We start from the raw sequence: 71,386 nt of genomic DNA, 5'->3' as shown, positions 1-71,386 counted from the left end.
TCAGCATGGGCTTGTCGGGCCGAAGGGCTTGTATTGTTCTGTATCGCTCAAGTCGATTTCCCACTCCCATTCTGACATGTCTGTCCATGGCCTTCTTTACTGCCAAATTCACCTTGGAGGAGCAACCCCTCGTACTGGTAGCCTCCAACCTAATTGCAGGAATATTGACTTCTCTAACTTCTAGTAGTTTCTCCCTTCTCTCTTTTTTCATACCCCCCATCTGGTTACCCTCTCACCCCTTCTCTCCATCTGTCCATCACTTCCCTGTGGTTCACCTCCTTCCCTTTCTTCAATGGTCCACTGGCCTCTCCTATTAGATTCCGTCTTCTTCAGACTTCATCTCTTCCACCTCTCCCCTCCCAGCTTCTCACTTCATTCCCCTCTCCCACCTATCACCTTCCTCCTCACCTCGTCTCACCTATCACCTATCAGCTTGTACTCCTCCACCCACCCCCTCATCCACCTTCCCCCTCACCTGGTCTCGCCTATCTCCTGCCAGCTTCAACTCCCCCTCCACCCATCGATCCACCTTCCCCCTCACCTGGTCTCGCCTACCTCCTGCCAGTTTTAACTCCCCCTCCACCCATCGATCCACCTTCCCCCTCACCTGGTCTCACCTATCTCCTGCCAGCTTGCACTCCTGCCCCCTCCCCTCACATTCTTATTCAGTTACAGCACGTAAACTACTGAAAGAACTTTGCAGAATCCTTTCATTTCTCCATCAGTGAGATGTCATCAGCCCAAAACAGCGACTGTTTATTCCCCTCCATAGAATCTGACTCCTCATATTTTTTTCTATCAGTCCTGCTGAAGGATCTCGGCCCAAAACGTAGACTGCACTCTTTTCCATAGATGCAGCCTGGCCTGCTGAGCTCCTCCAGCATTTTTTGTGTGTTCCTTGGATTTCCAGCATCTGTAGATTTTCTCTTGTTTTGTGATCTGCAGAAACTCCTGTGACTCTTAGTGTGGCTTCTTCTCCCTGCCTTTCCATTCCTGATCAACAGTCTTGACCCAAAACATCGACTGTTTATTCCTCTCCATAGGTGCTGCTCGACCTGCTGAGTTCCTCCAGCATTTTATATTGCTCAAGTTTAAAACGAAAACTTCACATCATCTTAAAAGTTCCTTCCCAAAGTCAGTTAATTTTATCAAGCACTCTAGTTGACCTGCCACCTCCCCTATCTCACCTCAGTCGCTGCACTGCAAATATGTGAAACCACTTGTTATAATGCTGTTTACATTGTAAGTACATTCTGGTATTTATGTATAAATGATTTGATCTTCAGCACGTCAAGGTTAGCTAGACAACAAGTTGACCAGTAATGCATCTAGATGTGAACAATGGATGCCAGAGAATAACAATAATTTGTTAACTAGGTCGAACACTTTACAGTGTAGTGATTGGAGTTGAGTGTAATGTTCTCCTGAGGGGTTGCCTATCGGTGGGTCCTCAGGTTGTGCGGAGGCTGATCCAGCACCCTCACGTTCTGGTGCAGTGTGGGCAAGAGTAGGTGCTGGCTCTGGTTTCCGTTCTCATGTAGGGTAGCTCCCTCTTGAACAGATTTCCTCGACTGTATTGATCGACTGCAAAGTTTTTAGATGTAATGTTGAATTTCTTCAGGCCAATTTTGATGTTATATTTGAAGCATCTCCTTTGCCCACCAGGGGATCACTGACCTTCCTGTAACTGGGGGTAAAGGGTCTGATTGGGGAGTCGCACAGGGGTTCCCAATAGTAGTGGTCCACGGCATAAATAAAGGTTGGGGGCCCCTGCTCTAGAGTAACTGTCCCTGGTGCAGAATTTCTTCATCACCTGATTCCCTTTTCTACAGCATGAAAATGAGTAGAATGCAAATGTTGTAAACATGAAATAAAAGTGGAAAATATGGGATACAAGAGTGAGGCATCTTTGACATGTCTGTGTGTGAGAGTGTGATGTCTGTGTGAGAGTGTGATGTGTCTGTGTGGGAGTGTGATGTCTGTGTGAGAGTGTGATGTGTCTGTGTGGGAGTGTGATGTCTGTGTGTGGGAGTGTGATGTCTGTGTGGGAGTGTGATGTCTGTGTGTGAGAGTGTGATGTCTGTGTGGGAGTGTGATGTCTGTGTGGGAGTGTGATGTGTCTGTGTGGGAGTGTGATGTCTGTGTGGGAGTGTGATGTCTGTGTGGGAGTGTGATGTCTGTGTGTGGGAGTGTGATGTCTGTGTGGGAGTGTGATGTCTGTGTGAGAGTGTGATGTGTCTGTGTGGGAGTGTGATGTCTGTGTGGGAGTGTGATGTCTGTGTGTGGGAGTGTGATGTCTGTGTGTGAGAGTGTGATGTCTGTGTGTGGGAGTGTGATGTCTGTGTGAGAGTGTGATGTCTGTGTGTGGGAGTGTGATGTCTGTGTGGGAGTGTGATGTCTGTGTGGGAGTGTGATGTCTGTGTGTGGGAGTGTGATGTCTGTGTGAGAGTGTGATGTCTGTGTGTGGGAGTGTGATGTCTGTGTGTGGGAGTGTGATGTCTGTGTGAGAGTGTGATGTCTGTGTGTGGGAGTGTGACGTGTCGGTGTGTGGGAGTGTGATGTCTGTGTGTGAGAGTGTGATGTCTGTGTGTGGGAGTGTGATGTCTGTGTGGGAGTGTGATGTCTGTGTGTGGGAGTGTGATGTCTGTGTGGGAGTGTGATGTCTGTGTGGGAGTGTGATGTCTGTGTGTGGGAGTGTGATGTCTGTGTGGGAGTGTGATGACTGTGTGGGAGTGTGATGTCTGTGTGGGAGTGTGATGTCTGTGTGGGAGTGTGATGTCTGTGTGTGTGAGTGTGATGTCTGTGTGTGAGAGTGTGATGTCTGTGTGTGGGAGTGTGATGTCTGTGTGGGAGTGTGATGTCTGTGTGAGAGAGTGTGATGTCTGTGTGTGAGAGTGTGATGTGTCTGTGTGGGAGTGTGATGTCTGTGTGGGAGTGTGATGTCTGTGTGTGGGAGTGTGATGTCTGTGTGGGAGTGTGATGTCTGTGTGTGAGAGTGTGATGTCTGTGTGTGGGAGTGTGATGTCTGTGTGGGAGTGTGATGTCTGTGTGTGGGAGTGTGATGTCTGTGTGGGAGTGTGATGTCTGTGTGGGAGAGTGTGATGTCTGTGTGGGAGTGTGATGTCTGTGTGTGGGAGTGTGATGTCTGTGTGGGAGTGTGATGTCTGTGTGTGGGAGTGTGATGTCTGTGTGAGAGTGTGATGTCTGTGTGTGAGAGTGTGATGTCTGTGTGAGAGTGTGATGTCTGTGTGGGAGTGTGATGTCCGTGTGTGGGAGTGTGATGTCTGTGTGTGTGAGTGTGATGTCTGTGTGTGGGAGTGTGATGTCTGTGTGGAAGTGTGATGTCTGTGTGTGGGAGTGTGATGTCTGTGTGGGAGTGTGACGTGTCGGTGTGTGGGAGTGTGATGTCTGTGTGTGGGAGTGTGATGTCTGTGTGTGGGAGTGTGATGTCTGTGTGGGAGTGTGATGTCTGTGTGTGGGAGTGTGATGTCTGTGTGGGAGTGTGATGTCTGTGTGTGAGAGTGTGATGTCTGTGTGAGAGTGTGATGTCTGTGTGGGAGTGTGATGTCGGTGTGTGGGAGTGTGATGTCTGTGTGGGAGTGTGATGTCTGTGTGTGGGAGTGTGATGTCTGTGTGGGAGTGTGATGTCTGTGTGTGAGAGTGTGATGTCTGTGTGAGAGTGTGATGTCTGTGTGGGAGTGTGATGTCGGTGTGTGGGAGTGTGATGTCTGTGTGTGGGAGTGTGATGTCTGTGTGTGAGAGTGTGATGTCTGTGTGGGAGTGTGATGTCTGTGTGGGAGTGTGATGTCTGTGTGTGAGAGTGTGATGTCTGTGTGTGAGAGTGTGATGTCTGTGTGTGGGAGTGTGATGTCTGTGTGGGAGTGTGATGTCTGTGTGTGAGAGTGTGATGTCTGTGTGTGGGAGTGTGATGTCTGTGTGGGAGTGTGATGTCTGTGTGTGAGAGTGTGATGTCTGTGTGTGAGAGTGTGATGTCTGTGTGAGAGTGTGATGTCTGTGTGGGAGTGTGATGTCTGTGTGGGAGTGTGATGTCTGTGTGTGGGAGTGTGATGTCTGTGTGGGAGTGTGATGTCTGTGTGTGGGAGTGTGATGTCTGTGTGTGGGAGTGTGATGTCTGTGTGGGAGTGTGATGTCTGTGTGTGGAGGTGTGATGTCTGTGTGAGAGTGTGATGTCTGTGTGGGAGTGTGATGTCTGTGTGGGAGTGTGATGTCTGTGTGTGGGAGTGTGATGTCTGTGTGAGAGTGTGATGTCTGTGTGGGAGTGTGATGTCTGTGTGGGAGTGTGATGTCTGTGTGTGGGAGTGTGATGTCTGTGTGTGGGAGTGTGATGTCTGTGTGGGAGTGTGATGTCTGTGTGGGAGTGTGATGTCGGTGTGTGGGAGTGTGATGTCTGTGTGGGAGTGTGATGTCTGTGTGGAAGTGTGATGTCTGTGTGTGAGAGTGTGATGTCTGTGTGTGGGAGTGTGATGTCTGTGTGTGAGAGTGTGATGTCTGTGTGGGAGTGTGATGTCTGTGTGTGAGAGTGTGATGTCTGTGTGGGAGTGTGAAGTCGGTGTGTGGGAGTGTGATGTCTGTGTGGGAGTGTGATGTCTGTGTGTGGGAGTGTGATGTCTGTGTGTGAGAGTGTGATGTCTGTGTGGGAGTGTGATGTCTGTGTGTGGGAGTGTGATGTGTCTGTGTGGGAGTGTGATGTCTGTGTGGGAGTGTGATGTCTGTGTGGGAGTGTGATGTCTGTGTGTGGGAGTGTGATGTCTGTGTGGGAGTGTGATGTCTGTGTGTGGGAGTGTGACGTGTCGGTGTGTGGGAGTGTGATGTCTGTGTGTGGGAGTGTGATGTCTGTGTGTGAGAGTGTGATGTCTGTGTGTGGGAGTGTGATGTCTGTGTGTGGGAGTGTGATGTCTGTGTGTGGGAGTGTGACGTGTCGGTGTGTGGGAGTGTGATGTCTGTGTGGGAGTGTGATGTCTGTGTGTGAGAGTGTGATGTCTGTGTGGGAGTGTGATGTCTGTGTGTGGGAGTGTGATGTCTGTGTGTGAGAGTGTGATGTCTGTGTGTGGGAGTGTGATGTCTGTGTGAGAGTGTGATGTCTGTGTGTGGGAGTGTGATGTCTGTGTGTGAGAGTGTGATGTCTGTGTGTGGGAGTGTGATGTCTGTGTGTGGGAGTGTGACGTGTCGGTGTGTGGGAGTGTGATGTCTGTGTGTGGGAGTGTGATGTCTGTGTGTGGGAGTGTGACGTGTCTGTGTGGGAGTGTGATGTCTGTGTGGGAGTGTGATGTCTGTGTGGGAGTGTGACGTGTCGGTGTGTGGGAGTGTGATGTCTGTGTGGGAGTGTGATGTCTGTGTGTGAGAGTGTGATGTCTGTGTGGGAGTGTGATGTCTGTGTGGGAGTGTGATGTCTGTGTGTGGGAGTGTGATGTCTGTGTGTGAGAGTGTGATGTCTGTGTGTGAGAGTGTGATGTCTGTGTGGGAGTGTGAAGTCGGTGTGTGGGAGTGTGATGTCTGTGTGGGAGTGTGATGTCTGTGTGTGGGAGTGTGATGTCTGTGTGGGAGTGTGATGTCTGTGTGTGAGAGTGTGATGTCTGTGTGTGGGAGTGTGATGTCTGTGTGTGGGAGTGTGATGTCTGTGTGGGAGTGTGATGTCTGTGTGTGGGAGTGTGATGTCTGTGTGGGAGTGTGATGTCTGTGTGTGGGAGAGTGACGTGTCGGTGTGTGGGAGTGTGATGTCTGTGTGTGGGAGTGTGATGTCTGTGTGGGAGTGTGACGTGTCGGTGTGTGGGAGTGTGATGTCTGTGTGGGAGTGTGATGTCTGTGTGGGAGTGTGATGTCTGTGTGTGAGAGTGTGATGTCTGTGTGGGAGTGTGATGTCTGTGTGTGGGAGTGTGATGTCTGTGTGGGAGTGTGATGTCTGTGTGTGGGAGTGTGATGTCTGTGTGGGAGAGTGTGGTGTCTGTGTGGGAGTGTGATGTCTGTGTGTGAGAGTGTGATGTCTGTGTGTGGGAGTGTGATGTCTGTGTGTGAGAGTGTGATGTCTGTGTGGGAGTGTGATGTCTGTGTGTGGGAGTGTGATGTGTCGGTGTGTGAGTGTGATGTCTGTGTGAGAGTGTGATGTCTGTGTGTGGGAGTGTGATGTCTGTGTGTGGGAGTGTGATGTCTGTGTGTGGAAGTGTGATGTCTGTGTGTGGGAGTGTGATGTCTGTGTGGGAGAGTGTGGTGTCTGTGTGGGAGTGTGATGTCTGTGTGTGAGAGTGTGATGTCTGTGTGTGGGAGTGTGATGTCTGTGTGTGGAAGTGTGATGTCTGTGTGTGGGAGTGTGATGTCTGTGTGAGAGTGTGATGTCTGTGTGGGAGTGTGATGTCTGTGTGGGAGAGTGTGGTGTCTGTGTGGGAGTGTGATGTCTGTGTGTGAGAGTGTGATGTCTGTGTGTGGGAGTGTGATGTCTGTGTGGGAGTGTGATGTCTGTGTGGGAGTGTGATGTCTGTGTGTGGGAGTGTGATGTCTGTGTGGGAGTGTGATGTCTGTGTGGGAGTGTGATGTCTGTGTGTGAGAGTGTGATGTCTGTGTGTGAGAGTGTGATGTCTGTGTGGGAGTGTGATGTCTGTGTGTGAGAGAGTGATGTCTGTGTGTGAGAGTGTGATGTCTGTGTGGGAGTGTGATGTCTGTGTGTGGGAGTGTGATGTCTGTGTGGGAGTGTGATGTCTGTGTGTGGGAGTGTGATGTCTGTGTGGGAGTGTGATGTCTGTGTGTGGGAGTGTGATGTCTGTGTGTAAGAGTGTGATGTCTGTGTGGGAGTGTGATGTCTGTGTGTGGGAGTGTGATGTCTGTGTGTGGGAGTGTGATGTCTGTGTGTGTAAGAGTGTGATGTCTGTGTGGGAGTGTGATGTCTGTGTGTGAGAGTGTGATGTCTGTGTGGGAGTGTGATGTCTGTGTGGGAGTGTGACGTGTCGGTGTGTGGGAGTGTGATGTCTGTGTGGGAGTGTGATGTCTGTGTCTGGGAGTGTGATGTGTCGGTGTGTGAGTGTGATGTCTGTGTGGGAGTGTGACGTGTCTGTGTGGGAGTGTGATGTCTGTGTGTGAGAGTGTGATGTCTGTGTGGGAGTGTGATGTCTGTGTGTGGGAGTGTGATGTCTGTGTGTGGGAGTGTGATGTCTGTGTGGGAGTGTGATGTCTGTGTGTGGGAGTGTGATGTCTGTGTGTGAGAGTGTGATGTCTGTGTGGGAGTGTGATGTCTGTGTGTGGGAGTGTGATGTCTGTGTGTGTGAGTGTGATGTCTGTGTGTGAGAGTGTGATGTGTCTGTGTGTGGGAGTGTGATGTCTGTGTGGGAGTGTGATGTCTGTGTGTGGGAGTGTGATGTCTGTGTGGGAGAGTGTGATGTCTGTGTGGGAGTGTGATGTCTGTGTGAGAGTGTGATGTCTGTGTGTGGGAGTGTGATGTCTGTGTGTGTGAGTGTGATGTCTGTGTGTGAGAGTGTGATGTCTGTGTGGGAGTGTGATGTGTCGGTGTGTGGGAGTGTGATGTCTGTGTGTGGGAGTGTGATGTGTCGGTGTGTGGGAGTGTGATGTCTGTGTGTGGGAGTGTGATGTCTGTGTGTGAGAGTGTGATGTCTGTGTGTGGGAGTGTGATGTCTGTGTGTGAGAGTGTGATGTCTGTGTGGGAGTGTGATGTCTGTGTGTGGGAGTGTGATGTCTGTGTGGGAGTGTGATGTCTGTGTGGGAGTGTGATGTCTGTGTGTGGGAGTGTGATGTCTGTGTGTGAGAGTGTGATGTCTGTGTGGGAGTGTGATGTCTGTGTGTGGGAGTGTGATGTCTGTGTGGGAGTGTGATGTCTGTGTGTGGGAGTGTGATGTCTGTGTGGGAGTGTGATGTCTGTGTGTGAGAGTGTGATGTCTGTGTGGGAGTGTGATGTCTGTGTGGGAGTGTGATGTCTGTGTGAGAGTGTGATGTCTGTGTGGGAGTGTGATGTCTGTGTGGGAGTGTGATGTGTCGGTGTGTGGGAGTGTGATGTCTGTGTGTGGGAGTGTGATGTCTGTGTGTGAGAGTGTGATGTCTGTGTGGGAGTGTGATGTCTGTGTGGGAGAGTGTGATGTCTGTGTGGGAGTGTGATGTCTGTGTGGGAGTGTGATGTCTGTGTGTGGGAGTGTGATGTCTGTGTGTGAGAGTGTGATGTCTGTGTGGGAGTGTGATGTCTGTGTGTGGGAGTGTGATGTCTGTGTGGGAGTGTGATGTCTGTGTGTGGGAGTGTGATGTCTGTGTGGGAGTGTGATGTCTGTGTGTGAGAGTGTGATGTCTGTGTGGGAGTGTGATGTCTGTGTGGGAGTGTGATGTCTGTGTGAGAGTGTGATGTCAGTGTGTGTGAGTGTGATGTCTGTGTGTGAGAGTGTGATGTCTGTGTGGGAGTGTGATGTCTGTGTGTGGGACTGTGATGTCTGTGTGAGAGTGTGATGTCTGTGTGTGTGAGTGTGATGTCTGTGTGTGGGAGTGTGATGTCTGTGTGAGAGTGTGATGTCTGTGTGGGAGTGTGATGTCTGTGTGGGAGTGTGATGTCTGTGTGTGGGAGTGTGATGTCTGTGTGTGAGAGTGTGATGTCTGTGTGGGAGTGTGATGTCTGTGTGTGGGAGTGTGATGTCTGTGTGGGAGTGTGATGTCTGTGTGGGAGTGTGACGTGTCTGTGTGTGGGAGTGTGACGTGTCTGTGTGTGGGAGTGTGATGTCTGTGTGTGGGAGTGTGATGTCTGTGTGGGAGTGTGATGTCTGTGTGTGGGAGTGTGATGTCTGTGTGGGAGTGTGATGTCTGTGTGTGGGAGTGTGATGTCTGTGTGAGAGTGTGATGTCTGTGTGTGTGAGTGTGATGTCTGTGTGGGAGTGTGATGTCTGTGTGGGAGTGTGATGTCTGTGTGTGAGAGTGTGATGTCTGTGTGGGAGTGTGATGTCTGTGTGTGGGAGTGTGATGTCTGTGTGGGAGTGTGATGTCGGTGTGTGGGAGTGTGATGTCTGTGTGGGAGTGTGATGTCTGTGTGTGAGAGTGTGATGTCTGTGTGTGAGAGTGTGATGTCTGTGTGGGAGTGTGATGTCTGTGTGTGAGAGAGTGATGTCTGTGTGTGAGAGTGTGATGTCTGTGTGGGAGTGTGATGTCTGTGTGTGGGAGTGTGATGTCTGTGTGGGAGTGTGATGTCTGTGTGTGGGAGTGTGATGTCTGTGTGGGAGTGTGATGTCTGTGTGTGGGAGTGTGATGTCTGTGTGTAAGAGTGTGATGTCTGTGTGGGAGTGTGATGTCTGTGTGTGGGAGTGTGATGTCTGTGTGTGGGAGTGTGATGTCTGTGTGTGTAAGAGTGTGATGTCTGTGTGGGAGTGTGATGTCTGTGTGTGAGAGTGTGATGTCTGTGTGGGAGTGTGATGTCTGTGTGGGAGTGTGATGTCTGTGTGTGGGAGTGTGATGTCTGTGTGGGAGTGTGATGTCCGTGTGTGGGAGTGTGATGTCTGTGTGTGTGAGTGTGATGTCTGTGTGTGGGAGTGTGATGTCTGTGTGGAAGTGTGATGTCTGTGTGTGGGAGTGTGATGTCTGTGTGGGAGTGTGACGTGTCGGTGTGTGGGAGTGTGATGTCTGTGTGTGGGAGTGTGATGTCTGTGTGGGAGTGTGATGTCTGTGTGGGAGTGTGATGTCTGTGTGTGAGAGTGTGATGTCTGTGTGAGAGTGTGATGTCTGTGTGGGAGTGTGATGTCGGTGTGTGGGAGTGTGATGTCTGTGTGTGGGAGTGTGATGTCTGTGTGTGGGAGTGTGATGTCTGTGTGTGAGAGTGTGATGTCTGTGTGGGAGTGTGATGTCTGTGTGGGAGTGTGATGTCTGTGTGTGAGAGTGTGATGTCTGTGTGTGGGAGTGTGATGTCTGTGTGGGAGTGTGATGTCTGTGTGGGAGTGTGATGTCTGTGTGTGGGAGTGTGATGTCTGTGTGTGGGAGTGTGATGTCTGTGTGGGAGTGTGATGTCTGTGTGTGGGAGTGTGATGTCTGTGTGGGAGTGTGATGTCTGTGTGTGAGAGTGTGATGTCTGTGTGTGAGAGTGTGATGTCTGTGTGTGGGAGTGTGATGTCTGTGTGGGAGTGTGATGTCTGTGTGGGAGTGTGATGTCTGTGTGTGGGAGTGTGATGTCTGTGTGTGGGAGTGTGATGTCTGTGTGGGAGTGTGATGTCTGTGTGTGAGAGTGTGATGTCTGTGTGTGAGAGTGTGATGTCTGTGTGTGGGAGTGTGATGTCTGTGTGGGAGTGTGATGTCTGTGTGTGAGAGTGTGATGTCTGTGTGTGAGAGTGTGATGTCTGTGTGTGGGAGTGTGATGTCTGTGTGGGAGTGTGATGTCTGTGTGTGGGAGTGTGATGTCTGTGTGTGGGAGTGTGATGTCTGTGTGGGAGTGTGATGTCTGTGTGTGGGAGTGTGATGTCTGTGTGGGAGTGTGATGTCTGTGTGGGAGTGTGATGTCTGTGTGAGAGTGTGATGTCTGTGTGTGAGAGTGTGATGTCTGTGTGTGAGAGTGTGATGTCTGTGTGGGAGTGTGATGTCTGTGTGAGAGTGTGATGTCTGTGTGTGGGAGTGTGATGTCTGTGTGGGAGTGTGATGTCTGTGTGTGGGAGTGTGATGTCTGTGTGTGAGAGTGTGATGTCTGTGTGGGAGTGTGATGTCTGTGTGGGAGTGTGATGTCTGTGTGTGGGAGTGTGATGTCTGTGTGTGGGAGTGTGATGTCTGTGTGGGAGTGTGATGTCTGTGTGTGGGAGTGTGATGTCTGTGTGGGAGTGTGATGTCTGTGTGTGAGAGTGTGATGACTGTGTGGGAGTGTGAAGTCGGTGTGTGGGAGTGTGATGTCTGTGTGGGAGTGTGATGTCTGTGTGTGGGAGTGTGATGTCTGTGTGTGGGAGTGTGATGTCTGTGTGTGAGAGTGTGATGTCTGTGTGGGAGTGTGATGTCTGTGTGTGGGAGTGTGATGTCTGTGTGGGAGTGTGATGTCTGTGTGTGGGAGTGTGACGTGTCGGTGTGTGGGAGTGTGATGTCTGTGTGTGGGAGTGTGATGTCTGTGTGTGAGAGTGTGATGTCTGTGTGTGGGAGTGTGATGTCTGTGTGTGGGAGTGTGATGTCTGTGTGTGGGAGTGTGACGTGTCGGTGTGTGGGAGTGTGATGTCTGTGTGGGAGTGTGATGTCTGTGTGTGAGAGTGTGATGTCTGTGTGGGAGTGTGATGTCTGTGTGTGGGAGTGTGATGTCTGTGTGTGAGAGTGTGATGTCTGTGTGTGGGAGTGTGATGTCTGTGTGAGAGTGTGATGTCTGTGTGTGGGAGTGTGATGTCTGTGTGTGAGAGTGTGATGTCTGTGTGTGGGAGTGTGATGTCTGTGTGTGGGAGTGTGACGTGTCGGTGTGTGGGAGTGTGATGTCTGTGTGTGGGAGTGTGATGTCTGTGTGTGGGAGTGTGACGTGTCTGTGTGGGAGTGTGATGTCTGTGTGGGAGTGTGATGTCTGTGTGGGAGTGTGACGTGTCGGTGTGTGGGAGTGTGATGTCTGTGTGTGGGAGTGTGATGTCTGTGTGTGGGAGAGTGACGTGTCGGTGTGTGGGAGTGTGATGTCTGTGTGTGGGAGTGTGATGTCTGTGTGTGAGAGTGTGATGTCTGTGTGTGGGAGTGTGATGTCTGTGTGGGAGAGTGTGATGTCTGTGTGGGAGTGTGATGTCTGTGTGGGAGTGTGATGTCTGTGTGTGGGAGTGTGATGTCTGTGTGTGAGAGTGTGATGTCTGTGTGAGAGTGTGATGTCTGTGTGTGGGAGTGTGATGTCTGTGTGTGGGAGTGTGATGTCTGTGTGGGAGTGTGATGTCTGTGTGGGAGTGTGATGTCTGTGTGTGGGAGTGTGATGTCTGTGTGTGGGAGTGTGATGTCTGTGTGGGAGTGTGATGTCTGTGTGGGAGTGTGATGTCTGTGTGTGGGAGTGTGATGTCTGTGTGTGGGAGTGTGATGTCTGTGTGGGAGTGTGATGTCTGTGTGTGGGAGTGTGATGTCTGTGTGTGGGAGTGTGATGTCTGTGTGTGAGAGTGTGATGTCTGTGTGAGAGTGTGATGTCTGTGTGTGGGAGTGTGATGTCTGTGTGTGGGAGTGTGATGTCTGTGTGTGGGAGTGTGATGTCTGTGTGTGAGAGTGTGACGTGCTGGTCTGTGGGAGTGTGATGTCTGTGTGTGAGAGTGTGATGTCTGTGTGGGAGTGTGATGTCTGTGTGGGAGTGTGATGTCTGTGTGTGAGAGTGTGATGTGTCTGTGTGTGAGAGTGTGATGTCTGTGTGTGAGAGTGTGATGTCTGTGTGTGGGAGTGTGATGTCTGTGTGTGGGAGTGTGATGTCTGTGTGTGAGAGTGTGATGTCTGTGTGAGAGTGTGATGTCTGTGTGTGGGAGTGTGATGTCTGTGTGTGGGAGTGTGATGTCTGTGTGGGAGTGTGATGTCTGTGTGTGGGAGTGTGATGTCTGTGTGTGAGAGTGTGATGTCTGTGTGTGGGAGTGTGATGTCTGTGTGGGAGTGTGATGTCTGTGTGTGGGAGTGTGATGTCTGTGTGTGAGAGTGTGATGTCTGTGTGTGAGAGTGTGATGTCTGTGTGGGAGTGTGATGTCTGTGTGGGAGTGTGATGTCTGTGTGTGGGAGTGTGATGTCTGTGTGGGAGTGTGATGTCTGTGTGTGGGAGAGTGACGTGTCGGTGTGTGGGAGTGTGATGTCTGTGTGGGAGTGTGATGTCTGTGTGTGAGAGTGTGATGTCTGTGTGTGGGAGTGTGATGTCTGTGTGGGAGTGTGACGTGTCGGTGTGTGGGAGTGTGATGTCTGTGTGGGAGTGTGATGTCTGTGTGTGAGAGTGTGATGTCTGTGTGTGGGAGTGTGATGTCTGTGTGGGAGTGTGATGTCTGTGTGTGGGAGTGTGATGTCTGTGTGGGAGTGTGATGTCTGTGTGTGGGAGTGTGATGTCTGTGTGTGGGAGTGTGATGTCTGTGTGTGAGAGTGTGATGTCTGTGTGGGAGTGTGATGTCTGTGTGTGGGAGTGTGATGTCTGTGTGAGAGTGTGATGTCTGTGTGGGAGAGTGTGGTGTCTGTGTGGGAGTGTGATGTCTGTGTGTGAGAGTGTGATGTCTGTGTGTGGGAGTGTGATGTCTGTGTGGGAGTGTGATGTCTGTGTGGGAGTGTGATGTCTGTGTGGGAGTGTGATGTCTGTGTGTGGGAGTGTGATGTGTCGGTGTGTGAGTGTGATGTCTGTGTGTGGGAGTGTGATGTCTGTGGGAGTGTGATGTCTGTGTGTGGGAGTGTGATGTCTGTGTGTGAGAGTGTGATGTCTGTGTGTGAGAGAGTGATGTCTGTGTGGGAGTGTGATGTCTGTGTGTGGGAGTGTGATGTCTGTGTGTGAGAGAGTGATGTCTGTGTGGGAGTGTGATGTCTGTGTGTGGGAGTGTGATGTCTGTGTGTGAGAGTGTGATGTCTGTGTGGGAGTGTGATGTCTGTGTGGGAGAGTGTGGTGTCTGTGTGGGAGTGTGATGTCTGTGTGTGAGAGTGTGATGTCTGTGTGTGGGAGTGTGATGTCTGTGTGGGAGTGTGACGTGTCGGTGTGTGGGAGTGTGATGTCTGTGTGGGAGTGTGATGTCTGTGTGTGGGAGTGTGATGTGTCGGTGTGTGAGTGTGATGTCTGTGTGGGAGTGTGACGTGTCTGTGTGGGAGTGTGATGTCTGTGTGTGGGAGTGTGATGTCTGTGTGAGAGTGTGATGTCTGTGTGGGAGTGTGATGTCTGTGTGTGGGAGTGTGATGTCTGTGTGGGAGTGTGATGTCTGTGTGTGGGAGTGTGATGTCTGTGTGGGAGTGTGATGTCTGTGTGTGAGAGTGTGATGTCTGTGTGGGAGTGTGATGTCTGTGTGTGGGAGTGTGATGTCTGTGTGTGGGAGTGTGATGTCTGTGTGGGAGTGTGATGTCTGTGTGTGGGAGTGTGATGTCTGTGTGTGAGAGTGTGATGTCTGTGTGGGAGTGTGATGTCTGTGTGTGGGAGTGTGTTGTCTGTGTGTGTGAGTGTGATGTCTGTGTGTGAGAGTGTGATGTGTCTGTGTGTGGGAGTGTGATGTCTGTGTGGGAGTGTGATGTCTGTGTGTGGGAGTGTGATGTCTGTGTGGGAGAGTGTGATGTCTGTGTGGGAGTGTGATGTCTGTGTGAGAGTGTGATGTCTGTGTGTGGGAGTGTGATGTCTGTGTGTGTGAGTGTGATGTCTGTGTGTGAGAGTGTGATGTCTGTGTGGGAGTGTGATGTGTCGGTGTGTGGGAGTGTGATGTCTGTGTGTGGGAGTGTGATGTGTCGGTGTGTGGGAGTGTGATGTCTGTGTGTGGGAGTGTGATGTCTGTGTGTGAGAGTGTGATGTCTGTGTGTGGGAGTGTGATGTCTGTGTGTGAGAGTGTGATGTCTGTGTGGGAGTGTGATGTCTGTGTGTGGGAGTGTGATGTCTGTGTGGGAGTGTGATGTCTGTGTGGGAGTGTGATGACTGTGTGTGGGAGTGTGATGTCTGTGTGTGAGAGTGTGATGTCTGTGTGGGAGTGTGATGTCTGTGTGTGAGAGTGTGATGTCTGTGTGTGGGAGTGTGATGTCTGTGTGTGGGAGTGTGATGTCTGTGTGGGAGTGTGATGTCTGTGTGTGAGAGTGTGATGTCTGTGTGGGAGTGTGATGTCTGTGTGTGGGAGTGTGATGTCTGTGTGTGAGAGTGTGATGTCTGTGTGGGAGTGTGATGTCTGTGTGTGGGAGTGTGATGACTGTGTGGGAGTGTGATGTCTGTGTGTGGGAGTGTGATGTCTGTGTGGGAGTGTGATGTCTGTGTGAGAGTGTGATGTCTGTGTGTGGGAGTGTGATGTCTGTGTGGGAGTGTGATGTCTGTGTGAGAGTGTGATGTCTGTGTGGGAGTGTGATGTCTGTGTGAGAGTGTGATGTCTGTGTGGGAGTGTGATGTCTGTGTGAGAGTGTGATGTCTGTGTGAGAGTGTGATGTCTGTGTGGGAGAGTGATGTCTGTGTGTGAGAGTGTGATGTCTGTGTGGGAGTGTGATGTCTGTGTGAGAGTGTGATGTCTGTGTGGGAGTGTGATGTCTGTGTGTGGGAGTGTGATGTCTGTGTGGGAGTGTGATGTCTGTGTGGGAGTGTGATGTGTCGGTGTGTGGGAGTGTGATGTCTGTGTGTGGGAGTGTGATGTCTGTGTGTGAGAGTGTGATGTCTGTGTGTGGGAGTGTGATGTCTGTGTGTGGGAGTGTGATGTCTGTGTGTGGGAGTGTGATGTCTGTGTGGGAGTGTGATGTCTGTGTGAGAGTGTGATGTCTGTGTGGGAGTGTGATGTCTGTGTGTGGGAGTGTGATGTCTGTGTGGGAGTGTGATGTCTGTGTGGGAGTGTGATGTCTGTGTGGGAGTGTGATGTCTGTGTGTGGGAGTGTGATGTCTGTGTGGGAGTGTGATGTCTGTGTGAGAGTGTGATGTCTGTGTGTGTGAGTGTGATGTCTGTGTGGGAGTGTGATGTCTGTGTGTGAGAGTGTGATGTCTGTGTGTGAGAGTGTGATGTCTGTGTGGGAGTGTGATGTCTGTGTGTGAGAGAGTGATGTCTGTGTGTGAGAGTGTGATGTCTGTGTGGGAGTGTGATGTCTGTGTGTGGGAGTGTGATGTCTGTGTGGGAGTGTGATGTCTGTGTGTGGGAGTGTGATGTCTGTGTGGGAGTGTGATGTCTGTGTGTGGGAGTGTGATGTCTGTGTGTAAGAGTGTGATGTCTGTGTGGGAGTGTGATGTCTGTGTGTGGGAGTGTGATGTCTGTGTGTGGGAGTGTGATGTCTGTGTGTAAGAGTGTGATGTCTGTGTGGGAGTGTGATGTCTGTGTGTGAGAGTGTGATGTCTGTGTGGGAGTGTGATGTCTGTGTGGGAGTGTGATGACTGTGTGTGGGAGTGTGATGTCTGTGTGGGAGTGTGATGTCTGTGTGGGAGTGTGATGTCTGTGTGGGAGTGTGATGTCTGTGTGTGAGAGTGTGATGTCTGTGTGGGAGTGTGATGTCTGTGTGTGGGAGTGTGACGTGTCGGTGTGTGGGAGTGTGATGTCTGTGTGTGGGAGTGTGATGTCTGTGTGTGAGAGTGTGATGTCTGTGTGGGAGTGTGATGTCTGTGTGGGAGTGTGATGTCTGTGTGTGGGAGTGTGATGTCTGTGTGGGAGTGTGATGTCTGTGTGTGGGAGTGTGATGTCTGTGTGAGAGTGTGATGTCTGTGTGTGGGAGTGTGATGTCTGTGTGGGAGTGTGACGTGTCTGTGTGGGAGTGTGATGTCTGTGTGTGGGAGTGTGATGTCTGTGTGGGAGTGTGATGTCTGTGTGTGGGAGTGTGACGTGTCTGTGTGGGAGTGTGATGTCTGTGTGTGGGAGTGTGACGTGTCGGTGTGTGGGAGTGTGATGTCTGTGTGGGAGTGTGATGTCTGTGTGTGAGAGTGTGATGTCTGTGTGGGAGTGTGATGTCTGTGTGTGGGAGTGTGATGTCCGTGTGTGGGAGTGTGATGTCTGTGTGTGGGAGTGTGATGTCTGTGTGGGAGTGTGATGTCTGTGTGTGGGAGTGTGATGTGTCGGTGTGTGAGTGTGATGTCTGTGTGGGAGTGTGACGTGTCTGTGTGGGAGTGTGATGTCTGTGTGTGAGAGAGTGATGTCTGTGTGTGGGAGTGTGACGTGTCGGTGTGTGGGAGTGTGATGTCTGTGTGGGAGTGTGATGTCTGTGTGGGAGTGTGATGTCTGTGTGTGGGAGTGTGATGTCTGTGTGTGAGAGAGTGATGTCTGTGTGGGAGTGTGATGTCTGTGTGTGAGAGTGTGATGTCTGTGTGGGAGTGTGATGTCTGTGTGTGGGAGTGTGATGTCTGTGTGTGGGAGTGTGATGTCTGTGTGGGAGTGTGATGTCTGTGTGTGGGAGTGTGATGTCTGTGTGGGAGTGTGATGTCTGTGTGTGAGAGTGTGATGTCTGTGTGTGGGAGTGTGATGTGTCGGTGTGTGGGTGTGATGTCTGTGTGGGAGTGTGATGTCTGTGTGTGAGAGTGTGATGTCTGTGTGGGAGTGTGATGTCTGTGTGTGGGTGTGTGACGTGTCAGTGTGTGGGATTGTGATGTCTGTGTGTGGGAGTGTGATGTGTCGGTGTGTGAGTGTGATGTCTGTGTGGGAGTGTGATGTCTGTGTGTGGGAGTGTGATGTGTCGGTGTGTGAGTGTGATGTCTGTGTGGGAGTGTGACGTGTCTGTGTGGGAGTGTGATGTCTGTGTGAGAGTGTGATGTCTGTGTGGGAGTGTGATGTCTGTGTGTGGGAGTGTGATGTCTGTGTGTGAGAGTGTGATGTCTGTGTGTGGGAGTGTGATGTCTGTGTGTGAGAGTGTGATGTCTGTGTGGGAGTGTGATGTCTGTGTGTGGGAGTGTGATGTCTGTGTGGGAGTGTGATGTCTGTGTGTGGGAGTGTGATGTCTGTGTGGGAGTGTGATGTCTGTGTGTGGGAGTGTGATGTCTGTGTGTGGGAGTGTGATGACTGTGTGGAAGTGTGATGTCTGTGTGTGGGAGTGTGATGTCTGTGTGGGAGTGTGATGTCTGTGTGTGGGAGTGTGATGTCTGTGTGGGAGTGTGATGTCTGTGTGTGAGAGTGTGATGTCTGTGTGGAAGTGTGATGTCTGTGTGTGGGAGTGTGATGTCTGTGTGTGTGAGTGTGATGTCTGTGTGTGGGAGTGTGACGTGTCGGTGTGTGGGAGTGTGATGTCTGTGTGGGAGTGTGATGTCTGTGTGGGAGTGTGATGTCTGTGTGTGGGAGTGTGATGTCTGTGTGGGAGTGTGATGTCTGTGTGTGGGAGTGTGATGTCCGTGTGTGGGAGTGTGATGTCTGTGTGTGGGAGTGTGATGTCTGTGTGGAAGTGTGATGTCTGTGTGTGGGAGTGTGATGTGTCGGTGTGTGAGTGTGATGTCTGTGTGGGAGTGTGACGTGTCTGTGTGGGAGTGTGATGTCTGTGTGTGAGAGAGTGATGTCTGTGTGTGGGAGTGTGACGTGTCGGTGTGTGGGAGTGTGATGTCTGTGTGGGAGTGTGATGTCTGTGTGGGAGTGTGATGTCTGTGTGTGGGAGTGTGATGTCTGTGTGTGAGAGAGTGATGTCTGTGTGGGAGTGTGATGTCTGTGTGTGGGAGTGTGATGTCTGTGTGTGAGAGAGTGATGTCTGTGTGTGGGAGTATGATGTCTGTGTGTGGGAGTGTGATGTCTGTGTGGGAGTGTGATGTCTGTGTGTGAGAGTGTGATGTCTGTGTGGGAGTGTGATGTCTGTGTGTGGGAGTGTGATGTCTGTGTGTGGGAGTGTGATGTCTGTGTGGGAGTGTGATGTCTGTGTGTGGGAGTGTGATGTCTGTGTGGGAGTGTGATGTCTGTGTGTGAGAGTGTGATGTGTCTGTGTGTGGGAGTGTGACGTGTCGGTGTGTGGGAGTGTGATGTCTGTGTGTGGGAGTGTGATGTCTGTGTGTGAGAGTGTGATGTCTGTGTGTGGGAGTGTGATGTGTCGGTGTGTGAGTGTGATGTCTGTGTGGGAGTGTGACGTGTCTGTGTGGGAGTGTGATGTCTGTGTGAGAGTGTGATGTCTGTGTGGGAGTGTGATGTCTGTGTGTGGGAGTGTGATGTCTGTGTGTGAGAGTGTGATGTCTGTGTGTGGGAGTGTGATGTCTGTGTGTGAGAGTGTGATGTCTGTGTGGGAGTGTGATGTCTGTGTGGGAGTGTGATGTCTGTGTGTGGGAGTGTGATGTCTGTGTGGGAGTGTGATGTCTGTGTGTGGGAGTGTGATGTCTGTGTGGGAGTGTGATGTCTGTGTGTGGGAGTGTGATGTCTGTGTGTGGGAGTGTGATGACTGTGTGGAAGTGTGATGTCTGTGTGTGGGAGTGTGATGTCTGTGTGGGAGTGTGATGTCTGTGTGTGGGAGTGTGATGTCTGTGTGGGAGTGTGATGTCTGTGTGTGAGAGTGTGATGTCTGTGTGGGAGTGTGATGTCTGTGTGTGGGAGTGTGATGTCTGTGTGTGGGAGTGTGATGTCTGTGTGGGAGTGTGATGTCTGTGTGAGAGTGTGATGTCTGTGTGGAAGTGTGATGTCTGTGTGTGGGAGTGTGATGTCTGTGTGTGTGAGTGTGATGTCTGTGTGTGGGAGTGTGACGTGTCGGTGTGTGGGAGTGTGATGTCTGTGTGGGAGTGTGATGTCTGTGTGGGAGTGTGATGTCTGTGTGTGAGAGTGTGATGTCTGTGTGGAAGTGTGATGTCTGTGTGTGGGAGTGTGATGTCTGTGTGTGGGAGTGTGACGTGTCGGTGTGTGGGAGTGTGATGTCTGTGTGGGAGTGTGACGTGCTGGTCTGTGGGAGTGTGATGTCTGTGTGTGAGAGTGTGATGTCTGTGTGGGAGTGTGATGTCTGTGTGTGGGAGTGTGATGTGTCGGTGTGTGAGAGTGTGATGTCTGTGTGGGAGTGTGATGTCTGTGTGTGGGAGTGTGATGTCTGTGTGTGGGAGTGTGACGTGTCGGTGTGTGGGAGTGTGATGTCTGTGTGTGGGAGTGTGACGTGTCTGTGTGTGGGAGTGTGATGTCTGTGCATGGGAGTGTGACATGTCTGTGTGTGTCGGAGTGTGATGTCTGTGTGTGAGAGTGTGATGTCTGTGTGGGAGTGTGATGTCTGTGTGTGAGAGTGTGATGTCTGTGTGGGAGTGTGATGTCTGTGTGTGAGAGTGTGATGTCTGTGTGGGAGTGTGATGTCTGTGTGTGGGAGTGTGATGTCTGTGTGGGAGTGTGATGTCTGTGTGGGAGTGTGATGTCTGTGTGTGGGAGTGTGATGTCTGTGTGTGGGAGTGTGACGTGTCTGTGTGTCGGAGTGTGATGTCTGTGTGGAAGTGTGATGTCTGTGTGTGAGAGTGTGATGTCTGTGTGTGGGAGTGTGACGTGTCTGTGTGTGGGAGTGTGATGTCTGTGTGTGGGAGTGTGATGTCTGTGTGGGAGTGTGATGTCTGTGTGGGAGTGTGATGTCTGTGTGTGGGAGTGTGATGTCTGTGTGTGAGAGTGTGATGTCTGTGTTTGGGAGTGTGATGTCTGTGTGGGAGTGTGATGTCTGTGTGTGGGAGTGTGATGTCTGTGTGGGAGTGTGATGTCTGTGTGTGGGAGTGTGATGTCTGTGTGGGAGTGTCATGTCTGTGTGTGGGAGTGTGATGTCTGTGTGGGAGTGTGATGTCTGTGTGTGGGAGTGTGATGTCTGTGTGGAAGTGTGATGTCTGTGTGTGGGAGTGTGATGTCTGTGTGGAAGTGTGATGTCTGTGTGTGGGAGTGTGATATCTGTGTGTGGGAGTGTGATGTCTGTGTAGAAGTTTGATGTCTGTGTGTGGGAGTGTGATGTCTGTGTGTGAGAGTGTGATGTCTGTGTGTGGGAGTGTGATGTCTGTGTGTGGGAGTGTGATGTCTGTGTGTGAGAGTGTGATGTCTGTGTGTGGGAGTGTGATGTCTGTGGGAGTGTGATGTCTGTGTGGGAGTGTGATGTCTGTGTGTGAGAGTGTGACGTGTCGGTGTGTGGGAGTGTGATGTCTGTGTGTGGGAGTGTGATGTCTGTGTGGAAGTGTGATGTCTGTGTGTGGGAGTGTGATGTCTGTGTGGAAGTGTGATGTCTGTGTGTGGGAGTGTGATGTCTGTGTGTGGGAGTGTGATGTCTGTGTGGGAGTGTGATGTCTGTGTGTGGGAGTGTGATGTCTGTGTGGAAGTGTGATGTCTGTGTGTGAGAGTGTGATGTCTGTGTGTGGGAGTGTGACGTGTAGGTGTGTGGGAGTGTGATGTCTGTGTGGGAGTGTGATGTCTGTGTGGGAGTGTGACGTGCTGGTCTGTGGGAGTGTGATGTCTGTGTGTGAGAGTGTGATGTCTGTGTGGGAGTGTGATGTCTGTGTGTGGGAGTGTGATGTGTCGGTGTGTGAGAGTGTGATGTCTGTGTGGGAGTGTGATGTCTGTGTGTGGGAGTGTGATGTCTGTGTGTGGGAGTGTGACGTGTCGGTGTGTGGGAGTGTGATGTCTGTGTGTGGGAGTGTGACGTGTCTGTGTGTGGGAGTGTGATGTCTGTGCATGGGAGTGTGACATGTCTGTGTGTGTCGGAGTGTGATGTCTGTGTGTGAGAGTGTGATGTCTGTGTGGGAGTGTGATGTCTGTGTGTGAGAGTGTGATGTCTGTGTGGGAGTGTGATGTCTGTGTGTGAGAGTGTGATGTCTGTGTGGGAGTGTGATGTCTGTGTGTGGGAGTGTGATGTCTGTGTGGGAGTGTGATGTCTGTGTGGGAGTGTGATGTCTGTGTGTGGGAGTGTGATGTCTGTGTGTGGGAGTGTGACGTGTCTGTGTGTCGGAGTGTGATGTCTGTGTGGAAGTGTGATGTCTGTGTGTGAGAGTGTGATGTCTGTGTGTGGGAGTGTGACGTGTCGGTGTGTGGGAGTGTGATGTCTGTGTGTGACGTGTCTGTGTGTGGGAGTGTGATGTCTGTGTGTGGGAGTGTGATGTCTGTGTGGGAGTGTGATGTCTGTGTGGGAGTGTGATGTCTGTGTGTGGGAGTGTGATGTCTGTGTGTGAGAGTGTGATGTCTGTGTTTGGGAGTGTGATGTCTGTGTGGGAGTGTGATGTCTGTGTGTGGGAGTGTGATGTCTGTGTGGGAGTGTGATGTCTGTGTGTGGGAGTGTGATGTCTGTGTGGGAGTGTCATGTCTGTGTGTGGGAGTGTGATGTCTGTGTGGGAGTGTGATGTCTGTGTGTGGGAGTGTGATGTCTGTGTGGAAGTGTGATGTCTGTGTGTGGGAGTGTGATGTCTGTGTGGAAGTGTGATGTCTGTGTGTGGGAGTGTGATATCTGTGTGTGGGAGTGTGATGTCTGTGTAGAAGTTTGATGTCTGTGTGTGGGAGTGTGATGTCTGTGTGTGAGAGTGTGATGTCTGTGTGTGGGAGTGTGATGTCTGTGTGTGGGAGTGTGATGTCTGTGTGTGAGAGTGTGATGTCTGTGTGTGGGAGTGTGATGTCTGTGGGAGTGTGATGTCTGTGTGGGAGTGTGATGTCTGTGTGTGAGAGTGTGACGTGTCGGTGTGTGGGAGTGTGATGTCTGTGTGTGGGAGTGTGATGTCTGTGTGGAAGTGTGATGTCTGTGTGTGGGAGTGTGATGTCTGTGTGGAAGTGTGATGTCTGTGTGTGGGAGTGTGATGTCTGTGTGTGGGAGTGTGATGTCTGTGTGGGAGTGTGATGTCTGTGTGTGGGAGTGTGATGTCTGTGTGGAAGTGTGATGTCTGTGTGTGAGAGTGTGATGTCTGTGTGTGGGAGTGTGACGTGTAGGTGTGTGGGAGTGTGATGTCTGTGTGGGAGTGTGATGTCTGTGTGGGAGTGTGATGTCTGTGTGTGGGAGTGTGATGTCTGTGTGGGATTGTGATGTATGTGTGTGGGTGTGTGACGTGTCTGTGTGTGGGAGTGTGACGTCTGTGTGTGGGAGTGTGACGTGTCGGTGTGTGAGAGTGTGACGTGTCGGTGTGTGGGAGTGTGACGTCTGTGTGTGGGAGTGTGATGTCCGTGTGTGAGAGTGTGACGTGTCGGTGTGTGGGATTGTGATGTATGTGTGTGGGTGTGTGACGTGTCAGTGTGTGGGAGTGTGATGTCTGTGTGTGGGAGTGTGACGTGTCGGTGTGTGGGAGTGTGATGTCTGTGTGTGAGAGTGTGACGTGTCGGTGTGTGGGAGTGTGATGTCTGTGTGTGGGAGTGTGACGTGTCGGTGTGTGGGTGTGTCTTATATACTGAACAAGTTCTACATAGCGGCAATCCTTCCTTCTAATGAGACAAAAGAGAAGTGAAAATCTTGATCGACACACACAAATTGTCGTGGGAACTCATCATCTATGGATTATGATTCAAATCTTTAATTTATTAATAACATAACATGCACGTTGAAACTCAGCTGAATGCATTGTTTACGTTAACAATCAACATGACATAAGGATGTGCTGGAGCCAGTGGCGACATTTCGGGCTAAGACTCTGCATCAGGACTTTGCTTCATACAAAATATTTAATTTGTTGACCTACTTGCACTGCAGAGATTCCCTGAGGCAACGGGGTTATACCTGGTATTGGTTTATCGTTGTCACGCATATTGAGACACTGTGAAGTATTTCTCTTTGCTTGCTCTCCGTATCCATAAACCCACAAGATACAGGAGCAGAATTAGACCATTTGGCCCATCGAGTCTGCTCCACCATTTCATCGTGGCTGATCCAATTTTCCTCTCAGCCTCATTCTCCTGCCTTCTCCCCGAATCTCTTCATGCCCTGACTAATCAAGAATCTATCATCCTCTGCCCTAACTATACCCAGTGACTCGGCCTCCACAGCTGCCCGTGGCAATGAATTCCATAGATTTACCAAACTCTCGTTAAAGAAATTCCTTCTCATCTCCGTCCTAAAATGATGCCCCTCTATTCTAAGGCTGTGTCCTCTGGTCTTAGACTCTCCCACCATAAGAAACATCCTCTCCACATCCACTCTATCACCATTCAATAGGTTTCAATGAGGTCACCCCACTGGCCCAGAGCCATCAAACGCTCTTCATATGACAAGCCATTCAAACCTTCAATCATTTTCTGGAAACTCCTTTGAACCCTCTCCAACATCAGCACATCCTTTCTAAGATGAGGGGCCCAAAACCCACTCACAATGCTCTGAGTGAAGCCTCACCAGTGATTTATAAAGTCTCAACATTACATCCTTGCTTTTATATTCTAGTTCTCTTGAAATGAATGCTAACATTGCATTTGCTTTCCTCACCGCAGACTCAACCTGCAACTTAACCTTTAGGGAATCCTGTAGAAGGACTCCCAAGTCCCTTTGCAGCTCAGAATTTTGCATTTTCTCTTCACTTAGAAAATAGTCCACCCTTTTATTTCTTCTACCAAAGTGTGTGACTGTTCACTTCCTGACTCTGTATTCCATCTGCCACTTCTGTGCCCATTCTCCTAATCCGTCCGAGTCCTTCTGTAGCCTCACAGCTACCTCAAAAATGCCGGCCCCAACACCTATCATCATATCATCCGCAAACTTTCTCACAAAGCCATCAATTCCATCATCCAAGGCATTGACAAAAAGAAGCGGCCCCAGCACAGCGCCATTGTGGTGTAAAAAGGGAATGTAATCCCGAGAATAGTGTAGCAGCGACAGACAGAGTGCAGACTGGCAGCAAGCTCGCAGGGAACACAGAGAGATGCAGTCTGGCAGCAACCTCGCAGGGAACACAGAGAGATGCAGACTCGCAGCAAGCTCGCAGGGAACACAGAGAGATGCAGTCTGGCAGCAAGCTCGCAGGGAACACAGAGAGATGCAGATTGGCAGCGAGCTCGCAGGGAACACAGAGAGATGCAGACTCGCAGCAAGCTCGCAGGGAACACAGAGAGATGCAGACTGGCAGCAAGCTCGCAGGGAACACAGAGAGATGCAGTCTGGCAGCAAGCTCGCAGGGAACACAGAGAGATGCAGACTCGCAGCAAGCTCGCAGGGAACACAGAGAGATGCAGACTGGCAGCAAGCTCGCAGGGAACACAGAGAGATGCAGTCTGGCAGCAAGCTCGCAGGGAACACAGAGAGATGCAGATTGGCAGCGAGCTCGCAGGGAACACAGAGAGATGCAGACTCGCAGCAAGCTCGCAGGGAACACAGAGAGATGCAGACAGGCAGCGAGCTCGCAGGGAACACAGAGAGATGCAGACTCGCAGCAAGCTCACAGGGAACACAGAGAGATACAGTCTGGCAGCAAGCTCGCAGGGAACACAGAGAGATGCAGTCTGGCAGCAAGCTCGCAGGGAACACAGAGAGATGCAGTCTGGCAGCAAGCTCGCAGGGAACACAGAGAGATGCAGATTGGCAGCGAGCTCGCAGGGAACACAGAGAGATGCAGACTCGCAGCAAGCTCGCAGGGAACACAGAGAGATGCAGACAGGCAGCGAGCTCGCAGGGAACACAGAGAGATGCAGTCTGGCAGCGAGCTCGCAGGGAACACAGAGAGATGCAGTCTGGCAGCGAGCTCGCAGGGAACACAGAGAGATGCAGACTGTAGACTGTGGGCCCAGATGTGGAATGTGTCAGAAATCAGGTCACTTTTCCAAGGAAAATATCCAAGCCCATTGGGGAAGGGAGAATGGAAATAACTGATGAACTCTCTTTCAGAGCTATCATAGCTTTGACGGGTGGAATGGCCTCACTCCATCCTGTGTATTTTTACTTTGCAATCAGAAATGGCTGGAAGGGAATTTGCACAAATGGGCAGGAAGATTAAAGAAAACAAAAACGTTCCATCTCACAATCTGCAATCACAATCATCAAATGACGATATTTTTAAAAGTAAATAGTTTAAAGTCTTCGGAAGAACAGATCGATCAGACAAGCTGGAAATAAAGTTTCAGACAAAGGATGCTGGGACAGCTATTAACAACCAACAATTGGTTTCACTTTCTTCATTCGCAGGATATGGGAACTGCTGGCAAGGCTAAGATTTATTCTTCATCTCCAATTATCTTTTAACCAAGAAGTTTGCTAGGCCATTTTAACCATAGAACCATAGAACCATAGAACATTACAGCACAGAAACAGGCCTTTTTCTGGCCCTTCTTGGCTGTGCCGAACCATTTTTCTGCCTAGTCCCACTGACCTGCACCTGGACCATATCCCTCCGTACACCCCTCATCCATGTACCTGTCCAAATTTTTCTTAAATGTGAAAAGTGAGACCGCATTCACCGCTTCATCTGGCAGCTCATTCCACACTCCCACCACTCTCTGTGTGAAGAAGCCCCCCCCCAACATTCCCTTTAAACTTTTCCCCCTTCACCCTTAACCCATGTCCTCTGGTTTTTTTCTCCCCTAGCCTCAATGGAAAAAGCCTGCTTGCATTCACTCTATCTATACCCATCATAATTTTATACACCTCTATCAAATCTCCCCTCATTCTTCTACGCTCCAGGGAATAAAGTCCTAACCTATTCAACCTTTCTCTGTAACTCAGTTTCTCAAGTCCTGGTAACATCCTTGTAAACCTTCTCTGCACTCTTTCAACCTTATTAATATCCTTCCTGTAATTCAGTGACCAAAACTGCACACGATACTCCAAATTTAGTCTCACGAAGTTTGAGAGAACCAAGAAGTTTGCTAGGCCATTTTAGCCAAGAAGTTTGCTAGGCCTTTTCAGAGGGTGGTTAAGAGACAACATTAGTATGGTGGTTAGTATCCCTGCCTGTCACATGGAGAGACTGGGGATCGGTTATCTGATGGGGAGAGTGCTGCCCTTTCTGACGGCACAGTACTGTAGCCGTTAGTGTATTGCTATTACTGCGCCCACAACGTGGGTACAGATCCGCGGCTCTCGCCATGACCACGTGGGTTTGGTCCGGGTGCTCTGGATCCCACCCACATTCCAAAGGTGTAGGTTAATTGGTGACATGGTGCGATTGGACAGTGTGGGCCAGAAGGGCCTGTTACTGTATTGCATCTCCAAATAAAGAAAGATTTCTTGGCGATGTGTTGAAGAATTGCACCATCTTTCCACTTCCAAATGTGCGGCAACTGGCATTTTGTTTTAGAGCATAAAACATAGAACAGTATAGGCCCTTCGGCCCACAATGTCGACCTTTTAACCTTCTCTAGGATCAATGTAACCCTTCCCTCCAACATAGCCCTCCATTTTACCTTCACCCATGTGCCTGAATGAGTCTCTTCAATGTCCCTCATGTATCACCACCACAGTAGTGAGTTCTACTCACCACTGTCTGTGTAAAAAACCTACTTCTGACATCCTCCAATCACCCTAAAATTATGCCCCTCATTTTCTCCACAGCAATGGTATCAGCAACGGTTTCAATTTCACACAATCTGCAAAACTTGCCTTCTTTTAAGACTATGACATAGGAGTAGATTTAGGCCATTCAGCCCATCGAGTCAGCTCCGCCATTCCATCATGGCTGATTTACTATCCCTCTCAACACCATTCCCCTGTCATTGTTTTGGACATTAGTTGCTTTTCAAAGTTGAAATTTCGAAGTAAATCTATTATCAAAATAGACCACCCTGAGATCTGTTTCCACGCAGGCGTTCACAGGAGAACAAAGAAACACAATAGAATCAATGAAAACTACACACAATCAAAGACAGACAAACAAGCAATGTGTAAAATTAAGAAGAAGGACGCCTCACGTCTTAATAAGCTGGTAAGGAAGGCGGGCTCTGTCGTGGGCAAAGTACTGGAGAGTTTAACATCGGTAGCTGAGCGAAGGGCGCTGAGTAGGCTACGGTCAATTATGGAAAACCCTGAACATCCTCTACATAGCACCATCCAGAGACAGAGAAGCAGTTTCAGCGACAGGTTACTGTCGATGCAATGCTCCTCAGACAGGATGAAGAGGTCAATACTCCCCAATGCCATTAGGCTTTACAATTCAACTGCCAGGACTTAAGAACTTTTTTTTTTTTTAAAGCTATTATAAATGCTTTTTGAGTTAGTGATTTAGATGCATATCATATTATTACTGAGTTAAGTATTGTATGTAATGAGTTTTTGCTACAACAAGTGTATGGGACATTGGAAAAAAATGTTGAATTTCCCCATGGGGATGAATAAAGTATCTATCTATCTATCTATCTATCTATCTAAAAGAAACGACCAACATGCAAGTTGGATTGAGTTGACTGTATTTCTTACATCTTTCACACATACGAGGAGTAAAAATCTTTGTGTTACGTCTCCGTCTAAATGTGCAATCATAGTAATTTATAATAAATAGAACAGTCAATATAACATAGAAATACACTCAAATCAACGTGAGTTCATCAGTCTGATGGCCTGGTGGAAGAAGCTGTCCCGGAGCCTGTTGGTCCCGGCTTTTCTGCTGCAATACCGCTTCCCGGATGGTAGCAGCTGGAATAGACTGTGGTTGGGGTGACTCGGGTCCCCAATGATCCTTTGGGCCCTTTTTTCACACCTGTCTTTGTAACCGTCCTGAATCATGGGAAGTTCACAACTACAGATGTGCTGGGCTGTCCACACCACTCTCTGCAGAGCCCTGTGATTAAGGGTGGTACAGTTCCCATACCAGGCAGTGATGCAGCCTGTCAGGATGCTCTCAATTGTGCCCCTGGAGAAAGTTCTTAGGATTTGGGGGCCCATACCAAACTTCCTCAACTGTTTGAGGTGAAAGAGGTGCTGTTGTACCTTTTTCACCACACAGCTGGTGTGTACAGACCACGTGAGGTCCTCGGTGATGTGGATGCCGAGGAACTTGAAGCTGTTTACCCTCTCAACACCAGATCCATTGTTATCAATAGGGGTTAGCCCGTCTCCATTCCTCCTGTAATCCACCTAACCAACTCCTTTGTTTTTGTGACATTGAGGGAGAGGTTGTTTTCTTGACACCACTGTGTCAGAGAGATGACTTCTTCCCTCTAGGCCACTTCATTATTGTTTGAGTCAGTCTTCATTACGTATAGTTTCTTTCATAAATTTTATTTTGTTTCTTTATTTCCCTGTAAATGTTTGCAATAAAATGAACCTCAGGGTTGAATATGGTGACATATACGCACTTCAATAATAACCTGCTCTGAACTTTGAACTTTTACCAGTTGCTGATGTTGGAGTCTGTTTATTTAAATGAATGTACATTCTCCTGCGGTAGGGTTTAGATCCGAATGTTGGCTCCAGGGCAGCTGGGCCAGTGCCCCACCCAGTCCTGCACTCCCCTCCCCTGCCCGTGACAGTGTGCAGCCGCCTGCCAGCCCTTCTGATAACTATGGAAGTAAAGTCAGGTGCTGACAAGCTGAGAAGAGATTTCTGTCCAAGGGCTGGGCAGCTGCTCACCAGCTGCTGGCCATGGCTTGTTTTTAATTCATTCCTGCAAAATATGCATTACTAACAAAATCTATCTGTACTCTCAGAACATCCTTGTGTTTGGGTCCTTCTCTGTGCACTCTACTCGAAATCCCCTTATCCGAAACTCAAGGGATTCGGCACATGCTGGAAATCTTCAACAACCAACTTGATTTGCCATACACATTTACCTGTATCAGGAATTTGCTGCGGTGCATTGGTCAGAGCGGCAACAAAAATCAGTAATATTAAAGAATTATATAAAATTAAAGTTAAAGGTTAAAGTCCGGATATGGAATAAAACGTGCATAAATACCAGCATGTATTTACAATGCAAATAGTGGTTTAAAGTGTTAACAGTGAATACAGTGACTGAGGTAGTTGATAGAGGGGGCGGGGCTAACTAGAATGGTTGATCAGATTATCTGAATGGGGGAAGAAGCTTTTAAGATGGTGTGAAGTTTTTGTTTTAAACCTGAGCAACATAAACAAAATACTGGAGGAACTCAGCAAGTCAGGCAGCATCTATGGAGAGAAATCGATGTTTCAGGCTTCATCAGGACTGCTGCTCCACTGCGAAGGTATGCCTACCCTGAAAATGTTTAAATCTTCATCTTCAACGGGAGTTCAGTGGCACCCTCTCTCACTGCTCCCCCGCTATTGCTACCAGCAGCCCCGATGAGGGGTCTCAGCCCAAACTGTCAACTGTTTGTTCTCCTCCATAGACACTGCCTGACCTGCTAAGTTCCTTCAGCATGTTCTTTTGCTCCACTGAGGTATCGTCCTCTTTGCAATCCATTCCCTCGTCCCGTTCTCGTCACTCTAACATTGCTGGATGTGGATGCAGCTGTCAAGATTCAGAATTCCCCTCCCAGTTCTTTTGTACCGTGCTTCCTCCTTGCAGGCAGATTCTTGGCTCCTGAACCTCCTTACACGGTGCAGTATCAATATTTATCTGGTAACAGGCGTGTAAAGCAGCTGGAGATTTTACTTGTTCAAATCTGCTGTAAGTTCTTGCTATTCTGCCTTCCTGGTGTTCATAAATCAACTTTCAAGGACAGGTCCGTGGCCAAGTAGTCCTTCCAATTGTCAGTTCGAGCTACTGAATCCGATCCAATTTCAGCTCTCGTCTCCAGTATGATCTCCCCATGAACACTTGAAATATGCACCTTCCTACAGATCGCATCATTTATGCTTTTATAATGGGGAACAGGGTAATAAAATACCCCACCCATACATGCCAGTCCAGCTTCAAATGCCAGAGGCCCTGGGCCTAAATCTATATGACCATAAGACATAGTAACAGAGTTAGGCTGTTCAGCCTGCCACGATACTCAATCATGGCTGATTTATTATCCCTCTCAAAACCATTCTCCTGCTTTCTCCCTGTAACCTTTGATGTCCTAACTAATCAAGAACCAGTCACCTACTTCTTTAAAAATACCCAATGACTTGGCCTTCACAGCTGTCTGTGGCAATGAATTCCACATAATCACCACCTCTGGCTAATGAAATAGTTGATTGGCTAATTGACTAGCCAATTATTTATTTATTTATTGGCAACCAATAAAAAATTGGGGTCAAATTGCACAGCTCATGAGGTCATCACCACTTCACCAGTGATGGAACAGGAGGAAGAGATGGTTCCTCATCGTGACAGTTGCCAAGAGAGCTGGAGTTTAAATCCCACCATCACAGGATGCTTCACAAAGGAGGGGTTCCCAACCTGGGCTCCATGGACCCCCTCAGTTAATGGTAGGGGTTCATGGCATAAAAACAGGTGAGAACCCCTGGTTTAAGACAGGTTCAAAGGTTCACTTGTTATCAAAGTATACCACTCTGAAATTCTTCTCCACATAGCCATGAAAACAAGAAAGGAAAGGACGGCAGGACGGTCATTGCCTCCCCCCCAAATCCCTCCTCCCCTCACAAAAAAACGAACAAAAACGGAAAACTGTACATTGACCCCCAAATCCCTCCCCCCTCGCAAAAAAAAAACAAACAAAAACGGAACAGGTACATTGACTCCCAAATCCCCCTCCCCCCCTCGCAAAAAAAACCAAACAAAAACGGAACAGGTACATGGACTCCCAAATCCCTCCCCCCCTCGCAAAAAAAAAAAAACAAAAACGGAACAGGTACATTGACCCCCAAATCCCTCCCCCCCTCGCAAAAAAAACCAAACAAAAACGGAACAGGTACATGGACTCCCAAATCCCTCCCCCCCTCGCAAAAAAAAAACAAACAAAAACGGAACAGGTACATTGACCCCCAAATCCCTCCCCCCCTCGCAAAAAAAAACAAACAAAAACGGAACAGGTACATTGACCCCCAAATCCCTCCCCCCCCTCGCAAAAAAAAACAAACAAAAACGGAACAGGTACATGGACTCCCAAATCCCCCTCCCCACACATAAAATAACAAGAAGATTGGGTGAAAACACAGAGCGAACCCCCAGTGATCACAGGGCAGTCTCCCCTCTCTGACAGCAGAGGGATCCCCCAGTGATTAAAAGTCAGTCTCCCCTCTCCCGTAGCAGAGCGATCCCACCTGTGACCAAAAGTCAGGCTCCCCCCTCCCGTAGCAGAGTGATCCCACCAGCGACCAAAAGTCAGTCTCCCCTCTCCCGTAGCAGAGCGATCCCACCTGTGACCAAAAGTCAGCCTCCCTCTCCCGTAGCAGAGTGATCCCACCAGCAATCAAAAGGCAGTCTCCCCTCTCCCGTAGCAGAGCGATCCCACCTGTGACCAAAAGTCAGCCTCCCTCTCCCGTAGCAGAGTGATCCCACCAGCAATCAAAAGTCAGTCTCCCCCCTCCCGTAGCAGAGCGATCCCACCAGTGACCAAAAGTCAGTCTCCCCTCTCCCGGAGCAGAGCGATCCCACCAGCGACCAAAAGTCAGTCTCCCCTCTCCCGTAGCAGAGCGATCCCACCAGCAATCAAAAGTCAGTCTCCCCCCTCCCGTAGCAGAGCGATCCCACCAGTGATCAAAAGGCAGTCTCCCCTCTCCCGTAGCAGAGCGATCCCAACAGCAAAAAAAAGGCAGTCTCCCCTCTCCCGTAGCAGAGCGATCCCACCTGTGACCAAAAGGCAGGCTCCCCTCTCCCGTAGCAGAGCGATCCCACCAGTGACCAAAAGTCAGTCTCCCCTCTCCCGTAGCAGAGCGATCCCATGAGCAATCGGAGTCAGTCTCCCCTCTCCCGTAGCAGAGTGATTCCACCAGCGACCAAAAGTCAGTCTCCCCTCTCCCGTAGCAGAGCGATCCCACCAGCGACCAAAAGTCAGTCTCCCCTCTCCCATAGCAGAGCGATCCCACCTGTGACCAAAAGGCAGGCTCCCCTCTCCCGTAGCAGAGTGATCCCACCAGTGACCAAAAGTCAGTCTCCCCTCTCCCGTAGCAGAGCGATCCCATGAGCAATTGGAGTCAGTCTCCCCTCTCCCGTAGCAGAGCGATCCCACCTGTGACCAAAAGTCAGTCTCCCCTCTCCCGTAGCAGAGCGATCCCATGAGCAATCGGAGTCAGTCTCCCCTCTCCCGTAGCAGAGCGATCCCACCTGTGACCAAAAGTCAGTCTCCCCTCTCCCGTAGCAGAGCGATCCCACCTGTGACCAAAAGTCAGGCTCCCCCCTCCCGTAGCAGAGTGATCCCACCAGCGACCAAAAGTCAGTCTCCCCTCTCCCGTAGCAGAGCGATCCCACCTGTGACCAAAAGTCAGCCTCCCTCTCCCGTAGCAGAGTGATCCCACCAGCAATCAAAAGGCAGTCTCCCCTCTCCCGTAGCAGAGCGATCCCACCTGTGACCAAAAGTCAGCCTCCCTCTCCCGTAGCAGAGTGATCCCACCAGCAATCAAAAGTCAGTCTCCCCCCTCCCGTAGCAGAGCGATCCCACCAGTGACCAAAAGTCAGTCTCCCCTCTCCCGGAGCAGAGCGATCCCACCAGCGACCAAAAGTCAGTCTCCCCTCTCCCGTAGCAGAGCGATCCCACCAGCAATCAAAAGTCAGTCTCCCCCCTCCCGTAGCAGAGCGATCCCACCAGTGATCAAAAGGCAGTCTCCCCTCTCCCGTAGCAGAGCGATCCCAACAGCAAAAAAAAGGCAGTCTCCCCTCTCCCGTAGCAGAGCGATCCCACCTGTGACCAAAAGGCAGGCTCCCCTCTCCCGTAGCAGAGCGATCCCACCAGTGACCAAAAGTCAGTCTCCCCTCTCCCGTAGCAGAGCGATCCCATGAGCAATCGGAGTCAGTCTCCCCTCTCCCGTAGCAGAGTGATTCCACCAGCGACCAAAAGTCAGTCTCCCCTCTCCCGTAGCAGAGCGATCCCACCAGCGACCAAAAGTCAGTCTCCCCTCTCCCATAGCAGAGCGATCCCACCTGTGACCAAAAGGCAGGCTCCCCTCTCCCGTAGCAGAGTGATCCCACCAGTGACCAAAAGTCAGTCTCCCCTCTCCCGTAGCAGAGCGATCCCATGAGCAATTGGAGTCAGTCTCCCCTCTCCCGTAGCAGAGCGATCCCACCTGTGACCAAAAGTCAGTCTCCCCTCTCCCGTAGCAGAGCGATCCCATGAGCAATCGGAGTCAGTCTCCCCTCTCCCGTAGCAGAGCGATCCCACCTGTGACCAAAAGTCAGTCTCCCCTCTCCCGTAGCAGAGCGATCCCATGAGCAATCAGAGTCAGTCTCCCCTCTCCCGTAGCAGAGCGATCCCACCAGTGACCAAAAGTCAGTCTCCCCTCTCCCGTAGCAGAGCGATCCCATGAGCAATCGGAGTCAGTCTCCCCTCTCCCGTAGCAGAGCGATCCCACCTGTGACCAAAAGTCAGTCTCCCCTCTCCCGTAGCAGAGTGATCCCACCAGTGACCAAAAGTCAGTCTCCCCTCTCCCGTAGCAGAGCGATCCCACCTGTGACCAAAAGGCAGGCTCCCCTCTCCCGTAGCAGAGTGATCCCACCAGCAATCAAAAGGCAGTCTCCCCTCTCCCGTAGCAGAGCGATCCCACCTGTGACCAAAAGTCAACCTCCCTCTCCCGTAGCAGAGTGATCCCACCAGCAATCAAAAGTCAGTCTCCCCTCTCCCGTAGCAGAGCGATCCCACCTGTGACCAAAAGTCAGCCTCCCTCTCCCGTAGCAGAGTGATCCCACCAGTGACCAAAAGTCAGTCTCCCCTCTCCCGTAGCAGAGCGATCCCACCTGTGACCAAAAGGCAGGCTCCCCTCTCCCGTAGCAGAGTGATCCCACCAGTGACCAAAAGTCAGTCTCCCCTCTCCCATAGCAGAGCGATCCCACCTGTGACCAAAAGTCAGCCTCCCTCTCCCGTAGCAGAGTGATCCCACCAGCAATCAAAAGTCAGTCTCCCCCCTCCCGTAGCAGAGCGATCCCACCAGTGACCAAAAGTCAGTCTCCCCTCTCCCGGAGCAGAGCGATCCCACCAGCGACCAAAAGTCAGTCTCCCCTCTCCCGTAGCAGAGCGATCCCACCAGCAATCAAAAGTCAGTCTCCCCTCTCCCGTAGCAGAGCGATCCCAAAGGCAAAAAAAAGGCAGTCTCCCCCCTCCCGTAGCAGAGCGATCCCACCAGTGACCAAAAGTCAGTCTCCCCTCTCCCGGAGCAGAGCGATCCCACCAGCGACCAAAAGTCAGTCTCCCCTCTCCCGTAGCAGAGCGATCCCACCAGCAATCAAAAGTCAGTCTCCCCCCTCCCGTAGCAGAGCGATCCCACCAGTGATCAAAAGGCAGTCTCCCCTCTCCCGTAGCAGAGCGATCCCAACAGCAAAAAAAAGGCAGTCTCCCCTCTCCCGTAGCAGAGCGATCCCACCTGTGACCAAAAGGCAGGCTCCCCTCTCCCGTAGCAGAGCGATCCCACCAGTGACCAAAAGTCAGTCTCCCCTCTCCCGTAGCAGAGCGATCCCATGAGCAATCGGAGTCAGTCTCCCCTCTCCCGTAGCAGAGTGATTCCACCAGCGACCAAAAGTCAGTCTCCCCTCTCCCGTAGCAGAGCGATCCCACCAGCGACCAAAAGTCAGTCTCCCCTCTCCCATAGCAGAGCGATCCCACCTGTGACCAAAAGGCAGGCTCCCCTCTCCCGTAGCAGAGTGATCCCACCAGTGACCAAAAGTCAGTCTCCCCTCTCCCGTAGCAGAGCGATCCCATGAGCAATTGGAGTCAGTCTCCCCTCTCCCGTAGCAGAGCGATCCCACCTGTGACCAAAAGTCAGTCTCCCCTCTCCCGTAGCAGAGCGATCCCATGAGCAATCGGAGTCAGTCTCCCCTCTCCCGTAGCAGAGCGATCCCACCTGTGACCAAAAGTCAGTCTCCCCTCTCCCGTAGCAGAGCGATCCCACCTGTGACCAAAAGTCAGGCTCCCCCCTCCCGTAGCAGAGTGATCCCACCAGCGACCAAAAGTCAGTCTCCCCTCTCCCGTAGCAGAGCGATCCCACCTGTGACCAAAAGTCAGCCTCCCTCTCCCGTAGCAGAGTGATCCCACCAGCAATCAAAAGGCAGTCTCCCCTCTCCCGTAGCAGAGCGATCCCACCTGTGACCAAAAGTCAGCCTCCCTCTCCCGTAGCAGAGTGATCCCACCAGCAATCAAAAGTCAGTCTCCCCCCTCCCGTAGCAGAGCGATCCCACCAGTGACCAAAAGTCAGTCTCCCCTCTCCCGGAGCAGAGCGATCCCACCAGCGACCAAAAGTCAGTCTCCCCTCTCCCGTAGCAGAGCGATCCCACCAGCAATCAAAAGTCAGTCTCCCCCCTCCCGTAGCAGAGCGATCCCACCAGTGATCAAAAGGCAGTCTCCCCTCTCCCGTAGCAGAGCGATCCCAACAGCAAAAAAAAGGCAGTCTCCCCTCTCCCGTAGCAGAGCGATCCCACCTGTGACCAAAAGGCAGGCTCCCCTCTCCCGTAGCAGAGCGATCCCACCAGTGACCAAAAGTCAGTCTCCCCTCTCCCGTAGCAGAGCGATCCCATGAGCAATCGGAGTCAGTCTCCCCTCTCCCGTAGCAGAGTGATTCCACCAGCGACCAAAAGTCAGTCTCCCCTCTCCCGTAGCAGAGCGATCCCACCAGCGACCAAAAGTCAGTCTCCCCTCTCCCATAGCAGAGCGATCCCACCTGTGACCAAAAGGCAGGCTCCCCTCTCCCGTAGCAGAGTGATCCCACCAGTGACCAAAAGTCAGTCTCCCCTCTCCCGTAGCAGAGCGATCCCATGAGCAATTGGAGTCAGTCTCCCCTCTCCCGTAGCAGAGCGATCCCACCTGTGACCAAAAGTCAGTCTCCCCTCTCCCGTAGCAGAGCGATCCCATGAGCAATCGGAGTCAGTCTCCCCTCTCCCGTAGCAGAGCGATCCCACCTGTGACCAAAAGTCAGTCTCCCCTCTCCCGTAGCAGAGCGATCCCATGAGCAATCAGAGTCAGTCTCCCCTCTCCCGTAGCAGAGCGATCCCACCAGTGACCAAAAGTCAGTCTCCCCTCTCCCGTAGCAGAGCGATCCCATGAGCAATCGGAGTCAGTCTCCCCTCTCCCGTAGCAGAGCGATCCCACCTGTGACCAAAAGTCAGTCTCCCCTCTCCCGTAGCAGAGTGATCCCACCAGTGACCAAAAGTCAGTCTCCCCTCTCCCGTAGCAGAGCGATCCCACCTGTGACCAAAAGGCAGGCTCCCCTCTCCCGTAGCAGAGTGATCCCACCAGCAATCAAAAGGCAGTCTCCCCTCTCCCGTAGCAGAGCGATCCCACCTGTGACCAAAAGTCAACCTCCCTCTCCCGTAGCAGAGTGATCCCACCAGCAATCAAAAGTCAGTCTCCCCTCTCCCGTAGCAGAGCGATCCCACCTGTGACCAAAAGTCAGCCTCCCTCTCCCGTAGCAGAGTGATCCCACCAGTGACCAAAAGTCAGTCTCCCCTCTCCCGTAGCAGAGCGATCCCACCTGTGACCAAAAGGCAGGCTCCCCTCTCCCGTAGCAGAGTGATCCCACCAGTGACCAAAAGTCAGTCTCCCCTCTCCCATAGCAGAGCGATCCCACCTGTGACCAAAAGTCAGCCTCCCTCTCCCGTAGCAGAGTGATCCCACCAGCAATCAAAAGTCAGTCTCCCCCCTCCCGTAGCAGAGCGATCCCACCAGTGACCAAAAGTCAGTCTCCCCTCTCCCGGAGCAGAGCGATCCCACCAGCGACCAAAAGTCAGTCTCCCCTCTCCCGTAGCAGAGCGATCCCACCAGCAATCAAAAGTCAGTCTCCCCTCTCCCGTAGCAGAGCGATCCCAAAGGCAAAAAAAAGGCAGTCTCCCCCCTCCCGTAGCAGAGCGATCCCACCAGTGACCAAAAGTCAGTCTCCCCTCTCCCGGAGCAGAGCGATCCCACCAGCGACCAAAAGTCAGTCTCCCCTCTCCCGTAGCAGAGCGATCCCACCAGCAATCAAAAGTCAGTCTCCCCCCTCCCGTAGCAGAGCGATCCCACCAGTGATCAAAAGGCAGTCTCCCCTCTCCCGTAGCAGAGCGATCCCAACAGCAAAAAAAAGGCAGTCTCCCCTCTCCCGTAGCAGAGCGATCCCACCTGTGACCAAAAGGCAGGCTCCCCTCTCCCGTAGCAGAGCGATCCCACCAGTGACCAAAAGTCAGTCTCCCCTCTCCCGTAGCAGAGCGATCCCATGAGCAATCGGAGTCAGTCTCCCCTCTCCCGTAGCAGAGTGATTCCACCAGCGACCAAAAGTCAGTCTCCCCTCTCCCGTAGCAGAGCGATCCCACCTGTGACCAAAAGTCAGTCTCCCCTCTCCCGTAGCAGAGCGATCCCATGAGCAATCGGAGTCAGTCTCCCCTCTCCCGTAGCAGAGCGATCCCACCTGTGACCAAAAGTCAGTCTCCCCTCTCCCGTAGCAGAGCGATCCCACCTGTGACCAAAAGTCAGTCTCCCCTCTCCCGTAGCAGAGCGATCCCACCTGTGACCAAAAGTCAGGCTCCCCCCTCCCGTAGCAGAGCGATCCCACCTGTGACCAAAAGGCAGGCTCCCCCCTCCCGTAGCAGAGCGATCCCACCTGTGACCAAAAGTCAGGCTCCCCCCTCCCGTAGCAGAGCGATCCCAACAGCAAAAAAAAGGCAGGCAGCCAGTGCTCACATTCCACATCCACCTCGATGTTTCAATCTCCCTCGTCACTTTAATCAGCAAACAATGGAAGCTTTAATCAGTAAAATGGGGCCGAACATTGGGTCACACCCCCTCCCGCAGTCTTGCCACGAGGTTTGCGCAAGCTGCCTCCGCCTCCTGGAATCCTCTCGGAGACTACAGAGCGCTGAAACACCCAAATGATCTCCAAACTGCAAATCCCAGGCTCCAGCAGTTCCAGAATCGCATCCAAGATGAAAAACAAATGTAAAAGAAGTGAAATATATTGTTTCATGGTCAATCCAGCAGACGCTGGCGGTGGGAGTGTTGTATGCAAAAACCATCTTGACTGGAAGATGGACCAACCACATGGAAAAGGGACTAGCTTGGATAATGCTTCTAGATCAGTACAGTATAGACGAGTTGGGCTGAAGGGACTATGCTGAGTGATTCCATCACTCTGTGACTCCATGTGGAATTTACAACAAAACTCACCTATCTAGTTCTTTTCCATCATAGCAGAGTCATCAAGTTGGTCCTTTGTCTTGTAGTCCACACTGGTCATCGGCCACCCGTTAGTACTAATCCTACACAACTCCCATCGTACTCCCCCTCATTCCCATCATCTCCACTGCTTTACTGCATATGAGAGACAATTACAGCGGCCAACCATGTCCTTGAGATGTGGGAAGAGATTGGATCGGCAGGGGGGAAGCCTATGTATGGAGTGATCTGTCTGGCATGCTCCTGAAGGTGTTTTTCATTGTCCTTGGTACCTGTCACCAATTACCAGTGAAAATAAACCTCATCATGTGACACAGCGGTACCGTGTAAAGACAACGTTACTATAAGCCGCTAAATAAATAAATAGTGCAAAGAAAGAGAGATTATGAGATAGTGTTGATGGGTCAGGAATTTGATGATGAGGGGGAGAAAGCTGTCCCTGAATCACTGAGTGTGGGTCTTCAGGCTCCTGTATCTCCTCCCCAATGGCAGTAATAAGAAGAGGGTATACTCCAGATGATAAGGACCCTTCATGATGGACGGTGCCTTCGTGAGTCTCCACCTCCTAAAGTGGGGAGGTTTGTGACTGTGATGGTGCTGGTTGAGTGCACAACCCCCTTTGGATACCAGGCTGCGATGGAACTGGTCAGGATGGTCTCCACCTTACATCTATGGAAATATGCAAGAGTCTTTGGTGACATCCCAGATCCGGTTAAACTCCTGATGAAGTGCTGTGCCTCCTTCGTGATCTTATCAATGTTTTGGGCTCAGGATAGGTCCTCATGTGATTGGAAGATAAAGTTACTCACTATCGTCACGTGTAAGATCAAATGGGGTGATCGAGTGTTAATAAAATATTTTCTCTTGTGTCTCATTAATACTTATTTTCTTACACGTTTCTCATCCTTCTCCCCTCTCGCTGGTAAAGGATCAAGAATCAACCTTATTCGCTGCGTCCACCTACAGGGATTTGGGATTTGCTGTGACCCGCAACAAAAAACAACATTCGGCAGTCAAAGTATAAAGAATTATTAAACGTAAAGTTAGAGGTTAAAGTCCAGATAAAGTGTACCTAAATACATCAACACCAGCATGTATTTATAGTATAAACAGCATTGTAAGGAGTGGTTTGAAGAGTTTAGAGTACAGTGATGGGAGGAAGGGGGTGAATAGGTGGGGAACAGGAGGTTGGGGCTAACTAGAATGGTTGCTCAGGTGAGATACCTGGGGGAAGAGACTTCCAAATTGGTGTGAAGATTTTGTTTTAATAGCCCTTATTAAATAAACGGTATCTTATTGAGTTATTAATGGGATGCCCGTCCTAAGGCATGGTCGTGAGGCTCAACTAGCTAATCTCACGGGTTTCACCTCACATGCTTTTACTTCCAATGTGGAGGTATGCGAGAAATATGCACCTTCCTGCAGCCTTTGCAATTGTATAATAGGGATCCCAGCCACACATGCCAGCCAGCTTCCAGTGCCAGGGACCCTGGCTCAGAGCAGGCACTGGGTCCAAATCCACACGAGCATAAGGCAAGGTAACGGAAAAAATGAAGGTCTCACTCCAATAGTGGTGGGAGTTGAGAAAATTTGATCCTGTGTTTTAATGTTGCTGAACGTCCCATGAATATGAAAGTCTCACAATGGCTTGGCTTCCTGGCACAGAAAAAAGCTCCTACGGTTTCTTTCTGTGCAGTTCTCCGCTTCTAACCTTGTTTTTCTTCCTCTATCTTACTTTCCTGATGCTGTCCACAAAGTTTTTTTTTCACAAGATTAGATTAGACTCTTATCACATCAAGTGCCCCTCACGATGAGTCAACTCTCTGCAAGCATGGAATAAACTCCACACGTACCCAGGGATTCATTTGAAACAAAGCTTTCTTTTCACCACATCCAGGACTTCCATCTTATTTATGTCAAAGCCATTAATTACAACTGGGTTATCTCTCATCGTGGCAGCTATGACATGCATTTATTCCCTAGCGGGCAGGTAAAATGCATTTATCGTTCGGATGAAATAGCCCCAATCTCCTGGGCCGTACACGCCACATTTTACAGAGACTGACAGAGGAAACTTGTTCAATTCTAAAGACACATTAAATCTCCCTCTTCTCCCTCTCTGAGTGGGAAACAGAACTCAAAATGTGATCGGTTACCTTTTCTAGCGGCGTGTTGGCATGATGATTGTGCTCTTGTTGCCTGGTTTCACCTGACCTACATGGAAAAGAGCCTTGGATTCACTCCAGCGTGAAAAATAATTTCTGGATGTACCGGTTCATGTAACACACATGGGAATAGTGTGCTGAGTTAATTATAGCTGTCCAGTCCAAAGTGACAAACCGAGGACTGAGTCCTTATATGCTGACTGAAACTCTGACCAAAGCATATCCACGTCACCTTTATAGTCTGGCCAGAATCAAAGTCTGTGGACGATTTGCAATTCCTTAGTTTGTCTTGAGCTGAGGTTTCACTGAACTCAGGGACACAACAGGGGCAGGAAATGATGAACACAGGAGATCCTGCAGATGCTGGAAAACTGGAGTAACACCCTCAAAATGTTGGCGGATCTGTTGAGAAATGGAGAAATCTATGCTAAAACGCAAAACATTGACAGTTTATCCCTCTCCATAACTGCTGCCTGACCTGCTGAGCTTCCCTAGCATTTTGTGTGTGTCACAATAGGTTCAGGAGTAGAACGCCAGCCCACTCAAGCCTGCCCCACCATCGATCCCTGCCATCTTCATTTCCTCTTCTGAGCAGCTGCCCACAGCACTCGATTTCCTATCTTTACCTTCGATATACCCAATGATCAGGCCTCCACCACCCTCAGTAACAGGGAATTCCAGATACCCCCTATATTCTTGGAGACCTGTAGTCCCTCTGCCCAGGAGTTCTTCCTTTGTACTTCCAGCCCGGCTCACCACCTTCCAAACCCAAATCATTTCTTGCATTTCCCAGCCCGGAGAGCCTCAAGAGGGTGACATCGATCATTATGGAACCTCTCCATCTGGATGTCAGATACATTGGTCATCATCTTTCAAGAATCACTTGATTCTGGCAAGCTCCCACAGGACTGGAAGATTGCAAATGTCACTCCACTCTTTCAGAAGGGGGAAAGGCAAAAGGAAGAAAATCATAGGCCAGTCAGCCTAACCTCAGTGGTTGGAAGCGTGTTGGAGTCTATTATTAAGGATGAGGTTTTGGGGTGCTTGGAGAATAATGATAAAATACATCAAACTCAGGATGGCTTCTGTAAAGGGAAATTTTGAGGAAGGAACAAGCAGGGTGGACAATGGATTTTCAGAAGGCATCTGATAAGGTGCCACACGCGAGGCTGCTTAATAAGGTAAAATCTTATGGTGGTACAGGAAACATACTGGCATGGATAGAGGAATGGTTGACAGGCAGGGGGCAGCGAGTGGGATTAACCGGGGCCTTTTCTGTTTGGCTGCCAGTGACTAGTAAGAACATAGAAACCTAGAAAACTTACAGCACAATACAGGCCCTTCGGCCCACAAAGTTGTGCCGAACGTGTCCCTACCTTAGAAATTACTAGGCTTACCTATAGCCCTCTATTTTTCTAAGCTCCATGTACCTATCCAAAAGCCTCTTAAAAGACCCTATCGTATCCACCTCCACCACCATTGTCGGCAGCCCATTCCACACACTCACCACTCTCTGAGTAAAAAACTCACCCTTAATATCTCCTCTGTACCTACTCCCCAGCACCTTAAACCTGTGTCCTCTTGTGGCAGCCATTTCAGCCCTGGGAAAAAGCCTCTGACTATCCACACAATCAATGCCTCTCATCATCTTGTACACCTCTATCAGGTCACCTCTCATCCTCCTTCGCTCCAAGGAGAAAAGGCCGAGTTCTCTCAACCTATTCTCATAAGGCATGCTCCCCAATCCAGGCAACATCCTTGTAAATCTCCTCTGCACCCATTCTATGGCTTCCACATCCTTCCTGTAGTGAGGCGACCAGAACTGAGCACAGTACTCCAAGTGGGGTCTGACCAGGGTCATATACAGCTGCAACATTACCTCTCGGCTCCTAAATTCTATTCCATGATTGATGAAGGCCAATACACCATACGCCTTCTTAACCACAGAGTCAACCTGTGCAGTAGCTTTGTGCGTCCTATGGACTCGGACCCCAAGGTCCCTCTGATCCTTCACACTGCTAAGAGTCTTACCATTAATACTATATTCTGCCATTATATTTGACCAACCAAAATGAACCAACTCACACTTATCTGGGTTGAACTCCATCTGCCACTTCTCAGCCCAGTTTTGCATCCTATCAATGTCCCTCTGTAACCTCTGACGGCCCTCCACACTATCCACAATACCTCCAACCTTTGTTTCATCAGCAAACTTACTGACCCATTCCTCCACTTCCTCATCCGGGTCATTTATAAAAATCACGAAGAGTAAGGGGTCCCAGAACAGATCCCTGAGGCACTCCACTGGTGACCAACCTCCATGCGGAATATGACCCATCTACAACCATACTTTGCCTTCTGTGGGCAAGCCAGTTCTTGATCCACAAAGCAATGCCCCCTTGGATCCCATGCCTCCTTACTTTCTCAATAAGCCTTGCATGGGGTACCTTATCAAATGCCTTGCTGAAATCCATATACACTACATCTACAGCTCTTCCTTCATCAATGTGTTTAGTCACATCCTCAAAAATTTCAATCAGGCTCATAGGCACAACCTGCCTTTGACAAAGCCATGCTGACTATTCCTAATCATATTATGCCTCTCCAAATGTTCATAAATCTTGCCTCTCAGGATCTTCTCCATCATCTTACCAACCACTGAGGTAAGACTCACTGGTCTATAATTTCCTGGGCCATCTCTTCTCCCTTTCTTGAATAAAGGAACAACATCCGCAACCCTCCAATCCTCTGGAACCTCTCCCGTCCTCATTGATGATGCAAAGATCATTACCAGAGGCTCTGCAATCTCCTCCCTTGCCTCCCACAGTAGTCTGGGTACATCTCGTCCGGTCCCAGCGACTTATCCAACTTGATGTTTTCCAAAAGCTCCAGCACATCCCCTTTCTTAATATCTACATGCTCAAGCTTTTCAGTCCGCTGTAAGTCATCTCTACAATTGCCAAGATCCTTTTCCGTAGTGAATACTGAAGCAAAGTATTCATTAAGTACTCTGCTATTTCCTCCAGTTCCATACACACTTTACCACTGTCACACTTGATTAGCCCTATTCTCTCACATCTTATCCTCTTGCTCTTCACATACTCATATAATGCCTTGGGGTTTTCCTTAATCCTGCCCACCAAGGCCTTCTCATGGCCCCTTCTAGCTCTCCTGATTTCCTTCTTAAGCTCCTTCCTATCAGCTTTATAATCTTCTAGATCTCTAACATTACCTAGCTCTCTGAACCTTTTGTAAGTTTTTCTTTTCTTCTTGACTAGATTTATTACAGCCTTTGTACACCACGGTTCCTGTACCCTACCATCCTTTCTCTGTCTCATTGGAACGTACCTACTCAGAACCCCACACAAATATCCACTGAACTTTTGCCACATTTCTCCTGTACTTTTCCCTGAGAATATCTGTTTCCAATTTAAGCTTCCAATTTCCTGTCTAATAGCCTCATAATTCCCTTTACTCCAATTAAACGCTTTTCTAACTTGTCTGTTCCTATCCCTCTCCAATGCTCTTGTAAAAGAGATAGAATTATGATCACTATCTCCAAAATGCTCTCCCACTGAGAGATCTGACAACTGACCAGGTTCATTTCCCAATACCAGATCGAGTACAGTCTCTCTTCTTGTAGGCTTATCTACATATTGTGTCAAGAAACCTTCCTGAACACACCTAACAAACTCCACCCCATCTAAACCCCTTGCTCTAGGGAGATGCCAATCAATTTTTGGGAAATTAAAATCTCCCATCACAACAACTGTGTTATTATTACACCTTTCCAGGATCTGTTTCCCAATCTGCTCCTCGATATCTTTGTTACTTTTGGGCGGCCTATAAAAAACACCCAGTAAAGTTATTGACCCCTTCCTGTTCCTAATTTCCACCCACAGAGACTCCATAGACAATCCCTCCATAGCATCCACCTTTTCTGCAGCCGTGACACTATCTCTGATCAACAGTGCCACACCCCCACCTCTTTTGCCTCCCTCCTTGTCCTTTCTGAAACATCTAAAACCCGGCACTTGAAGTCACCAATCCCGACCCTGAGCCATCCAAGTCTCTGTAATGGCCACCACATCATATCTCCAAGTACTGATCCACGCTCTAAGCTCATCCACTATGTTCACAACGCTCCTTGTGTTAAAATAGACACATCTCAAACCTTCGGTCTGAGTGCGTCCCTTCTCTATCACCTGTCTATCCTCCCTCTCACACTGTCTACAAGCTTTCTCTATTTGTGAGCCATCCTCCTCTTCCCCAGTCTCTTCAGTTCGGTTCCCACCCCCCAACAATTCTAGTTTAAACTCTCCCCAGTAGCCTTAGCAAACCTCCCTGCCAGGATATTGGTTCCCCTGGGATTCAAGTGCAACCTGTCCTTTTTGTACAGGTCAATAGACAGTAGGTCACAACTGCCCCTAAAGAGGTCCCAATGATCCAGAAATCTGAATCCCTGCCCCCTGCTCCAATCCCTCAGCCACGCATTTATCCTCCACCTCACTCTGTTCCTATTCTCACTGTCGCGTGGCACAGGCAGTAATCCCGAGATTACTACCTTTGAGGTTCTGCTTCTCAACCTCCTTCCTGTAGTCTTTTTTCAGGACCTCTTCCCTTTTCCTACCTATGTCATTGGTACCAATATGTACCACGACCTCTGGCTGTTCTCCCTCCCACTGCAGGATATCTCGGACGCAATCTGAAACATCCCAGATCCTGGCACCTGGGAGGCAAACTACCATCCGGGTCTGCTGACTGCATCCACAGAATCGCCTATCTGACCCCCTAACTATCGAGTCCCCTATTAGTACTGCCTTCCTCTTCCTTTCCCTACCCTTCTGAGCTACAGGGCCGGTCTCTGTGCTGGAAGCATGGCCACTGTTGCTGTCCCCCCAACAGTACTCAAACAGGAGTACTTATTGTCAAGGGGTACAGCCACTGGGGTACTCTCTAGTACCTGACTCTTCCCCTTCCCTCTCCTGACTGTGACCCACTTGTCTGCCTCCCGTGGCCCAGGTGTGACCACCTGCCTGTAACTCCTCTCTATCAACTCCTTGCTCTCTCTGACCAGACGAAGGTCATCGAGCTGCAGCTCCAGTTCCCTAACTTGGTCCCTCAGGAGCTGCAGCTCGACACACCTGGTGCAGATATGGCCGTCCGGGAGACTGGGAGACTCCAGGACCTCCCACATCTGACACCGAGCACAGAAAACTGGCCTCACACACATACTTCCTCCTGGCCGCAAATAACACTGGTAAACCTACCTCACCTCGTCCCGTTACCGCGTAAGCCCGTTGAGCCAAAGCCCTATCACTCTGCTGCCCGCTGGATATGGTGGCCTTCTTTTTAAACCTTTCACGCTCTACCTGCTGACGTCACGTGCCTGCGCAGTCTTGCCTTTCTTTTACCCTGAGTGGTAAAAACTGCCTTGGCTTTGAAAATCGGCCATTCACTCGCAGCCTTCTTGCCCAGAGATCAGAATTGGGACTGTTGCTTTCACATTCAAACGGCAGAGGTCCAGAGGGAGTTAGGAGTCCTCGTGCAAGACTCCCAGAAGGTTAATTTACAGGTTGAATCTGTGGTAAGGAAGGTAAACACAATGATGGCATTTATTTCAAGGGGAATAGAATATAAAAGCAAGGAGATAATGCTGAGCATTTATTAGACACTCGTCAGGCCACACTTGGAGTATTGTCAACAGTTTTGGGCCCCCTATCTCAGAACGGATGTGTTGTCATTGGAGAGAGTCCAGAGGAGGCTCATGAGGATGATACTGGAATGGAGGGGTTTACACATGAGGAGCGTTTGACAGCTTTGGGCTTGTGCTCTCTGGAATTTAGAAGAATGCTGGGAGATCTCATTGAAACCTACCGAATGTTGGAAGGACTAGATAGGGTGGATGTGGAGAGGATGTTTCCTGTGGTGAGGGTATCCAGAACTAGAGGGCACAGCCTCAAAATTGAGGGGCAACCTTTTAGAACAGAGGTAAGGAGGATTTTTTTTTTGCCAGAGAGTAGTGAATCGGTGGAATGCTCTGCCACAGTCTGCAGTGGAGGCCAAGTCTGTGGGTATATTTAAGGCAGAAGTTGGTTTCCTGATCGGCCAGGGCATCAAAGGATATGGTGAGAAGGCAGGTGTATGGGGGTGAGTGGGATCCGGGATGAGCCATGATGGAATGGCAGAGCAGACTCGATGGGCTGAATGGCCTAATTCTGCTCCTACATCTAGTGGTCTCTGGGACTCGCTGTCTTCTCATAACTGCCATCAGTAAGGAGGTACAGGAGCCTGAGTTTTTTGGGAACAGCTTGCTCCCCCTACCATCCGATTTCTGAACAGATCATGAACCCCTCTATTCCTGTTTTGAAGATGAGTAACATTAGCTTTACTCGTCACAGGAACTTCGAAAGACACAGTGAAATGCAGTGTTTAGTGTCTGCAACCAGCGCAGACCAAGAATGCGCTGTAAGCATTGCCATGGTTCTAGCGCTAACGTAGCAAGCCCATAAGTCACTGATCCTGACCTGTACATCTCTGGAACGTGGGAGGAAACCAGAGCACCCTGAGGAAACCCACGTATTCACACGGAGAACATGGAAACGCCTTTCAGACAGCAGCGGGAACTGCACCATGGTCTTGTGAAGCGTTACAGTAACGGCCTCATTCAAGTTACTTATTTTCATTGCCATTTGTAGTGATTTATTTTAAGTCTTGCATTGCCCTGCTGTGACAAAAGAACAGATATAATGACGTTTGTCAGTGATATTAACCCTGATTCTGATTCTGATTCACACTGCTGTCTCCATGGTAAACACCAAGGCATTACTTTTCTTGCTTTAAGGCGCAGACTAAACGATGCCTCTCTGCTGGAGACCCAGGAGACCACGGGTGCTAGAACCTGGAGTAACACACAAGATGCTGGAGGAACTCAGCAGGCCAGGCGGCAACTGTGGAGAGAGCTGGAGAGTCAACACCTCAGGTTGAGACCCTTTGTCAGTTTCGAATGCAGAATGCGTCGTTATAAACCGCCATCATCTGGGAAATGCTCTCATATCATTACTACCTCTGGGAAGTCAGAGAACCCACACTCCGAAATCACTTCTTCCCCTCCACCACCACATTTTGGAATGGTCCATGAGCTCTACATCGCTAATTATTTTTTGTGCTTCTGAGCTGTCCAAGGATTGAGCATAGAACATGAAACACCTAACAGCAAAACACAGTACAGGCCCTTCGGCCCACACCTTGTGCTGACCATTTAATCTACTCCAAGATAAACCTACCCGTTTCTCCCCACTGAGCCCTGCTTCTGGTACCAGCATAGCCTGCTCACAACTTACTAACCCCAATCTGCATGTCTTTGGACTATGGGGGGAAAACAGAGGACCTGGAGGAAACCCCATGGGGAGAACATAAAAACTCCTTACAGACAGCGGCAAGAATTGAACCCCGTCTGTGCTGTAAAGCGTTACACTACTGTACTGCCTGAAAAAAGGATCACCCGTGACTGAATGGTGGGCCAGAGCCGAGGGGCCAAATGGCCTAATTCTGCTCCTGTGTCTTATGGTCTTTTGTTCTGATGGTATGGGGGTTGATAATCAGTCTAACTCTCTGGGTGATTACTAATATGGCTACCATGTTACTGCCCCCTGATAGGTAGAGGGACAGCAATGGAGGCCAAGTCACTGGATGTTTTGAAAGTGGATGTTGACAAGTTCTTTATGAGTAAGGGGATCAAAGGTTTCAGGGTGAAGGCAGGAGAATGGGTTTGAGAGGGGGGAAAAATCAGCCATGATCAAATGAATGGCAGAATAGACTCGATGGGCTGAATGGCCTATTTCTACTCCTATATCTTATGGTCAATAAACAAAGACTGACAAACAACAAATGTGCAAAAGAAAGCAAACTTTGCAAATTAAATTGTGCTTCTGCCTTCTATCCCCTTCCTTTCCACTCCTGATGAAGGGTCTCGGCCCGAAATGTCAACTGTTTGCTCATTTCCATAGAAGCTGCCTGACCTGTTGAGTTCCTCCAGCATTTTGTGTGTGTTTCACTGAGAGCAGAGGTGTTGTATATTTAATATTTCAATAATACTTGAATGATCTTGTGTATATGTTGTTTTGTAAGCATTCTTGTTCATTTAAATAATTCACTATGGATTATATGTAAAAATACGTGAATTGCTTACCTCATCAGGTTTCCACGTGATACGTGCACGCTTTGCTTAAAGTAAAGATGAAGTTACACCTGCATTTCAGATTCCATGTCTTCCTCTGAATGATCTTACAAAACATAACGGTAAGTTTCTCCAGAATTAAAATGACTCATTCAGACTGAAGGCAGCAGCAACGCGTTTAAAATACCTGGACTGGTATGGTTTTCACCATTCCATTACCAGCAAATGGGAATAACACTGTCGTGAACTGGGGCTCAGCTCGGACCTGATGGGCCAAATGGCCTGCTTCTATGCTGTGGGTGCTCCCATGATTCTAAATCAAACTCCCTCTTCATAACTGCAAAATTGCCACAGTCAATTACACAGGAAACCAAATTGTCTCTCCACTTCCAGTCGCCACGTGCCACACGTCAGAATGTCATAACTCAAACCGCTTCTTCAATATTGCTTCTGTTTCCCAAAATACACATTAAGCTCAGGACTGTTGTCCATTACATCCCCGCAAGGAGCAATAAACATTCCCCATTGTCTAATTTCAATAACAACTAAGAAAGGCCCACTTCACAGCAACACCACGTCTGAAATTGCTACCAGGCAAAGCAATTAGGAAAAAGCAACATGAAATCACTTGAGCCACACACACACACACACACACACACAAAATGCTGGAGGAACCATTCTTCAGGACTGGAAAGGAAGGGGGGAGGTGCCAGAATGAAAAGGTGAGGGGAGGGGAAGGAGGTCAGCCGGAAGGCAGGTGGGTGGGAAAGATATAGGGCTGGAGAGGGAGGATTCTGATAGGAGACGAGAGTGGACCAGAGGAGGAAGGGAAGGAGGAGGGGAGGTGAAGCCAGGTAGGTGGGAAAGATACAGGGCTGGAGAGGGAGGATTCTGATAGGAGACGAGAGTGGACCAGAGGAGAAAGGGAAGGAGGAGGGGAGCCAGGGGAAGGTGATAGGCAGGTGAGGAGAAAGTTAGGTGGCCAGATTGAGGAATATAAGAAGAGGGAAGGGGGAGGGAATTCTTTACCAGAAGGAGAGATTGATGCCATCATGTTGGAGGCTACCTAAACAGAATATAAGGTATTGCTCCTCCATCCTGAGAGGGGCCTCTTCTTGGCAGATGTGGAGGCCATGGGCAGACATAGAACCATAGAACCAGAGAATATTACAGCACAGAAACAGAAACAGGCCTTTTGGCCCTTCTTGGCTGTGCCGAACCATTTTTCTGCCTAGTCCCACTGACCTGCATCTGGCCCATATCCCTCCGTACACCTCTCATCCATGTACCTGTCCAAGTTTTTCTTAAACGTTAAAAGTGAGCCCGCATTTACCACTTCATCTGGCAGCTCATTCCACACTCCCACCACTCTCTGTGTGAAGAAGCCCCCCCAATGTTCCCTTTAAACTTTTCCCCCTTCACCCTTAACCCATGTCCTCTGGTTTTTTTCTCCCCTAGCCTCAGTGGAAAAAGCCTGCTTGCATTCACTCTATCTATACCCATCATAATTTTATATACCTCTATCAAATCACCCCTCATTCTTCTACGCTCCAGGGAATAAAGTCCTAACCTATTCAACCTTTCTCTGTAACTCAGTTTCTCAAGTCCCGGCAGCATCCTTGTAAACCTTCTCTGCACTCTTTCAACCTTATCAATATCCTTCCTGTAATTCGGTGACCAAAACTGCACACAATACTCCAAATTCGGCCTCACCAATGCCTTATACAATCTCACCATAACATTCCAACTCTTATACTCAATACTTTGATTTATAAAGGCCAATGTACCAAAAGCTCTCTTTACTACCCTATCTACCTGTGATGCCACTTCTAGGAAATTTTGTATCTGTATTCCCAGATCCCTCTGTTCTACTGCACTCCTCAGTATCCTACCATTTACCTTGTATGTTCTACCTTGGTTTTTCCTTCCAAAGTACAATACCTCACACTTGTCTGTATTAAACTCCATCTGCCATTTTTCAGCCCATTTTTCCAGCTGGTCCAGATCCCTCTGCAAGCTTTGAAAACCTTCCTCACTATCCACTACACCTCCAATCTTTGTATCATTAGCAAATTTGCTGATCTAATTTACCACATTATCATCCAGATATGTTCCAGATGCTGGGAGAGTCCAGTATCAGAGGGCATGGTTTGAGAATAAGAGGTAGGTCATTTAGGACAGAGTTAAGGAAAAACTTCTTCTCCCAGAGAGTTGTGGGGGTCTGGAATGCACTGCCTCGGAAGGTAGTGGAGGCCAATTCTCTGGATGCTTTCAAGAAGGAGCTAGATAGGTATCTTATGGATAGGGGAATCAAGGGATATGGGGACAAGGCAGGAACCGGGTATTGATAGTAATTGATCAGCCATGATCTCAAAATGGCGGTGCAGGCTCGAAGGGCCGAATGGTCTACTTCTGCACCTATTGTCTATTGTCTATCATTGATATAGATGACAAATAACAATGGACCCAGCACTGATCCCTGTGGCACACCACTAGTCACAGGCCTCCACTCAGAGAAGCAATCTTCCACTACCACTCTCTAACTTCTCCCATGTATGCCTAGTGACTGAATCTTCCTAACTAACCTCCCATGCGGGACCTTGTCAAAGGCCTTACTGAAGTCCATGTAGACAACATCCACTGCCTTCCCTTCATCCACTTTCCTTGTAACCTCCTCAAAAAACTCTAATAGATTTGTTAAACATGACCTACCACGCACAAAGCCGTGTTGACTCTCCCTAATACGTCCCTGTCTTTCTAAATACTTGTAGATCCTGGCTTTCATCATGGCTAATCCCGGATTCCATTCAACCCATGCACCTGCCCTCTCACCCATGTCCTTTGATGCCCCAACCAATTAAGAATCTACCAACTTCCGTGTTAAATATGCCCACGGACTTGGCCTCCACCACAGTCTGTGGCAAAACATTCGACAGATTCACCACTTTTTGGCTAAAAATAAAATTCCTCCTCACTTCAGTTTTAAAAGGTTGCCGCTCAATTTTGAGGCTGCGCCCTCTAGCTCTGGCACCCCCACCAGAGGAAACATCCTCTCTGCATACACCTTATCTAGTCCTTTCAACATCTGGGAGGTTTCAATGAGATCCTCACGCATTTCTCTAAATTCCAGTGAGTATAGGCCCAAAGCTGCCAAACGCAGCTCCTATGTTAAACCCTTCGATCCCAGCGTCATCCTCGTGAACCTTCTCTGGATTCTCTCCAACGATAATAATACATCGTTTCTGAGATAACTGTCCTGGCAACATCCTCGTAAATTTTTTCTGTACTTCTTTAATCTTCCTGATATTTTTCCTGTAGGTACTTCAGGTGACCAGAACTGTACACAATACTGCAAATTTAGCCTCACTGACATTTTATGCAACTTCAACATAACATTCCAAATCCTGAGCTCAATACTCTGATTTGTGAAAGCCAATGTGCCAAAGGCTCTCTTTATGGCCATATTTAACCGTGATGCCACTTCTAATGAACTATATATTTGAATGCCATAATTCCATTTTTTCTAAAAAAAGCATTAATTGGAACTGGCTAGTAAAGTATTCAGAATAGTTCATACATGTCAGAACAGGAATGGGGATAGAAATTAAAATGGTTGCCCACTGGGAAACTCCCCTTTTGGCAGGTGGAGCGGAGGTGCTTGGCGGTCGCCCAATTTACGACGGGTCTCACCAACGTAGAGGAGGCTGCAGCGGGAGCACCAGACACAAGATCATTCAAATAGATGACCACAGTAGGTTTGCAGGTGAAGTGTTTCCTCACCTGGGAGGACTGTTTGGGGCTCTGAATGGAGGTGAATGGGCATGTGTAGCATTTCTGTCACTTGTAGGGATGATGCACCATCAATAACTCTCGGAGACGGGAGGTGAACGATAGGCTTTTATTAGCAGCAAAAGGGAGCACGACATCTCAGAGACTGAGAAGGAGCAGTGCCCCAATCGCCTTTATACAGGGGTCTATGGGAGGGGCCACAGGAGCAGTCAGCAGAGGGACGTGTCCAGACAGGTATACATAGTTTACCACATTCACCCCCCCCTCCTTTGTTTTAAAAGAGAGTCCCCACGGGGCGAAGTTTCTTACAAGTATATTTACAGGTTAAGTCTATCAGGTGGTCGAATCTGTTGCTGCGATCTACGTAGCACCGGCGGTGATTGCACCGGAGACGGTGGTGATTGCACAGGTGCCGGTGGTGATTGCACCGGAGACGGTGGTGATTGCACAGGTGCCGGTGGTGATTGCACCGGAGATGGTGGTGATTGCACCGGAGACGGTGGTGATTGCACAGGTGCCGGTGGTGATTGCACCGGAGACGGTGGTGATTGCACAGGTGCCGGTGGTGATTGCACTGGAGACGGTGGTGAATGCACCGGAGACGGTGGTGATTGCACAGGTGCCGGTGGTGATTGCACCGGAGACGGTGGTTGTGCTGGTTCCGGCCTGACTTGAGGTGTCAGCCTGTTAGGTGTCAGTGATCCCTCATGCGTGTGGCCGGTATGGGAGTGTCATGAGGTGTCTGTGTAGGGCTTGGCGTGCGCGTTGTCTCGTGGGTATATACATCGGTGGGTACGGGGTTCATAGTCACTGTGGAGTGTTCGGGGTAGGGGCCCGGTGCTCCTGCGGGTGCCAGGTCGTGGACGGAGACCGTGTCCTCCCGCCCATCAGGTAAGACCACGTAGGCATACTGGGGGTTCGCATGTAGAAGGTGAACCCTCTCGACCATCGGGGAATATTTATTGCTCCTCGCATGTTTCCGGAGCAGCACTGGCCCCGGGGATATCAGCCAAGCCGGTAGGGTGGTCCCAGTGGCAGACTTCCTGGGAAAAGAAAAGAGTCGCTCATGAGGGGTGGCATTGGTGGACGTGCATAACAGGGAGCGGATGGAGTGGAGTGCCTCGGGGAGGACCTCCTGCCATCGAGAAACCAGCATTCCCTTTGACCTGAGGGCTAAGAGTGTGGCCTTCCACACCGTGGCATTCAACTTCTCCACCTGTCCATTCCCCTGAGGATTATAGCTTGTGGTCCTACTAGTAGCAATGCCCCTAGCCAGCAGGTATTGGTGCAGCTCGTCACTCATAAACAAGGACCCTCTATCACTGTGGATATAGCAGGGATATCCGAACAGAGTGAAGAGCTGGCACAGGGCTTTTATGACGGACGTGGTAGTGGTATCGGGGCAGGGGATGGCAAAGGGGAACCGCGAGTACTCGTCGATTATGTTGAGAAAGTAGACATTGCAGTCGGTGGAGGGAAGGGGGCCCTTAAAGTCAACACTCAGTTGCTCACAGGGGCGGGTGGCCTTGATAAGTTGCGCCTTGTCAGGACGGTAGAAGTGCGGTTTGCACTCAGCACAGACTTGGCAGTCCCTGGTCATTGTCCTGATGTCCTCAAGGGAGTAAGGCAGGTTCCGGGGCTTTCACGAAATGGTAAAATCGGGTGACCCCCGGGTGGCAAAGATCTGCATGGAGGGCATATAGCTGGTCGAGCTGCGCGCTGGCACACGCTCCCCGGGATAGGGCATCAGGGGGCTCATTGAGCCTTCCAGGCCGGTACAGGATATCATAGTTGTAGGTGGAGAGTTCTATTCTCCACCTCAAAATTTTATCATTTTTGATTTTGCCCCGCTGTTGGTTGCTGAACAGGAATGCAACTGAGCGCTGGTCGGTCAGCAAGGTGAACCTTTTGCCGGCGAGATAGTGCCTCCAGTGCCTAATAGCTTCCACTATGGCCTGGGCTTCTTTCTCCACTGCGGAGTGCCAAATTTCAGAGCCTTGAAGGGTACGAGAGAAGAATGCTACCGGCCTGCCTGCCTGATTGAGGGTAGCAGCCAGTGCGAAATCAGAGGCATCACTCTCTACTTGGAAGGGAATGGTCTCGTCTACCGCATGCATCGTTGCTTTGGCAATGTCCCCTTTAATGCGGCTGAAGGCCGCGCGGGCCTCGGCTGAGAGGGGAAATGTGGTGGACTTGACCAGGGGGCGGGCCTTGTCTGCGTAATGAGGGACCCATTGGGCGTAATAGGAAAAGAAGCCCAGGCACCGTCTGAGGGCTCTGAGGGTGGTGGGAAGAGGGAGTTCCAACAGGGGGCGCATACGGTCGGGATCAGGGCCAATGACCCCGTTCTCCACGACATACCCGAGGATAGCGAGTCGGGTGGTTCCGAGCACACACTTGTCCCTGTTATAGGTGAAGTTAAGAACTTTGGCCGCTTGGAAAAATCGTTGGAGGTTGGTGTCGTGATCCTGCCAGTCGTGACCGCAGATGGTGATGTTATCCAGATATGGGAACGTGGCCTTCAGTTGGCACTGGTCCACCATCTGGTCCATTTCCCTCTGGAAGACAGAGACACCATTCGTGACACCGAAGGGGACGTGCAGGAAATGATAAAGCCTGCCGCCCGCCTCGAAGGCGGTGTAGGGGCGGTCCTCCGGGCGGATGGGGAGCTGATGATAAGCGGATTTCAGGTCTATGGTCAATACACCTTGTACTGAGCTATCTGATTGACCAGATACACGATGCGGGGTAGGGGGTACGCGTTAAGCTGCGTGAACCTATTGATGGTCTGGCTATAGTCCACGATCATCCTATTCTTCTACCTGGTCCGAACAACGACCACCTGGGCCCTCCAAGGACTTGTGCTTGGCTCAATGATCCCCTCCGAGTAGCCACTGCACCTCTGACTGAATGAAGGCTCTGTCCCCTGCGCTGTACCTCCTGCTTTTAGTTGCCACAGGTTTACAGTCAGGGGTCAAGTTGGCGAACAGCGGTGGGGGAGGGATCTTGAGGGTGGAGAGGCTGCAAGTGGTGTCAGTAGCGCAGCTGTCGGCATGGTGCTGGGTGGGATGTGCGGGTGTGTGTGTGGTCTGTAGCGGGGTATATGACATAGTCCCACAAAACTGAGGATTCCTGACAGTGAGTGGTGGGAGGGGCCCGTCGTACGCCATAGTCACACTTTCGAGGTGGCTCTGGAAGTCCAGCCCCAATAGCACAGGCACACACAGTTGAGGCATGACCAGTAGCGCAAAGTTCCGATATTCTGTGCCCTGCACCACCAATGTCGCTACACAACCCACCCGGATGTCTGTGGAATGCGACCCAGAAGCCATGGTGACTCTCTGGCTTACCGGCCGTGTCACGAGTCCGCAGCGTTGCACCGTGTCAGGGTCAATAAAACTCTCAGTGCTGCCCATGTCAAACAGGCAGCTAGTCCTGTGCCCCTCCACCAGGATGTCCATCATTGACCTTGCGAGCTGGTGTGGGGAGCTTTGGTCGAGGGTCATGGAGGCCAGAGTTGAATCGCCGTCTTGGTGCCCGGTAAGCACCCGTGGGTCGGAGGCGAGGCGAGTTGGTGTCGACAAAGATGGCCGCCCCCATGCCTCGCACGTGGCGGGCAGGCAAGATGGCGGCGACCAAGATGGCCACCCCCATGACTCGCATGCGGCGCTGCTCGACCCCGCTCGTGGTTTGGACTTACAGGCCTTGGCGAAATGGCCCTTCTTTCCACAGCTGGAGCAGGTAGCTGCTCGGGCCGGGCAGCGTTTTCAGGGGTGCTTTTCGAGTCCGCAGAAGTAACACTGCGCGGACTCGCGAGTGGCAGCAGTCGAGGTCGATTCACTGGCGGGTTGCGGGGTCTGCAGCATCCATGAGGCAGGCGGGAGATCGTGCGCCTGGACAGCGTCAGCATTGTGCAGAGCGGCCTCCAGTGTGTCGACCAGCCCGATCGCTGAATGTAAGGTAAGATCGGCGTGTTCCAGCAGCCGCTGGCACAAGTACGCTGACCTGATCCCCGTAACGAAGGCGTCTCGTACCAGGAGCTCCGCATGCTGTTCCGCCGTCAGCCCCCTGCAGTCGCAGGCCCGCACGAGTGTCCGTAGGGCCCGGACAAACTCAGCGCTCGACTCTCCGGCCCGCTGCCGCCTTGTCGCTAAGCGATGTCTTGCGTAGATGGTGTTCACCAGCCGCAGGTATTGTCTTTTGAGGGCGTCCATCGCACCCCGGTAGTCCATTTGGTCTCTGATCATGGAGTAGACCCTTGCACTGACTCTGGAGAGGAGAACCCTGCGCATCGTGGCAGGATCGGTCACATGAATCTCCTCCAGGTACGATTCGAAGCACGCTAGATAGATAGATAGATAGATAGATAGATAGATAGATAGATACTTTATTCAAGCGTCGCCAGCTTCCTGGGATTGAGGGTCGAGATCCAATCTGTCGGGTCGTAAAATGCTCTCCATGTTTTAAAATTGATGCACCATTAATAACTCTCGGAGACGGGAGGTGAACGATAGGCTTTTATTAGCAGCAAAGGGAGCACGGTATCTCGGAGACTGAGGGGGGAGCAGTGCCTCCAATCGCCTTTATACAGGGGTCCGTGGGAGGAGCCACAGGAGCAGTCAGCAGAGGGGCGTGTCCAGACAGGTATACATAGTTTACCACAAGGGATATGTGTCAGGACAGAGATTTTCATTTCTATAGATACTGCCTGGCCTGCTGAGTTCCTTCAGCATTTTGTGTGTGTTGCTCTGGATTTCCAGCACCTGCAGAATCTCCTGTGTTTATGAAAGCACCCGAGGCCTCACGCGGGCCGGTGTGAGCAGGCCTCTGTCTGTGCCAGCTGTTCAGGATGGCTGGCATTGTGACACCTCTGAAAGGCCGCTAGGCCCTTGTATCTGCAACAGTCGGTGGAGAGGACGGGCTGCCGACACGTTTTACTCTCTCACACTGCTGATCCCTCACTGTCCTTTTTGTTACCGTACAATACACAATAGGATGTTTGGGAAGGCGAAGGCACGCCCAGGGCAAGGACAGAGGTTAAGGGTGAATGGAGCAGGGAGGGACTAAAAGGACATTGGATTTTCATCTCTGGAATGCTTTAATTATTGTCGTTTTTCCCAAAAATATACTTTATTGATTTAGGGTGGCACAATAGTGTAGTGACCATTATAATGGTTTACAGCACTAGCAACTAGTATAACGGTTTATGGTACTATTGGCTACTAGCATTTACGGTTTAGGGCACTGGGAACTACTAGCATAACGGTTTCTGGCATCAGAAATCACCGTTCAGGGTTTAATTCCCGCCACTGCCTGTAAGGAGTTTGTGACCTTGTGGCTTTCCTCTGAGTGCTCCAGATTCCTCCCACAGTCCAAAGGCCTACAGATTAGTATGAGTAAATTGTGGGTTTGCCATGTTAAGACCATAAAAGATAGGAACAGAATTAGGCCATTCAGCCCATCGAGCCTTTAATCATGGCTGATCCATTTTTTCTCTCTAATCCCATTCTCCTGCCTTCTCCCCGCAAACTTTAACGCCCTGATTAATCAAAAACCTCTCAACCCCCACTTTAAATACACTCAGTGACTTTGCCTCCACAGCCGCCTGTGGCAACGAATTCCACAGATTCCCCACACTCTGGCTAAAGAAATTCCTCCACATCTCTGTTCTAAAAGGATGCTCCTCTATTCTGAGGTTGTGCCCTTTGGTCTTAGAATCCTCCGCCACAGGAAACATCCTCTTCACATCTACTCTGTCTAAGTCTTTCATTGAGATACCCCCTCATTCTTCTAAATTCCAGCGAGTACAGGCCCAGAGCCATCAAACGCTTCTCATATCATAAGCCCTTTATTTCCAGAAAGATCATTCAAGAATAACTAGATTCTGGAATGGTTCCCGAAGACTGGAAGATGGCAAATGTCCCTCACTTTTCCAGAAGGCAGAGAAACAGTAGAAAGGAAACTATAGGCCAGTTGATCTGACCTCAGTGGTTGGGAAGATGGTGGAGTCGATTATTAAGGATGAGGTCTCAGGGTACTTGGAGGCACAGGATAAAATAGGCTGTAGTCAGCATGGCTTCCTCAAGAGAAAATCTTGCCTGTCAAATCTGTAGGAATTCTTTGAAGAAATGACAAGCAGGATAGACAAAGGGGAATTGGTTTCTGACTGGGTTTTCAGAAGGCTTTTGACAAGGTACCACACATGAGCTGCCTAACAAGCTACAAGCCCATGGTGTTACAGGGAAGATTCCAGCATAGATAAAGCAGAGGCTGATTGGCAGGAGTGGGAATAATGGGAGCTTTTTCTGGCTGGCTGCTGGTGACTAGTGGTGTTCCACAGGGGTCTGTGTTGGGACTGAGTCTTTTCATGTTACGTGTCAATGATTTGGATGATGGAATTGATGGCTTTTGCTGCAAAGCTTGCAGATGATATGAAAATCGGTGGAGTTCTGCAATTTCTGCATTGTCCTCAGGGAAATCTCCTGGACCTGATGGGTTCCCCGTAGAATTTTATAAATCATTCTCTTCACTTCTTTCTCTTCAGTTACTTTCAGTATTATCTGACTCGTTTAACTACGGCAAATTGCCACCCTCTTTTAATGAGGCGTCTATTATTCTTTTATTAAAAAAGGGTAAAGACCCAACAGAGTGTTCCTCGTATAGGCCGATTTCTTTGCTTAATGTTGATGTTAAAATCTTGGCCAAAGTTTTGGCTTATAGATTAGAAACTGTTATTCCCTCTATTATTTCTGATGATCAAACTGGTTTTATTAAAAACCGTCTTCCTTTTTTTAACATTCGGCATTTATTTAACATTTTATATTCACCTCCAACTGGGATTACTGAATGTGTTATTTCCCTCGATGCGGAGAAAGCATTTGATCGTATAGAGTGGAACTACCTTTTTGCAGTTTTAGAAAAATTTGACTTCGGTCAAAGTTTTATCTCTTGGATCAAATTGCTGTATTTATGTCCTACTGCCTCTGTTTTAACTAATTTTCAGAAATCCCAGTTATTTAACCTCAAACATGGCACCCGTCAGGGATGCCCTTTAAGTCCCTTTCTCTTTGATTTGGCTATAGAACCTTTGGCGATAGCTTTTCGAAATTGTCCTGAACTGACCGGGATTTGGAGAGGGGGTGTTGAGCATAAAGTTTCTCTTTATGCTTTTGACTTATTACTTTTTCTGTCAAATCCGTCTACATCCTTACCTCCAATGTTTTCACTTCTTGACCAGTTTAGCCAGTTCTCTGGATATAAACTTAATTTACATAAGAGCGAACTTTTCCCAATTAATAAAGAAGCACAAGAATTAACATTTCGTGATCTCCCTTTTAAAGTAGTCCACAATCAATTTACTTATCTTAGGATTACAGTCACAAGGAAGTTTAAAGATCTCTTTGGTGAAAATTTTGCCAATCTTTCATATACTGTTAAACAGAGTCTGTTACAATGGTCACCTCTATCTATGTCTTTGGTAGGTCGTATTAATGTTGTTAAAATGTATGTTCTCCCTAAACTTTTATATTTATTTCAATCAATCCCAATTTTTATTCCTAAATCTTTTTTTGATTCCTTAGACTCTATTATTTTGTCATATCTGTGGAAGAATAAGCGCTCTAGAATTAATAAAGTTTATCTCCAAAAATCTAAAAAAGAGGGTGGCATGGCTTTACCTAACTTTCGTTTATATTATTGGGCAGGCAATATACGTTGTGCTACCTTTTGGTCTTTTTTCCATGGCCAACCCGAGTGCCCTAACTGGGTGGCAATGGAGTTGAGCTCCACTAAAGAATTATCTATCACTGCACTTCTCGGCTCTGTACTCCCTAGTAGTTTGTCCAGATTAATAGTTAATCCTCTTGTTAGACACACTTTGCGTATATGGGCTCAGTTTAGGAAATTTTATGGTTTCCATGGTTTTTCCTTTTCTAGCCCTATCTTACATAATCACCTTTTTTTACCTACTACGTATGACTCAGCATTCCATGTTTGGTACAGGAAGGGCATTAGACATTTTGAAGATCTTTTTATTGATAATCGCTTCGCTTCTTTTCAACAGCTCTCTGCTAAGTTCAATCTGCCCAATGCTCATTTTTTTAGATATCTCCAAATTAGACACTTTATTACTCCTTTAATCCCTAACTTCCCTGAAATGCCTGAGAAAAATGTTATGGACTTATTTCTTTCTATTAATCCACTAGGTAAAGGTTTAATATCATTTATTCGTGATAAATTAGCAGCGTTACGACATGCCCCTGTGGATAAAATTAAAATGGCATGGGAGCATGATTTAAATATCTCCTTATCTGATGAGACTTGGGACTCGATTCTCAAATCGGTTAATTCAACCTCTCTTTGTGCTCGCCATTGCCTTTTACAGTTTAAGATTGTTCATAGAGCCCATATGTCTAAATCTAAATTATCTCGATTTTACCCTAACATCAGTCCGCTTTGTGATAAATGCAAAAGGGGCGAGGCCTCTCTCATTCATATGTACTGGTTTTGTCCTAGCTTGGAGAAATTTTGGAAAGATGTCTTCATAACGTTATCGTATATTCTGAATCACCACCTAGAACCTAACCCTTTAATTGCTTTGTTCGGTTTCTGGGGTGAGACAGATTTATGTCTGAGTTCGACTAAGTGTCGAATATTATCTTTTGCCTCTCTCCTGGCTAGATGTTTAATCCTCCTTAGATGGAGAGATGTGGCCCCGCCCACGCATGCTCAATGGCTTAACGATATTATGGCCTCCTTAGACCTTGAAAAAAATTCATTATTCAGTTCTTAATTCAGATTTAAAGTTCCATAAGGTCTGGGGACCTTTTATTGAGTACTTTCATAACCTTCCTCTTAACTAAGGTTTTTTTTCGGTCCCTTGCTTTCAGCTTTTTTTTTGTAGTAGGCATTAATATCTTCTGTTGCTAAGTGTATTTACAGTTTTGGGGGTTTGATTGTCCTGATTTATATTCTCTATATTGTGTTGTGGTTGGTCTGGAGTTTTTTTTTTGTTGTGGGGCTTGGGGAGGATACTAATTTTACATGTCTTCAATTTGGGTGCTTTCTCAATTATCTTTCTTTGTATCATATTATTATTGTATGTTTATTTTTGCACTGTATCAATGTTCTTCATTTTGATCTGGGGTTTTTTTATCTGTAGCTATGTAGAAAATGTATAAAAAAACTAATAAAAAAAAAAGAAAGTAGGTGGAGGAAGTAGATGAGCTACTGCCGGACTTAGACAGATTAGGAGAATGGGCGAAGAAACGGCAGATGGAATACAGCGTGAGGCAGTGTACGGCCATGCACTTTGGTAGAAGAAATGAAAAGTTTGACTATTTTCCAATTGGAGAGAAAATACAACAAGCTGAGGTGCAAAGGGATTTGTGAGTCCTTGCGCAGGATTCCCTAAAGGTTAATTTTCAGGCTGAGTCTGTGGTGAGGAAGGCAAATGCAATGTTAGCATTCATTTCAAGTGGACTAGAATATAAAGCACTGGTGAGGCCTCACTTGGAGTATTGTGAGCAGGTTTGGGCCTCTTGTCTTAGAAAGGATGTGTTGAAACTGGTTCAAAGGAGGTTCACAAAAATGATTCCAGAATTGAATGGCTTGTCATATGAAGAGCATTCACTAACTAAAATTCAGAAGGATGAGGGTTGACCTCATTGAAACCTATTGAATGTTGAAAGGACTTGATAGAGTGGTGGGAGAGTCTAAGACCAGAGGACACAGCCTCAGAATAGTGAGGTGTCCTCTTAGAACAGAGACAAGGAGGAATTTCTCCAGCTAGAGAGTAGTGAATCTGTGGAATTCTTTGCCACAGGCAGCTGTGAAGGCCAAGTCTTTATGTATATTTAAGGCAGAGGTTGATAGATTCCTGATTGGTCAGGGCATGAGGGGATACGGGGAGAAAGCAGGAGACTGGGGCTGAAAGAAAATGGATCAGCTGTGATGAACTGGCAGAGCTGACTCGATGGGCCAAATGGCCTAATTCTGCTCCTATACCTTATGGTCTTATGGTAATCCATCAGGTCCAGAGAGAATCAAAAGCGCGGCGACACATGGCCCCCTGCCTATTCTCCGACTGTGTTGGTCATTGATGCAACCGACACATTTCACTGTCTGTCTCAAAGCTGAGAGGGGAAATCTTTAACAGAATGTAACAGGGAAGTTTTCATACAGAGAGTGATGGGTACATAGGCTGAGATGCCAGAGGAAGTGGTAGAGACAGGAATAATAACAGCGTTAAAAAAAATCATTTGGACCGATTCACAGATAGTTTATTCCCTCCTTCTTTCCTGCCCTAATGAAGGGTCTCAGTCAAGAATGTCAACTCTTTATAGTGATTTGAAAATGCATCTCACATGACTCTGAACACAGCATCAGCGATGTAACCTGAGATGCAATCCTTCAAGAGGACCCACAACCTTGTCGTAGGGTTTGGAGGCTTGCGTGCCTCAATGACCCGGAGAGCTATGTTGGCTGGAGTCAGGGCCTTGACTCTTGCTGGGTCACCCATGCCAAGCAGGTCAAAGGGTAAAGGCCAGACTAAGAGTGGTCCACCGGTCCTCCAGGTTCAGAGGTTCAGCTCAGGGCTAACAACCCTGACTGGTCAAAAAGAAATGTTCTGGAAATAGCCGTGTGTGACTGAGGTGGAGGACCTTCATTGCTGCCCTAAACTTCAGCAGCATAACGGGCTGTAACAATAATAACATGGTGATAATAAACCTGATTCAGATTGTGACGAGGGGTGTGGAGATGTTGTATGCCCTGGCTCGGAGGTTGTTCAAGTGTAAATGCCAGGAGCAGGGAAAGGAACTCAGCCTCTCTAGTCTGCTCCGATTTGATTGCTGTCTCAACGTCACACTCTCACCTTTCACCCTTGTGTTTATCAAGTCCTTATCTACCTAAAATTATTTAGTGTTTCTGTTTCTGCTAAAGAGTGTGTCATAGACCCATTATCCACACTGTCTCAGCTTTCTCCATTACCCGGTGATGCTTAATGAACCCTGCACTGGGACTCCCTAATCCCTGTGCATCACAGAGTCTGTATCCTTTCAGTGCTCACTAAAATTCCCCTTTCTCCCTTTCCCAGTGGCCACTTTATTAGGTACAGCTGCACACCTGCTCGTTAATGCGAGTATCTGAACAGCCAATCACGTGGCAGCAACTCAATGCATAAAAGCATGCTGACATGGTCAGGAGGCTCAGTTGTTGTTCAGACCAGACATCAGAATGGGGAGGAAGTGTGATTAAAGTGATTTTGACCATGGAATGAATGTTGGTGCCAGATAGGGCAGTTTGGGTATCTCAGAATTTGCTGAATTCCTGGGATTTTCATGCATAACAGTCTCCAGAGTTTACTGAGAATTCTGGGGGCAAAAACTCCTTATTAATGAGGGAGGTCAGAGGAGAATGGCCAGACTGATTCAAACTGTCAGGAATGCAACAGTAACCCAAATAACCACACGTTATAACAGTGGAGTGCAGAAGAACGTCTCTGAATGCACAACACATCAAACCTTGAAATGGATGGACAACAGCAGTAGAAGACCATGAACCTACACTTGGTAACCACTTCATTAAGTACAGCAGGTACCTAATAAAGTGGCCACTGATTGTAAATAATTCAGTTTTCTATAATAATGGGGCATAGTTTTAAGATAGGAGGGGTAAGTTTATTAAAAGTTTTATTTAGAGATACGGCATAGTAACAGGACCTTCTGGCCCCAATGAACTCACGCCACCAAATTACACCCCTGTGACCAATTAACCTACTAGCACTGACATCCTGAACTCCTGCCTCAGCAAGGACGTGGACCCATTGCAATTTGCCTATTGATAGGTCTCTGGCAGACGCAATCTCAATGGCTCTTCACACGGCCTTAGACCACCTTGACAATACTAACCCCTATGTCAGGATGCTGTTCATTGACTATAGCTCAGCATTTAACACCATCATTCCCACAATCCTGATTAATAAGCTACAGAATCTGAGCCTCTGTACTTCCCTCTGCAATTGAATCCTCGACTTCCTAACCGGAAGACCACAATCTGTGTGGATTGGTAATAATATCTCCTCCTTGCTGACGATCAACACTGGTGCACCTCAGGGATGTGTGCTTAGCCCACTGCTCTACTCTCTATATACCCATGACTGTGTGACTAGGCACAGCTTAAATACCATCTATAAATTTGCTGATAACACAACCATTGTTGGTAGAATCTCAGATGGTGACGAGAGGGCGTACAGAAGTGAGATATATCAACCAACTAGTGGAGTGGTGTCGCAGCAACAACCTGGCACTCAACGTCAGTAAGACGGAAGAGCTGATTGTGGACTTCAGGAAGGGTAAGACGAAGGGTAGATATCAATCTATCACAGAGGGATCAGAAGTGGAGAGAGAGAGCAGTTTCAAGTTCCTGGGTGTCAAGATCTCTGAGGATCTAACCTGGTCCCAACATATCGATGTAGTTATAAAGGAGGCAAGACAGCAGCTATACCTTATTAGGAGTTTGAAGAGATTTGGTATGTCAACAAAAACACTCAAATACTTCTGTAGTTGTACAGAAGTGTATATAATTTTTATATATATATATACACATACGGTAATTGATTGATTGATTTATTCTGCTATATTATGTATTGCATTGAACTGCTGCTGCTAAGTTAACAAATTTCACAACACATGCTGGTGATAATAAACCTGAATCTGATCTTTAAAGGGGGTACGAGGGGCAACTGGAGGGTGATAAGTACATGGAATGAGAAGCCAGAGGAAATGATTGAAGCAGGTACAACTGATCAGATGGATAAGAAGCATTTGGGTAGGTAAAGAGAGCTGGGGCTTGGAGGAAGATGGGCCAATATAGAAAATCAGAATTGGAAACCTGAAGAAGGATCTCAGCCCAAAACATCAAGTGCTTGTTCATTTCCATAGATGCTGCCTGACCCACTGAGTGCCTCCAGCATTTTGTGTGTGTTGCTTTGGATTTCCAGCATCTGCAGAATCTCTTGTGTTTAGATAGATACTTCATTGATCCCAAAGGAAATCAGTGTCACAGTAGCATTACGAGTGCACAGATAAACAAATACACAAATATTAGAAGAGAAATAAGAAAGAATAAAAAATAAGTTACCTCAAACAGTCATCACTTCCCTGGCTATAGGTTGACTCATTATGGAGCCTAATGGCCGAGGGTAAGAATGACCTCATATAGCGCTCTTTGGAGCAGTGCAGTTGTCTTAGTCTATGATTAAAGATGCTCCTCTGTTCAGCCAAGGTGACATGCAGAGGGTGAGAAACATTGTCCAGAATTGTCGGGACTTTCCAGAGGGTCTTTTGTTCTCCCACAGCCGCCAGTGTGTCCAGTTTGACTCCTATAACAGAGCCAGTCTTTCTAATCAGTTTATAGAGCCTGTTGGCATCACCCGTGTTGATGCCATTGCCCCAGCACACCACCTCATAGGAGATTGTACTGGTGACAACAGACTGGTAGAATGTGTGAAGGAGAGGCCTGCACACTCCAAAGGACCTCAGTCTCCTTGGGAAGTAAATGTGGCCCTTCTTGTACACAGCCTCTGTGTTGGTGCTCTACTCAAGTCTGTCATTCAAGTGCACCCCCAGGTACTTGTAGGTCCTCACCATCAATAATAACAGGGAGCAGTGCAGGCTTAGTCCTCCTAAAGTCCATCACCATCTCCTTTGTCTGACTGATGATACTGCTTGCACCATTTGTCAAAGGTGCTTTAAAATCAGAGTTTATTATCAGTGACATATGTCATGAAATTTGTTGCTTTGTGGCAGAGAAAGACATTAAAAATACATAAAGACATAGAATTTACAATAAGAAACAGTGCAAAAGAGGAATAGTGAGGTAGTGTTCGCGGGTTCATGGACTGTCTAGAAATTGGAATGCGAAGTCTGAGCCCAATGGGAAATTGGAACTGCCTGGGTCAGCATGGACTAGTTGGGCCAAAAGGCCTCTATCTGTGCTGTTTTGCTCTATGACTCTAACGCTCGACACTCACTTAATTTATTTATTACGGCTCAGAGAGAGGCTATTCGGCCCAGCAGTGCCAAGTCAACTCCCACCGGAGCAAACCTATCGGCCTTTATGACCCCTTCCATTTCCCTGCAGCCCGGTACCTGTCCTCTCTCTCGTGCCCCTCCAAGTCTTCAGTCAGTTACCTATAATAAGAATAATTCAATCTTGATAAGCAGCAACAGATTTATGCCTAATCTCTGATTCCTGTTCGTCAGCCAGTCTTACCTCCCACGTCGGAGTTTTACACCCCCATATTACAGGGAAGGGAGTTTGAGTTCCTGGAAAATGGGCCGTATTATGATTTTCCCAAACACAAAGCTATGTCATATGGACATGTCCAGAAATGTGAGGTAATAAAAATTTAATTTTGTAATATTTACTTTTCTTCTCATAAATCCCACAAGTGCTGTATCTCGCATTTTTGGTTAGCGATTTGCACAGTAACTTAGTGGCTAGTATAACATTACTACATTGTGTACAGTTCTGGTCACCGAATTATAGGAAAGATATCAATAAATTAGAGAGAGTGCAGAGACGATTTACTAGGATGTTACCAGGGTTTCAGCACTTAAGTTACAGAGAAAGGTTGAACAAGTTAGGTCTCTATTCATTGGAGCGTAGAAGGTTGAGGGGGGATTTGATCGAGGTATTTAAAATGTTGAGAGGGATAGATAGAGTTGACGTGAATAGGCTGTTTCCATTGAGAGTAGGGGAGATTCAAACGAGAGGACATGATTTGAGAGTTAGGGGGCAAAAGTTTAAGGGAAACACGAGGGGGTATTTCTTTACTCAGAGAGTGATAGCTGTGTGGAATGAGCTTCCTGTAGAAGTAGTAGAGGCCAGTTCAGTTGTGTCATTTAAGGTAAAATTGGATAGGTATATGGATAGGAAAGGAGTGGAGGGTTATGGGCTGAGTGCGGGTAGGTGGGACTAGGTGAGATTAAGAGTTCGGCACGGACTAGGAGGGCCGGAATGGCCTGTTTCCGTGCTGTGATTGTTATATGGTTATATGGTTACTACAGTGCCAGTGACCCAGGTTCAATTCCACTGCTGTTTGTTAGCTGTTCTCCCCGTGACCATCTAGGTTTCCTCCTGGTGATCTGGTTTCCTCCCCAATTCCAAAGACGTAGGTTAATTGTCCACATGGGTGTGATAGGGTGGTGTAGGCTCATTGGAACAGAAGGGCACGTTTGTCTCTAAATAAGATCAATAGACATTAATTGCTGCACATGGAAGAGTGTAGTGAACTTTGAGCATCTCCTGAGGGCAGCTGTTTCCTCCTTCTTTGTCCATGGCCTAGGCGAGCAGTGCCCAAGTAGATAGTGGAGCTTGCTGATGCTTGAAAATTAAATAAATTGAATAAAACTCTGTAAAGAAGTGTAGTAACCTGACCAGATGTTCCACGAGGGCTGCCCGTGTAGTACATCCCTTCACCTTCAGCCGTTTTGGAAGAAACTGAACTACCCTCTGGCAAGTGCCACAGATCCATGCCCTTCAGACACAGAGTTCATCTCCTTGGCAACACTCTGAAAATTATTTGCAAAGGGCAACGAGCTGAAGTATAAACTCTGTTTGTCTCCCTGTTGACATTGTTGAATACTCCTAGTGTTCTCTGTTTTAGTTGCAGACTTGTTTTCAGATTTCTGAATTGGATGGCCACACTATGGACAACGCAGTACTGCAGCGGTTAGCACAATGCTTTACAGCACCAGCTGTAAGATCAGGGTTCAATGTCTGTAAGGACGTTGCACTCTCTCCCCATGACTGTGTGGGCTTCCTCCTGGTGCTCTGGTTTCCTCCCACATTCCAATGTGTTAGTGAGGAGTTCGGCAAGCAATATTGGCTCTGGAAGTGTGGCAAAACTTGCAGGCTGCCCAGCACAACCCTCGCTGATTTGATTTGATACAAACAATGCATTTCACTGTATGCTTCAAAGTACATGTGACAAATAAAGCTAATCTTTCTTTTTTTTATAGAAGAAGACCATCTTCTTGGTTAGAAGACAAAGCATGGGACAGGAACAGGCAGTACAACTCATCATGTCTGTGCCGAGCATGAAACCCCAAGTTAAACTAATCTCCTCTGCCTGGTCCACAGCCCTCCATTCCCTGCTTTTTCATGTGCCGATCTAAAAGCCTCTTTTGAACGCCATCCTCGTATCTTTCCAACAACACCTCCGGCACCCTCCATCACCATCATCATCTTTATGTGCTGTGTGTATGACATCATCTTTATGTGCTGTGTGTATGACATCACCATTATGTGCCGTGTTGTATGACATGGGTAATCACGGTCTCCATTACCATTACTATTCTTGGCAAATTTTTTTACAGAACTTACTAGCCCTGACTGGTGCAGCTTTGGCATGTGGAAGGAAAATTGAGTGATTTATTTGTTTGTTTGTCTATTATCTATCTCACTCATTTCTTATGTGCCATATTGTATGACATCATCATTATGTGCCATGTCGTATGAGTTGACAATCATGATCTTTCCATGACCATGATTGTTCTTGGCAAATTTTTTCTACAGAAATGGTTTGCCATTGCCTTTTTCTGGGCAGTGTCTTTACACGACAAGTGACCCCAGTCAATATCAATAGTCTTCAGAGATTGTTTGCCTGGTGTCAGTGGTCATGTAACCCCGACTTGTGATATGCACCACCCGCTCATCCGACCATCCGCCACCTGCTCTCAGGGCTTCACATGACTCTGATTGAGGGGCTAAGCAGGTGCCACACCTTGCCCAAGAGTGACCTGCAGGCTAATGGAGGGAAGGAGTGCCTCACACCTCCTTTGGTAGAGACATATCTCCACCCCCCTACCCCACCACTCTGTGTAAAAAGCTTGACTCTTTATACTTTCCTGCTCTCACCTTAAAGGCATGCCCTCTAGTATTTGACGTTTCTACTCTGGGAAAAGGATTCTGTCTACCCTACTTCAGCATCTCTTAATAGTATAAACTTCTATCACGACCTCCCCCCAGCCTCCGACACTCCAGGAAACAACCCAAGATTACCCAGCCTCTCCTTAGAGATAATACCCTTCAGTCCAGGCAGTTTCCCGGTGAACCCGTTCCAAAGCATTCACATCCTCCCTTTAACGGACAAACAGAATTCCACTCAATGCAGACAGAATTAGACTCAATTTGTGAAAGAAGTATTATGTTTGACTATGTTCAATCCAGACAGCATCCTGGTAAACCTCCTTCACATCCTCTCCAAAGCCTCCACTTCCCTTCAGGAATGGGATGGCCAGATCAACACACAATACTCCAAGTTGATTCTTCCTCTCCAGATTCCAGCCTTGTGTCCCCCCCTCCCCCCCACCATCCTCTGCAACCCTCCTGCATTCTAACAACCTCCCTCACTCCGGCCTCTATGAAGTTGAGGCTATCAAGATCTCTGCTGTCCTTGACTGATCCTGCACCATGTCCCAGTCAATCTATCAACAGGTGGCACATTAACACAACAGTTAGTGGAACGTTTTACTGCGCCAGCGTTTGGCGATGAACTCTCGCCGCTGTCTGTAAGGAGTTTGTGTGTTCGCCCCATGAATATGTCGATTCCTTCTGGGTTCTCTGGTTTCTTCCAGCATTCCAAAGGTTTATGGTTAGTAAGTTGTAGGCAAGCTCTGCTGGCAGCAGAGGCTGATTAACCCTTGACAATTGCTCCTAGCGGCCGAGCAGACTGCGTAGATCATTGAGGTAACTGACGCATTGCACGGTGTGTTTTGATGTTCGTGTAACAACTAAAGCTCATCTGATGTATTCTAAATGAGAGGTGAAAAAGAAGGGGACAAGATTGAAAGCTGATTCCTCCTGGTGTCAGTCCGAAATGTCGACTGCTATTCCCTTACACCAGTGCTGCCTGACTTCCCGGCTTCTGACTTCATCACTGACCAATCATTGTTGCCCTCACCTGGTCTCACCTATCAGCTGCAAGTCCAAAATCATCAATCAAAGATCCTCACCACCCCCGGCGGGCCATTCTCTTTTCTCGCTGCTGCCATCAGGTAGAAGATACAAGAGCCTCAGGACTCACACCACCATCTTCAAGAACAGTTACTACCCCTCAGCCATCAGGCTCTTGAACAAAAGGGGATAACCACACTCATCTATTGAGATGTTCCCGCAGCCGATCATTTAACTTTAAGGACTCTTTATCTTGTTTTTTCATGTTTTCATCATTTATTGTTATTAATTTATATTTGCATCTGCACAGTTTGTTGTCTCCTATGGTCTACTTGATCATGCATTGATCCTGTTTACAGTTACTATTCTAGTAAGCCTGCTGGATATGTCCGAATTGCTGAGTCTGCCTGCAGGAAAAGCAATCTCAGGGTTGTATGTGATGACATATATGTACTCTGATAATAACATTGAAGATCAGGGCTGGAGGATCCTTCCCCACAACCCTCTCAACTTCTTCCTCCTCCCTTTCCTGACGGAGGGTCTCAGCCTGAAGCATTGACTCTTTTGTCCTTTCCATCGACGTGCTGACCTGCTGAGTTCCTGCAGTGTTTTCTGTGTGATGCTGGAGAATCTGTGTTTATAATTTATCTAACCTCATGCTACTTCACATACATCTGTAGCATCCCGATATTAAAAGTCCCCCCCAATATAATCTTGTCCAGCCAATAGGCTTCAATAGGTACATTTAATGTCAGAGAAATGTATACAATATACATCCTGAAATTCTCTTTCCACGA

Source organism: Hemitrygon akajei, chromosome 23, assembly GCF_048418815.1.
Source record: "Hemitrygon akajei chromosome 23, sHemAka1.3, whole genome shotgun sequence".
Classification (NCBI taxonomy): Eukaryota; Metazoa; Chordata; class Chondrichthyes; order Myliobatiformes; family Dasyatidae; genus Hemitrygon; species Hemitrygon akajei.
Note: the sequence above shows the minus strand (reverse complement) of the source record.